Source organism: Nuphar pumila, chromosome 10, assembly GCF_984573655.1.
Source record: "Nuphar pumila chromosome 10, dmNupPumi1.hap1.1, whole genome shotgun sequence".
Classification (NCBI taxonomy): Eukaryota; Viridiplantae; Streptophyta; class Magnoliopsida; order Nymphaeales; family Nymphaeaceae; genus Nuphar; species Nuphar pumila.
Genome location: NC_143258.1, coordinates 107196018 through 107268106, shown reverse-complemented (window position 1 = coordinate 107268106; position 72089 = coordinate 107196018). Strand labels below are relative to the sequence as shown.

Genomic DNA, 72089 nt, shown 5'->3' with positions numbered 1-72089 from the left:
TGTAATTGAAATTGATATATATATATATATATATATATATATATATATATATATATATATATATATATATATATATATATATATATTGCTACTGTCTAATAATGCAATTGAAATTGAAATTAAAATTGAAATTGAAATTTTTTGCTATTATATATATATATACATTCAATCATTGATTAGTTTAATATTGCTACTATTCATTGAAATCGATTGATTTTAGTAAAATTAATTTGGATTGTAGGATTCTCAGCCAATTGATTCAGAAAAGCCAACATCTTGCATGCATCGTTTCTACTGAAACCAAGCATACCAGTGGTTTTTAACACTAACAGAGGAAGCAAAGGAGTTGTTGGATTGAATGCATTTTCGTAAATTCTTGAAGATCATACCATGAAACATCAACCACGACCTTATAAAGGTCATTGTGCAGTTTTAGAATTTAACAACCAACATATTCCAATTTAAAGATCTTGAGATAACCATCACGTTGGAGGACGTGGTACAAATCACCGGACTAAAGTGCCATGGGAAGCTAGTTAGTGGACAATAGTGGGGAGATGTGAAGCAATTGTGTGATATTTATTTACAAGCAAATGATGATGCGTTCGAAGGTATTAAAATCAAGTTTTCATGGCTTATGAAATACTATAACCCCAGTAAGGTCAGGAGGATGAAGTCAAAATTATCATGTGTCATAGGAAATGGTCGTAGTAGAGTGGACAAGACGTTAAAGACATTTTTGCTATACTTCTTTGGCTTATGCATATTCATTGACACTGGTGGAAAGTTGGTACATGCAGCATATATCGAACTGTTAGAAGACTTGAATCACGTTAATCAATACACATAGAGAGCAACCACACTTGCACACTTGTATGCAAGTTTGAGTAGCATGAAGAGCAGAAGAAACAACCTTGACTGGATGTTGGAGGTATTTATTTCTTCATCGTACCTAAACTTTTGATTTATAATTATTTTTATACTTACATAATGTGTTTTGATACATATTATGCATTAATCCTTATTAATTATTATTATGCAAGTTTGGATATGGAAGCACATATCCATTGAAAGGCCCCAGATGCGTGATGTTGCTCATGAATTTTTACGTGCCGTAATGTGAAATCAGTCATGCAATGAAGAGAGCCATGATCGAAGATTGGTGGGTCTTCGCATGTCACGTGTCGAATGCGCTGTATCACTTCACATGTTGACTACATAAATATTGTTGTTGATATTTTATATATATTTTTAATAAGTACATGTATGTAGCTTTAACCATAAAAAAATATAGGTAAATTGGTGCCTAGATGAAGGCACATTGGAGGAGGAGGAGGATGTTGACGTAGTTGTAGGGATGAAGGACGTTGCGTGGAAGGATATTTAGCTGCACAAAATGAATAAAGTTGAATGCCAAATGGCCAACTGAGTCATTCGGTAGTTTGAGTTTATTCAGCAACCAACCAGTCACTCCCGCACATTTAACAAATTTCTATTGCATGTCACAAAGGATTGGACGAAAGATTACCCCATGTATTCCTCTTCAAACTTTAAGACTCACGCGAGGACAATAAAGACATTGGCTTATCGTCCATGGCACATGCCACCAATGACGATTTTGTAACTACCCAGGAGGTTGCATGTTCTTCAACGACAAAGAGTGTCTTTCAAGAGAAGGAGAGAGTTTGAGGGAAGCATAAAAAATCATAAGTGAATTGGATAAAGAGTTGACTCTTGCACTTGAAGAAATCTATATGCTGAAGAATATGATACATACTCAAGAATATATGATATGTATTTAAGATGACCTTCTAGAGAATACAAATAAGGTCATCGAGGAGCTACAATTAATTGCGGCAATTATAACATCCTCGACTATAGAAATTTATTTGATTATTTTTTATTTTGTTGTATATATTCAAAGATCACTATTATAACTAATTGATTTGTATATAATTTCATTTGAATGTTTTTTATGAATGAATTTTTATATAAAGTAATTTGAATATCATTTTTTTGTATATAATGTTATTGATTGAATGTTTCTATAAATAATTTTTTATATAAAGTCATTAAATAATTTAAATATTTAAACTAAAAGCATTGTTGAATGTTTAAACTGGAAGCACTGTTGAATGATTTGTATATAATGTCATTGTTTATATGTTTATATGTTTTCAAATCATTTGAATGCCTATTTGCTTACATTCACTGTTATTCGGGTTGTTATATGCAAAACTCTACTTAAAAAACTGAAATTACTAAAATCTCAAATATTTCGTAAATTCACTTAAACATATGTTCACTTGATTTGAATACAATAAAATTGCATATATTATACTTTTTCACACATAATTCATGATTTCACACAAATATATTTACGAAAAATCTACTGATTTGCAAAAATTCAACTATTTCACAAAAAACCTATTGTTTCGCATAACTGTTGAAACAATTAAAATTTCAAATACCAAATTCATTTGCAAAACATAAGAATTTCCGCAAACTAGTAGAATTGTTGCAAATATATTTATGCGAAATCATGAATTTTAGTAGTTTCATTTTAAGTAGAGGTTCGCAAATATATTTATGCAAAATATTGATGTATATGAGAAAGCATACAATATTTATGATTTTGGTGGTTTTAGTTTCACAAAAAATTCATAAATAAATTTATGTGAGTTCATGAGTGGGTTCTGCATAAAAGAAACCCATGATTTTGAATTTAAGTTAGAGTTAGACCTAGTCGACCGGCGGTATAATTTTATCGCAATAATGCCTCAATTCGCAGTTGTGAAAGGTAAAAGGGTTCTAACACTGTTGGATATTTGTAATTTTGGACATCTAAAGAATATTGAAAATTATAAGGTTTTAAGAAATCCAGTCAAATTAGTGTCATTTTACATTAAAATTAATTGAGAAAAGCATCTTCTTATCTTTTTGGAGCAACTTGATTGATAAGTAACGCTGATAGTTGAGCAGCCAATCAGCGTCCGAGGTTAGGATATCACTTGTCACATTATTAGATTTGCTTCTTTTGTTCAAATCACCATGCTAAATTAGATTTGTTAGGCTGCAATTTGAATAGTTATATTCATTTCTTTTTTCAAGATGTGAAGCATACACTTAAGGCATATTATTATTATTATTATTATTATTATTATTATTGAGTTAATAGAAAGCAGATCCGCGTCAACTACAACTGAGATAGGTGGTCAATCCAGGACTAGTGCTGGCCTCCACCAAGAAAACTCCTGAGGTCCACTGTGCGCTCCACAAGTACTCTCGGCAAAGGATGCACACCCTGGGTATTGAACTCGGGACGTCCTAAGCAAACCCATGCAGCCATGTGAAGCCCTTGGGATTAGAAAAAGTGCATGTTGGATAGTATGAATTCAAGATAGAATTAGATAAAACTTAAATTTACCATCCGAATAAAATATGCCAAACACGCCCACAATTTCCCTTAATAGAAGCATTATCAAGACTTAACAGTACATTTTATTGCCTAATAAGAAAATGAATCTCTTGAAAAAAGTTGTATCATATCCATGATATGGGAACTAAGATAATACCCCTCACTAGTATGGACTAGGTTCAAATCTCATGGGCGTCACCCCGTGTATGCCGAAGCCTTGTGACTCTCTGGGGTCGAGGGATAAGCCCTCAGAGTTTTACGTCGACATGGACAAAGACCGTAAGTATGGCAGGATGAGCCAGCGTGTCTAGGTCGCTGCGCCTGGAGCGGTTCCGATCTGAGTAAAAAAAAAAATCATATTTAAACATGTCCCACATGCATTGTTGCACCTAATGGCCCTCTCTGCAATCTCCATGCTTGTGCTTCCACATGTGATGTCAATGCAAGGCAAGCTGATTAGAGATTCCAATTGTTAAACGGGTCAGATTCAGTTCTAATTTTGTACATCCAATTAACTATGAATTTGGTTACAGGTTTACTTGTATACTTGAATCTCATTAGGTTGCAGCGTGGGTGAGAAGGTGTTGACTCCTTTGTCGAGGGTTTCTGGTCATAAAAAAAAAACGATTAATACAAAACGTAATCACAGATGTCAGTGATATTCTTGAAACTATTTTAAAAAGCCGATACAATCTCGAAAAAAAACATGTTAGCATGTTATTTTCAAATTATCGCTTTTTTTTTCCTGAAATGTCATTATTTTATCGTATTCATTAGTCACCTAGCGAGCTTGGGGTTCTAACTTACCCTATTCATTGGTCAGTGGTCACATAGAGTGAAATAAGCAATCACCAAGTGGAATGAAAAGAAGTTTTACCAAATGTGGTTTCAATGAAGATTGGTATCATTTTTTTGATGAGGTGGAACCTTCTCAGAAACATGGCCCACTGGGTGTCCCTCCTAAAGAGCAAATTCTTATGGTGATAAAAAAAACATTATTCTACCGGGTATGACCCGGGTCTGGTTCATGTAGTTCTTATCGCGTCCGGGTATGATTTTTCTTATGGTGGGTCCGATTAATTAGACCCAGATTTGAACTTGATACCAAACCCAAAAATCGGGGCCAGTTCTGGTTTCACCTGGGTCCGAACCAAACCCGACCCGTTGACACCCCTAGTGTTAGTAGTGGCTAAAGTAGGGGTTTGCTTTTTTAACCATGGAGTGGACTGCATACATTTGTTTGGAGTTATGTCAACGTTCGAATGGTAAAACACCATATTAGGAATTACCTTCCTAAGAGGATAAAAAGAAGACTAGGTTATTGCTATTGTGGCTTTACATAGCTCAAAGAGGAATGACTCTCCTAGGCGGAATCTCCATAAGAATGTTTTTCACATACCAAATCACACCCTTCCTAATGTTGATCATTATCCTAGCGAAAAGTATGACAAGTCAGCACACCTTGGAAACACTTTCTTAGTAATCAAGTTTATATGTTTGAGAAGGACTTGAAATAAAAGCAAGAGTTGTCCCAATTTTTTCTAGGGTATTCTCACATTTATGTCCAAAAGAGTTGCTCTGATTCGGAGTTAATGAACTCGATCAAATTTCATTTGGCACCTAGAGCGCACCTTAAGGGTCCATTTGTTTGTGGCTAACGAAGGCAGAAGCTGCTGTTGGGATTCTCTTTCCATGAGAAAAATCCTCCTTGTTTGTTTTATCATGGTGGGGCCCATAGAAATGGGCACTTAGGGCTGGTAAACGAGACAAGCAGCTCGCCATTTGGCTCAAAGCTCGGCTCAGCACAGAAATTGAGCTAGGCGAGCCGAGCTACGAGCCTGCTCATTTAGGTAACTGCCAGGCACAAACATGCAAGCTTGATTAGGCGCGTGTATAAGCTTTTTATATATTATATATTTATATGTTATATACTGTGTATATTTTATATATTAACAAGTTTTAAAAAAATATTAAAAAAACCTTTTTTAGAAAATGCGCCAACTCGTGATTGACTTGTAAAGCTTGGCTGATAATGAGCTTGGACTCGAGTCAGCTACCAAGCAGGGGTGTACCCTTAACGAGCCGAGCTTGAACAGCCCAAGCTTAGCTCGTTCAGCTTGTTTACCAGCCCTACGCACACTGAAGAAACCCCCAGGTTCTTGCAACATGGAAATGCATCTTTAAATTGTGCTTGGGGTTGGGAGGTAAAATTTAAATCCAAGACCACAAAATTCCTCTTTGTTACACAATTCATTGAAATTCGATTCCAACTCTACTAAAATTCCTTGAATCCAAACACAACCTAAAGAAAGAGACCGAGACCACGATAAAGACCAAGAGTGAAAAATAACACGGCTGGATTTTGGATTTTGAGCTTCAAATGGAACAAATAAAAGAAACTAACTAATAAGCAAATTGTGGCTGCTTTTATTAGTTTATTCTAGAAAGTTTTGTTAAAAGATCTCTAGATGATGCCTTCATTACTTGTACGTATAACTAAACTTATATATTTTTGGTGCACTTTAATGCTTTGGTCATCCTCAAGTAAATTTCCCGAATAAAAAACCCCAGGATATATATATATATATATGTATGTATATATATATTTTTAAAGGTAAGCTGGGGTTAGGCAGACTCCACCAGTTATTATTCAAGTACCACTGGGTTTTGAACCTGCAACATCCCACCACAAGGAGACGTGCACTGACAGCTCTTACCAACCACGCGGAGTCCCGCGTTGGTAAAAACGCCAGGATATTTAACGATAAGAAGTGCACGCCATGACAAGTGGCTCAAACCATCAAGAACGACGTCCTTTATGCAACTAGTGTGGCCTGGCCTATGGACGGACATGACTGGGTTCGTACGCACCACCATCACCACCCACTGTTCACTCCCTATGGTCGGGTTCCTGATTTGATTTCACACTTGTAATGTGGTGGTTAGCTAGGGATGGCAGTGGACCGGGGCGGGGGACAAGGTCTCCACCCCTGCCTCGTCTCAAAATCTGAACCTCCATCCCCACGGGGATGGATTTTAACCTTCACCCCCGTTTTAAGTCCTCTATCCCTGGTCCAAACTGGGGGCGAGGCTGGACGAGGTCTCATTTTTCCTTGGTCTATAGTCATCCTTTGAAGGATTGGGGATGGGATGGGACGGGATGGGGTGGGGCAAGTTGAGATTGGGACGGAGATGGGGCAGGGTGGGGGAAAGCGTAAGTCCATCCTCGCCTCCATTCCCGCATGGGGATAGATTTTAACCTTCATCCCTGCCTCTATCCCCGTTTCATGCCCTTCATCCCCGGTCTAAATGGAGCGAAGCGCGGTTGTCCCCCGGTCCACTGCCATCCCTAGTGGTGGTTCATGGTTGCCTCTCTCTTTATGGGATCCTTTTTCAATATTATTTACATTAAAAAAGAAAAGAAAAGAAAAGAAAAGGAAAGGATGACAACTTACCTAACACCCCTCAAAACCAATGTGTTACGCACACGAGGTTTCTTTGATTTGTTTTAGGCCTCAAACCAATAAAGCACATCCAAAACATGTGACGTCCAAGCAGATATTTTAACCTACTTTGGTATGCACTCTCATACTGAACCTAATTATTGAGAAAGATGTGACAACTTTTTTTTTTTTAATTGTCACCATTACGTACACCCAACTTTAGCCTCACTGTAAGGGATGCTGATTAGTGAGTTTCAAACTTGTGACATCCCATATGGTTAGTGGGGTCCAGTGCCAAGCTTAAGGCCCAGGTTTGAATTCTTCTGCCACATGGGGTTTAAGAGATATCTGGTAGGGGTCTGACTAACCTAAGAATGACAGTGGATGGGGGAGAGGGACAAGGTCTTCGCCCCCACTCCATCTCAAAATTCTGCCCTCCATCTCTGCACAGGTTTTGATTTTAACATCTATCCCCGGTTCAAACAGGCGAGGTAGCTAGGGCGGGGCCTCTTTTTTTCCCGGTCCACTGCCATCCCTAACTTGCCTTTAAAAAAAAAAAAGAAATTAAATTAAAAGGTGGTAGAGAAATGAAAGAATTTGCTTCAAGGTGCAAAAGGCATGGGGGCCATTTGAAAAGTGTGAAAACTATTAAGGGTTTACTAATTTTTATAACAACTTTGGTGAACATGTTGAAAATTAAGCCAAAAAAAAAGCCTTGAAACTCATGAAAACGTTATTTCCTTTGGAATGAATAGAGGAAAAAATGATAAAGTTTGTGGGGGTAGAGGGGTAAGCCCTCAGAGTTTTGTGCTGACATCGACATAGACCATAAGTATGGCAGGCTGAGCCAGCGCGGCTAGGTCTCTGAGCCTGGAGCAGTTTTATCGAGAAAATAAAAAAAATAAAAAATGATATGCTACACGAATGATTTAATAGTAAGTCATATGCTAGGGTATTATTGTAATTCAAAACCCTTCCACATGAAAAAAAGTATTTCCCATTATATGCCACACTTGGTTAACAAAATCATGAACTAAGTTTTTGTATAGACATTTGTTAGGTGTAGAACATGATGTTTCCCTTGACTTAGGTGTTGTTGGCCAACAATGAATGCCTTCATCTCAACAAAATAATAACTAAAAAGAAAGAAAAAATAAAGAATATGCTTACTAGCTATATATATAAAAAAAAGTATGGTTGGTTGAATGGGTAAGGTTGGGAGCCTCTATCTCTCAGCTTCTAGCAGTACAAATTGCGTTGAAGTCTCCCTCTGTGGATTTAGTATAGCTGTCCAGCACGCTAGCAACCACATTTTCATATATATATATATATACCCTCCACCCCAATAGCATAGGCAAGCCTAGAGTCACATAGCAAATTCAACTTTCTCTCTCTAAGTCTCCAATCCCTAGTTTCTCAATCACCTCTCTCCAATTCTCATACATGGAAGGTCTTATCCCTTACCTCTACAAAACCATTGTCCAGTCTAAGGATGGAAGTTGCACTGGTGCCCCTGGTGGATCGTGGCTCACTGACTCTTCTTCAGCCTCTTACATGAGACTCCCTGGTGACTCTGGCAGGTACCAATCAGAAATCCCACTTCTTGTGCCAGATCTTGCCTTCTCTTCGTCTTCTGCCTCCAGTGCTACAACCACTGCTGTGAAGTCACCGATTCGGCGCGCCACGCCGCATAGGATGGTCTCGGGCTATTAGGTGGGGTATGCATGGGCTAAACAAGGTATACACTTTGTTTGGCTCAGTAATGTTGCAGGGTTGCCTAAGGGGGGGGGGGGGCTATCTAGTCCTAAGTTTGTAAGTGTAAATTGTCCCTTTGAGGAGTGATTCAAAGGTGTAATTTGTATATATGCATTCTGATGGAGTTGTAGAATAGGAACTTCCCTATTCAGTTCTTTTATATGTTGCCTTGTAATTGTAGTCCTGGGATATTGTAGAATGGGAAGAAGTTCCTATTTCTAATAAGTCCTTTGGGCAATGGAGTTGGAAGAAGTTCCTATTCCAGAATGTGTGCCTCTTCGGTGTTGTAATCTCAAGCTATTTGGCAAAGTTTGAATGTTAAGACATACATTTGTGTTCAAGATGTGTTTAAAGTGTAGGGGAGCCTTATTGAAATTTATTCATTTGTGTTCAAGATGGGTCGGATCCAGAATGGAGGTTTGGCAATTTTTGGCTGTTCTGGATCCGACCCACAAGAGGATGAGGTCCAGGGTTTACCATAGACAAAAAATTGTAACAAAGGAATCTTAGCCCCATCTATACAAATGAATGACTTCCTTGGATCTACAGTCTTCATTATCAATGTTTGTCTTGATGGGTTCTTGTAAATTTTAGCCGGAGAAAAACCGCCTTGCTCGCCGAATTCGTTAGCATAAAACCCATGACTCGCTTTAGAAAGTAAACCCAGCTTCGGCCTTGCAGCAAAGGATGCACACCTGTGGGTTTCAAACTCTTGACGTTCCATCAACTTCATGACGTTTATGAGTCTCCCTTACCAGATGAGCAAGGCCCTCATAGGCTGTTGGTTGGTTCTTATGCTGCTGTAGTTTGCATAAATTTAGGTTCATTTTACTAAACTGGCTTTGGGCCAGGTTTGAAAGTGGTAAATTTTTTCTTGTAGAAGATCTCAATATTCTTATCATATGAAGCATTTCACCCTGGTTTCCCCCCCCCCCCCCCCCCCAACTTTTTTTGTGGGAAAACTTTTCATATGTATGGCCCATAAAATAGTACAAAATATATAAAAAAAAACAGCTCTCATTTGGAAGTGCATGGAAAGATACAGGTTTACTCTTTTTTTTCTTCAGAAAATTTTCACATTTGAGAGAGAGAGAGAGAGAGAGTACTCAGGTGGCATGAAGGTAATTTTCAAACAACATACGTTTATTTTGATGATAACATGACCATGATAAAATAAAAAAATACTACCCTTAATATATCAAAATCCATCATTACCTCAACATTTACTTTTTGTACTTTCTCATATTGATCTTTTATTATTATCAATATTTTTCATTATATATATACAAATACACCAACAATTGTCTGAATATTCCTCAGGGGAAAACAGAATTTTCAACATATCATGTGATTTTTTCTTGCTCAGAAAAATCTTGAGAGTGAAATGTGCGACATTGAAACAAAATCACACATACACATTTTTTTTTTTAGAAATAAATCACACATACACATAAATGACATACCAAAAAAAAATGGTAAAAAAGGAAAAAGAAGCATGCCAGTTTATTTATTTTTATTAAGTAAGACGGATTGAGCTAAGAGAGACGTCTTAACTTCTGAGATCTGTGCTTCAACTAAAACAACTTAAAATTCAATATATTAATTTGGATCTTTGTGCGTTCTTAACGTCGGTCCTCTTTAATTTGGATCGCACTTTTCTATAACCAAATATAAAGAACACAATTGTAATGTGGACCACCAAACTGCCCTTTTTTTTATTAGTATTTAGTAATATTTGTTTTGGATCTTCATAATGGATGGCCTTTCATGCAAGACTTACAAGGCATACTAGAATCACATAGATTGGATCCAGATTTTATTTATTTTATGGCTAAGAATGAATACTAGTTTTTAAAGGTATTTTATGTAGCAGCTATGGCAAACAGAATTCTGATGGGGCATAGGGTCCATACCCAGATTCGAGGCATTCAAACAACACATCTCAAATCCTCAGTTTTTTGACCGAAGATCTAACTTGAGATCTTCGGTTCTTCTCAAAACCGAGGATTTCAAGTTAGATTTCGTGGGAGCAGATTCACGGATCAGCCAAGTACCTTGAAAAAGGTACTTGGTCCTATCACTGACAGCTACACCCCCATATCAGATTAACATCAGATGCAATTTGATCTCACACTTTAAGTGTGCTGCTACACCTCATCACCAACCATCCATCTGCTGTTGGGCCCCACATTGACAGGCTGTATCCTAAAGATGGTGGGTGATCAGATGCAGTCACACACTAAAAGTGTTCATTAACATTGCACTTGATCCTCCTTAAATCTAGAGATACAAATGGGTTGGATCCAGGATTGAGGTTTTGTAATTTTTGAATGTTGATTCCATATCGTTCCAAAGCCACATGTATTTAGCTGTTCCTAAAAAATAACTTAACTAAATTCTAATATTATGATGAATATTATTAATCCAGTATGAGATATCCACATATGATTAGAATTTGAGCGTAGAATTTTATTACTTTGTTTTATAAAAAATAATTACATTCTTTTTTCAAGTAATCAAACTTATGAGAAACATACACTTTTATACATAATTTGTATGATATGTCTATTTAAATATGCAAGTGAAATCTCCATGGTCAAAATAATATTATAAATTACATATGAGTCCATAAATAATCAATTGAAATATCTAAGCATATCTAAATGGAATAAATTTTAAATAATTGACATTTATAATTATAAATAAATATATAATTATAATAAATAATTGTCGATATATTTCTAATTAAGATAAAAAATAAGATCAAGCTTATTTAAATAAGCAGTAACTGAATCTGCTATTTGATTAGCATGAAATTTTGGACATGAAAGAATGAAAATTTTCTTGACTTAAAAAATAATTTTAAAAAGTGAATAAACTTTTCAACACATTAAAAATTGCAAAGTTATAACTTTCACAAGATGACTATGATAAGTGATATCCAATTTTGAGTTATAGTTCGACTAAAATATAAGTATATGATCTAAACATGAATTTGAATAAATATGTAACATCAAATGATAAAAAAAAGAAAATTGTACCTTACATTAGACAAAGTTCTCTAATGTATATTGATTGAGAAGAAAGGAAAAAAATAAGGTTAAATCAACTTACTTTAACTTATTTCACCATAAAAAATAACTGGGCTCAAGCTTTTGTGTCTACCTTAGGTTGAGGAGTACATTGAATGCAGTAAACTTGAGCTTGCCTCTTGGCTACATCGGACAAGACTACCATATGAATTTCTTTATTGCTCATCCATAGGGTGAGACCTTCTATTTATAAGGTATGAAGACTCTAATCTGTCATTAAGAAAATGAGTACTGATTGATGCCAACCTCCAACTATACTTTCTTAATTAACAAGGTCATCCCTAATTAAATAATATTTTTAATTAAAATAAGACTCTAAAAGTTGCATAGATTTTAAGAATACAAAAAATAAAATTTAACATATTTCAAAAACAAGATTTTACAAAAAATTGTTTGAAAAATCACCACTTTAATTTAATATATGCATATTTACTAGTATGTTGATGGAGACCATATTGAAAGACACACTACTTAATATAATGTGCTCACTCAGCATAAAAAAAAACTTTGCTCACCTAATACAAAGACACATGGTACTAATATAAGATATGCTGCTAAGACCAAAGTTTACATAGTCAATCATATATCGAAGGCTACTAACGAGTGTAATTATCAACTACATTGTTTTAAAAAAACTCGTCGGGTTGATCCGGCGGCTCAGCCCAAATCGTCCAATCACCGAGTCCAAAACCAAGCGTGATCCAACTTTAACAAAACTCGGTTGAGTCATGGGTTGACTTGACCAAATCATGAGTGAGTCAACTGAGTCATGAGCGAGTCATGCATATATATATATATTATGAAATATAATATCAATATTATGTATATTATATATACATATATGATATATGATTATACATGTATTAATATAATTTTATATTAAATATATTATAAAAACTATCATATAATGTATATTATATACAATATGTTGATAAAATATTATAAAATATAGATAATATATACATATATTTATATATACCGGTCGTTTTTATGTTTTTCTTTTTCTATCTTTTCTAAATCGCCTGACGCCCCCTCACCCTCAGCGTCTGCTCCCCAACGCTTTTGTTTCTCTTGAGCCTTCTCTTTCCCTCTCTCTCTATATATCTCTCGGGCCATCTCTTTCCTTGGTTGCGTTCCGTTTGATTGATTGTCTTCCTCAACAGAGCTTCTTCCACTCTCAGACTAGGCTTAATGGGCGATTCCTTCTTCCCGGTGACGGATCGATCGTCTGATCGTCTATCGATGTTCTTCCTCGATGATCGGAGCATCTGCCATCGAAATTTGGGTTTGGGGCTCCGTTGTTTCCTTTCATGGTATGTTTTAGCTGTGCGCTCTTCTTCATCTACATTTTTCTCTTGTTTCTCTTTGCGTTTCGTGTTTTGATAATGAGCTACATTGAATCGAATGCCTCGGCTTTTGTTTCCTTTTAATGCGAGCATTTTCACCGAAATGTGGAAGTGATCGCCTTTTAGCATCGATAGGGACAAACCCGATATTGGGGGCCCACCCGGTAGCTCAATCAGCAATCCCCACCCTCCCCATCTTCCTCTTCCTCTCCTTTTCTTTGGTTTATTTGTTCATCGTAGTTGAAATGGCGAGTGCCTCTCGTCTGTTCTCCCCTTCTTCGTTGGTGATTTCTGGATCTAGGGTTTTTTGAGAGAGGAGAAGGAAAGGGATTGGTGGGCTCAGATGCAGCGCTCTCGACGAGCAAGCCGCTGTGGGATCGTCTTCTTCACTGAAGCCTCAATTGTGAAGGTGGGTCTTTTTTCTGGATCTTAGTTTTGGTTTTTTATGTGATTGGTATAGTTGGCTTTCATAGAATCATTCATTTAGGATGGTTATGATTGTGTGCTTCAGTTCTTTAGATTTATGGAACAGAAAAAGTATGCTTTTCTGTTTTCTTTCAGGAGAAATCAGATCAATGTGTTGTTTAGGTTGATTCAACATTTGGTTTTTATCCTGCTTTGGTACTAAACTTCCTGGCCGATTCGTCATTCGATATGTTTGCTTATTTTGCGTCATGTTGGTCGTCATGGATTTGAGTTTTTCAGTTAAGGAAATGTATTGGTCATTCTTGATTCGGATTTTGTGTATTTATTCATAGTTTTGTTGGGTTGATTTAGGGAAATAATCTTTCTTTACCCCTAGATCTATTTATGCTAAATAATTGAAAAGATAATAAATAAATAAAGCATAATCCAGAAGTGTACCCGAATCTATCGTTGTACCGATAGATCTTGATAGGGTTTGATCTTTCAAAACGTCTATTGGTGGTCTTTCCTTATTCTCTAAACCTAATGAGAGAGGGACCATTTCTTTCTTGATGGAAAGGAAAAAAAGTATCCACTATATATGGTTTTGGGAACCTATCTGCACACACCCTATTATCTTCTTTTCAATTTAGCTTATCAAAAAATCGAAAATTGGCATATGAGGGCACATAAGGTATCTACATATTATTATAACTATACTTTATAAGATGTCATATGACCCAACTATATAAGATCACTTCAAATGGGCATCTACCTTAGATAGTTTATAATGAGTGATTAACTAGATACCGAGAACCACATAAAATATCTAACAATCTTCCACTTGGGTCATATATGTCATCATACAATCACGCATTATACAATAACTTTATGAGCTCAATAACACTATTTTATCATATGACACCTCTAACAATCAGGTCAATTGATCATGTCAACATAGAACCAAAGCGATCTTCATTACATTCATCGTAAATAGACCTATCAATGATCACATATATTGACATAACCAACGACATAGATCAAGTATGGATGTGAAGCATGAAAATTACATGTAATGTGATATAAACATGCCTATTTTCAACTGGTCATGCCTTATTCTTTAGTGAGATCACAATAAACGATTGCAGAGTAAAACTGGAACCTGAGCCTTATACTGCAGTAATAAAATAAAACTTTATTTTATTTCAGAACATCCAAATACAAACTCCCACTAAACTAACATATCATTAAATGATACAACACCCATTCGAGCAGTATGCTCGTGAAAGACCATGGGTGGTAAACCTTTGGTAAGTAGATCCGCAATCATGGAGTTTGTGCTAATATGTTCAATAGATATTTAACCATTCTGCACTCTTTCTTTAACAACAAGGAACTTAATGTCTATATGTTTTGACTTTGATGAGCTCTTGTTGTTATTGGAATATAGTATTACCGAATTATTGTCACAAAATAATTTTAATGGTCTTTCAATGTTATCTAAAATCTGCAACCCATTGACAAAATTGTGCAATCATATTTCATGATTTGATGCCTCGTAACAGGCTACGAACTCTGCCGTCATAGTGGAAGATGCAATGAGTGTCTGCTTAGCACTCCTCCAAGAAATAACTCCTCCGGCCAACAAATAAACATAACCCGACGAAGATCTACGAGTCTCTTGGCACCCGACAAAGTCAGAATCAGAATACCCAATGATCTCTAACTGATTTGACTTCCTGTATGTGAGCATGTAATCTTTTGTTCTTTGTTAGTACCGCATAGCTCGTTTGGTTGCTTTTCAATGATCCATTCCTTGGTTACTCAGATATCTGCCTAACATCCCAATATTGTATGCTATGAAAGGAAACTGTACTCAAGAACAATTAGCTATTATTTTGTTGGATATTCTGAAAGATCCAGGGGTTATAAATTTTATAACCCTATGAATAAGTTTCTTTTTTAAACAGAAATTGCTTGCTTATTTGAGAATACTGAGTTTGGGGGATGTGATAATGTAAAAGACATTGCTTTTAAAGAAAAATGTTTCTCTTCCTACAATTGTTGTTAACAATGATCAGATTTTAATTTATGAAATCACTCAAACAAATCCGGAACAAGGCAATGCTCAATATCTTCCTATCCAAAATCAAGAGTTTACTCCTGAAGTACAAACTCAACAACCTCAAGATATACCTCAAGAAACTCAAGAACACGTGTCATTGTGGAAATCCACTAGAGAGAGGAGAAGGGCAATTCCAGATGATTGTATTGTTTTTCTTTAAGAATATGAGAGTGACATTGACTTAAAGGAAGATGATCCAATCAACTTTCATCAAGCTATGCAAAGTTCTAATTCTCAAAAGTGGATCAATGCCATTCATGAAGAGTTTAAATCCATGAAGGACAATGACGTATGAGATCTTGTCCCATTACCTGAAGGTATGAAACTCATTGGTTGCAAATGGATATTTAAAACCAAGAGAGATTCGAAGGGTGATGTGGAAAGATATAAGGCATGTCTTGTTACAAAAAGGTTTACTCAAATGGTAGGCATTGACTATACAGAGACTTTCTCTTCAGTTTCTACAAAAGGCTCTTTCAAAATAATGATGGCACTTGTAGCTTATTTTGATTTACAACTACATCCCCAAATATGAAAATGCTTCATAATAGGCCTTTTGCCAGTCCATATTTCATATGGGGTTTTGGTTACTGCTTTAGTTGGTACTTTGTTCAGTATATAAGCTACAGTCTTTAAAGCCTCTCCCCAGAGGGATTTTGGTAAAGTAGAATGACAAATCATACTCCTTACTATATCCTTTAAAGTACTATTTCGTCTCTCAGCAACACCATTCATGCTAGAACTGCCTAGCATGGTGTACTGTGGAACAATACTGCATTTCTCTAGGAATTTAGCAAATGGCACTGGACGTTGTTCACCTAATCCATCATATCTACCATAGTATTCATCACCACGGTTAGATCCGACGACTTTAATCCTTTTGCCAAGTTGAGTTTCAACTTCAACCTTAAATGATTTGAACACATCGAGCGATTGAGACTTTTCATGAATCAAATATAGGTAGTTATAACGTGAATAGTCGTCTATGAACGTAATAAAATATTGTTGACCATTCCAAGAAGCTGTAGGAAATGACTCACAAATATCCGTATGAATGAGTTCTAAGATGTTTGTACTTCTGTTGGCACCTAATTTCCTTATTTATGTCCGTTTTTCTTTTATGCACTCAACACAAACCTGAAAGTCAGTGAAATCAAGGGAATCAAGAATTTCACTTGCCATAAGCCGTTTTATTCTTTGTTTAGAAATGTGACTCAAGCACTTGTGCCACAATGTAACAAAATTCTCATTGGCTAATTTACGTTTTGTACCACGTGACCTTGCATGCAAGGTTTCATTATACGAGGCAACAATATCAAGCAAATATAGGTTATCAACCACAGATAAAAAACCAGTTCCAATAAGATTTGTATTGAGAAACAACTTACATTAACTATTTCTAAATAAAAAAGAATAACAAAATTTGTCTAATATAAAAATAAAAACCAAATTCTGTCTAAATAACGGTACAACATATATTTCTTTCAAATCTAAATAACAATCAATCTTTAATAATAACCTAAAAGTCCTTATTGCCTCAACTTGAACTTTGTCATCTTCCGTATAGATGAATCTTTAAGCATCAATCAACGTTCAATAACTTAGACAACCCTGCATAGACACACTTATGTGAGTGGTAGCACCAGAATCCATCAAGTGTGCTTGGGTACAGAAGTTAAATTAACCTCAGAACAAACCAAAGTAATTTGGGTACATTTTTTTTCATGCCAAACATGATATTTGGTGCAATCCTTCTTCATGTGACTCTCACTCTTCGCAAAAGAAACAACTGAACTTTGCATTCTGATGTATCTTCTGCAATGTAGGGTTGACTGCAACTTCTTTACCCTTTTTTCTTTTCTTATATTTGTCTTTAGAGATAACTGTCAAGTAAGCACTTTCTGTTTGTTCTTGTTTCATTCTTTCCTTTTCTTGCACACAATGGGAAATGAGCTCATTTAGAGTCCATTTATCATTTTGATAGTTATAACTGACATTAAATTGATTGTATTATATAGGAAAAAATATCAAAACTAGATGCACGAGTAAGTCCTCTAACAACTCTAACTTTAGTGTCTTTAGTTTTGAAGCAAGATGAGACATTTCCATAATGTACTCCCTTATGTTCCCTTTTTCTTTATATCTCATTGAAACAAGACTCGCAAGGAGAGTGCTTGTCTCAGCCATTTTGTTTTTAGCAAATGTTTCTCAATTTCCTCAAGGAAGTTCTTGGCATTAACCTCTTCAGACATAGCGCCCCTGAAGGTTTCTGAAATTGCACGTTTCATGATCATAAGACTCATACGATTGGATCGATCCTACTTCTCATGGTTCCTTTTATCCTCAGCAGAACTTCTATCTGTGAGAGCAAGTGGTTGATCCTATCGAAGTGCAAGATCCAAATCTATACACCGGAGAACAATCATAATGTTCTCTTTCCAGTTTTTGAAGTTTGTGCCATTCAAAATAGGGATTAAATTGATGCTTGCCAATAGAAGTAAAAAAATTTACTGAATCAAGAACAAAACAAACCACAACATGCTCATAATCAATATACATATTCACATGCATTAATATTAATTGACATATTTAAACTATGGTAAACTCCATCACAAGATATCTAGCACAAAATTGACATTTAGTCTTTGGACAAAAATGTCAACTTATAAATAGTACTCTTATTACAGTAATCAAACATGAACAATTAATCTTGTCAAATAACAAGCCTTTCTTTGGACTGACTCATTGTTCACATGAAAAACTTGATAATTATCCCATATTTATTACTGAATGTATATTTGAACTCAGCCAAATAGTAACCTTCCTTTGGGTCGATCACTATTAGCATGAATTTTAAATATACAAACATCTTAATATTTCAAACAAGTCAATCTTTACAAGAGAGGTTACTTTGGTAACATGTTTCCATCAACTCATTTTAGAATACTAGACTTTTATTCTGAAGAAGAATACCAAAGTTCGAATATTATATGAAATAGCATGCATATGTATAAAATAAATAAATCCATAATCCAAATTGGGTCGAAAATATTCGAAGTCTGAAGTCAACCCACTAAAATGACCCAAATGGCATACCCAATGGTTTGGATAAAAAAAATCCTTTTTAATTTTAATTTTTATATGCTCCAAAACGCATGCTAAAGGGTCTTGGGCCAGCGGGTCAGGTCGGACTAGACCCGACCCAACTCAGGTCTGGCCCTGCACAAAACGACAGTGGGGGGGGGGGGGGGGGGGGTTGAACCTCGCCCCCTTGCCCGTCGTCGGGTCCAATCCGCCTGACAGTGGCTGAGGCGAACGACCCACTCCAGTCCACCGTAGCCGTATGCCAGCACGACGTCCGACAAGGGCGACCTGACGGGGGCCATCTGACCCTCCCTGTCGTCGGGTTGCAAAGGAGAAGGATTGATCGACCCTCCTCCGCCCGTGCACTGCCATATGGCGTGGGGAGGGTTGTTCGACCCTCCTTCGCCTCTGCACAACCACCGAACGGAAGAGGCTGTGAGAGGTCAGGGAGGATCATCCACTCCTCCCTCTCTTCTCCTTCCATGTGTGCCCGACCATACTTGCACATAGCCGGACGATGTCCGACAATCCGCCCGATGCTGTCGGATGGCCTGCCACCACCGAAGGGGTGTGTTACCCCTTTCGATTGGTCGCCGGTCCCATCAACCCTCCAAAGATGCCGCCAGCTGCAGCAATGAAGATTTTGTTTTTTTATAAACAACCCCTAATGCCGACAGTCTAAAGGAAAAAACCAAATCTGATGGGATTCCGGCGACCCAAAAGAAAAATATTATGGCAAAATCAAATATTTCAACGATTCAACAATAACAAGAGGCTCTGAAACCAATTGTTGGGTTGATTTAGGGAAATCATTTTTCTTTACCCCTAGATTTATTTATGCTAAATCATTGAAAAGATAAAAAATAAATAAAGCATAATAAGGAAGCGTACCTGAATCCATCATTGCACTGGTAGATCTTGATGGGGTTTGATCTTCCAAAACTTCTATTGGTGACATTTCCTTATTCTCTAGACCTAATGAGAGGGACAATTTCTTTCTTGATGGGGAGGAAAAAGAAAAGACACTATATATGATTTTGGGGACCATAACCTATCTGTAACCACCCTATTGTCTTCTTTTAAATTCAGGCCATCATAAAATTGGAAATTGACATATTAAGGCACATACGTTATCTATATATTATTATAACCATACTTTATAAGATGTCATATGACCCAACCGTATAAGATTATTTCAAATGGGCCTCTACCTTAGATAGTTTATAATGAGTGATTAATTGCAAACACTGCTTTCTTCGTTAAATTTAATGGTTTTATTGTTTCTTTTGCAGTACGACAAATTTTTTTAGTGTACCCCATCGGCGCAACGGACGCGACATAAGCCTTTAAAGACCTACGCTCGAAATCGTTCGCAAGTTCGACCATCTCCAAGGTAGGGGAAAGTTGCACGAAAAACAAAGGACAATGCTATAACTTGTAAATAAACACACACACACACACACACATATATATATATATATATATACACACACACACACACGCTTTTAACTCAAGGGCGCAGTTTTGCGATCCTTGTCCTTTTTGTTTTATGTCATTTACTTTGTCGTTGCGTCCTTATCCTTTTTGCTTTATGTCATTTACTTTACCGTTGCACTTTTACGTGCACAGGCTTCTGCTTACACATTTATTTAGCTCGATGTGTGGTTTCACACATCGAGCCTTTCTTTATGTCATTTACTTTGCTGTCGTGCTATCATGTGCACAGGCTACTGTTTACGCATTTATTTGGTCGATGTACGGTTTTATACTTCGTGCACTGTTTACACATTTATTTAACTGAGGTACAGTTTCGTACCTCGTGTACTGCTTACGTATTTATTTAGTCGAGGTACGATTTTGTACCTCGTGCACTGCTTACACATTTATTTAGCCAGAGTACAGTTTCGTATCTCATGCACTTACGCATTTATTTAGTTCGATATACAGTTTCGCACATCAAGTCTTGCTTTATACATTGCTGTTGCGCTGTAATGTGCACATGCCTGTGTTATGTAATATATGTATTATACATACATATATACAACTTCGTAATGTATGCAGGCACATACTCTTCACTATCTTGTATCATGCTTGCTCTTTACAAAAGACACGGATTTGCGCATGTGCACTAAAACTTGAAAAAAGGGATTTCTTGCGTGAATCCTGCATTCAAATATACGTAGTTTTGAAAAGCAAATTCAAAAACTTGAGGATTGCCTACTTGCAATTAAGTTTTTCCCAAACTGACACAATAGGAAAAAGTGTTTACAAACTTCGGTTTTGTATCCGATATGACCTGGATATCCCTGGTTCGGAGCATGGGAATGTGATTGAAACCGATGTCCCTTTTATCGTAAGCAATATCGCGAGACATGCACAACATGTTGATACTGCGGTAATTGGATGAGAGATTTGTGGTGATCTCGTAACGTGCAAATTGTACAATGATATAAAAGCAGTTTGAAATACCAGAGCATGTCAAGTTAAACTAAAATGGTTACATCGTGTCTTTCACCACACAATTAAGTTGGAGTTTCTTTTTGATAAACCGATACTCCTCTCATCATAGCAGTACTGTCAGACATGTACGACATGTTAGTGCTATGTTGATTGGATAAGAGGTTTATGGTAACCTCGAAGCATATAAAATGACATTATTGAAATCACATAAATGGTGATCATCGCCTTCACAGGTAAAATGCTCGATTTGGTTTAAAGGACCAGAGCATGTAAAATGGGTTGTCAGTTAAAATAGAACCTGACATACCTATTCATTAATTTGTTTCCGTCAAGGGAGATGATGAGATGGTACAAAAACTCTGATGGACATGTTGTTAACAACCACCCCTCGGGCAAATGACTCAGTATCCTCGGTTATCGAAGTTAGGGGATGAGACTACAAAAAATTATCCTAGATGGTAGATCCCATTGACTTCTGGAGAAGTTGGATGTATCCTTTGCTACGAATGCCTCTAGGGAATTCTCTCTCGGTCATCGGCCATCCCTTAGGAATGGACTCAGCTAGTTGTTCGGGGTATAAAAAATACATAGCATAACAAATCCCCGCACAATCTCAGTTGTTTCTACATTTCGCTCCTGTGCGTACCCTCAAGACAACTAATATCAAAACAAAGTTATCATGTTCATTTTACTTATTTTGACTCGCACACAGTGAAAGGAACGACACATATATTAATTTGGGTTCTGAATTATGCTCACTATGTTCATTTTATTTATTTTGCTCACTCTTCGAAGACATAATAATATTGGAATGATACAAAAACAAGATTAACATCCTTATTTTTACTTATGTTAAATTGCATATCATGTATGAAATAAAACATGTGTTAGTTTTGTTCTAAATTGTTATACTTTGCACCTATAAGTTTTTTATGAAATTGACCCGTTTTATGGGCACATGTGATGATTAGGTCGGTACGACAAGCGATGACACGATGATGTCATGGTATCAAGATAAGAATCTTTCTCTGACGTTTCGCTCTTTAGAACATTTCTATAATTTTGCATAAGGGTGGTCTTGAAAATTCTTCTTTTGTATAAACTCTAAATTGTTAGAACTATATTTTTTAATCTATTTGGTTTTGAATGTACGGAGTTTCAAATCCGTTGTGTAAAGGAAAGGTTTCGCAAGTAATGCGCCCAAGATTTGTTGACTTGTTATTTCAAAAATATCATTTTTCGCTGAATTACTATTTAAAACTCTGATAAAGAAATGATTACAAGGCTTTCAAAATTTTCCTAAAAGGTTACAAGTTTGGGATTTTGAGGGCGTTACTGTCATAGCTTATTCAAATTCTTTTTCGGTTCTTAATTTTGATGAGCGTGAATGATGTACTCGATGAGATGGGTTTTGTTCCAGATTCCTTAGATGGGTCCCCCCAGGATTCTCTTGTATTGGTCCCTCTTAGCTCGGGCCAACCACTTTGGAATCTTTGGTGGGCAAGGTGCTGATGGTGAGGGAATCGATCACCAACATCTTAAGAGACAACGGCCCGCCCCTATGAAGAATATGAAACCATCTGCCTTACCGCACTTCCATGCATGGCGAGCTGATACTTAATTTATTGAAAGAAGGCAGGAACAATGTGTTAGTGGGAAGCCTTTTGATCTACCAAAGCGAAGTGATGCACAAAAGTTCAAATGGAAGCCAATGACTTTCGATGACGGGCCTTGGGCTTCGAAATAGCATTAGATCATGAGATCAAATAAGGGAGCTAGTGCTTCCTAGCCATTCCTGCCTTCCTACCTGTTCTACTGGAAAGGCAAGAAAATCCTATTCAAGCTTCCCCTCGCTCAGTCCCAGTTCTGCCATATGCAAAAGAAATACACCGTCTGCCCTAACTTCTGCGAATGCATCTGAAACTGCTTCTTTTTGGGGGTGAAAAATGGAAGTAAAGACTTCATGCTTTAACCGGGAAGACCTCTTTCTATCCCAGCCCATTTGGCCCCGACTTCCCTTTGAGCACACTAGCCCACATGTTCCGATGATCTGGGATCTTTGTTACCTTCATTCATTGTTCATCGACCGATCGCGCAGGAAATGTTTTCTACGATGAATTGGGGTGCGTGAAGGTCTCACGTTGCCCTATCCATAAGGGAAGAAGGTGCGTACCTCATAACACAGTAAAAAATATTGCTTTGGTAGCTAAAAATTGGTCACATCGTAGCTGTTGGGATCTAAAGTTGCGGTGGGCCTTCAGGGAAGATGAATTTAATGAGTTAATTAATGAATGCTCTTTAGCAGTAGAAGTCTTTGAATGGAAGAGGACTACTTAAAATGGACAATGGACTTTGATGGGGCTTTTATGGTAAGATCTTTCTATAGGTCCATGCGGCACAGGAGTGTGCATATACTTCCAATCAAGGCAATCTAAGGTTTTGGACCATCCCAAAAGGTGAAAATCTTTAACCTGATGATCTTACATGATGGTATTTTCACATAAGATAAATTGAAAAAAGTAGGTCCATGTTAGCGAGTCTTTGTTACATGTATCCTCATAAGGAAAGAATACACATCTCCTTGGTGAATGCAGTCTTTCAGTAACTGTTATGCTTATATTGGGATGATCTCATGCTCGGATAGGTGAAGACAGAGACACGATCATTAATCATTGTGTGAAGACTGAGCAGAAAAAGAAAATGCTGCTACATAGCATGGAGATGGCGGCTGTTACGGACTTTGGTGGGAGATTTGAAGGACTAAATTAGTATTCTCATTATGTTGCATGTACAAAGAGATAATATACTATGGGCTAGGGTTAAGTGGCCAATGTCTGATGTGTCATGGTTAGAACAGAGGAAACTGGGTTTATGGTTAGGAGATTGATAGTTGTTTCTCTCTCTAATGCTGGCTTATAGTGAGCATTTTATAGTTAATGTTTGACTGAGCATTTATTTTTTTTGTTTAATTTTTCATCACTTTTTTCTGTTTTATTATTAATAAACTTCTTTTTTCCCTCAAACAAATAATCATCGGGACCATGTCTAGCAATTTGGGACCATCATAAATTTGGTAAAAGCATAACTGAGTCTGAGACAAATTAAAAGACAAGCTGTGAAAAGAGGCATTCCATTGATCATGATCCATTCACTAACATCCAAATCATTTTTCTCTTCACCAATTGATCACCAACACAAGAATCTAAACATGTCAATAATGAAATACTGCAGTAGAAAATTATAGGCACCTTTGTGCTAAAGTAAATCATCCAGATTGATGAAAAAGGTAAAAGAGAACAAGTTTTAGGATTTCAGAATTTCTCAGAAACTTCTAAAAATATCATAGTTTTAGGATGTCATAAAATTTACCCAAAATGCCTTTAATGTGGGTTTGAAAATTCTTAACCCATAATTTTTTTTGAGAATGTAGTAAAAAACATATGTAGTTTTTTCACAATATCATGGGGTTTTTGAAGGCCGATATTATTTCTGTTGAAATAGATCAGTTGAATTTCTTATATTTGATCACTAACTTGAATATTTCTTGATATGATTAGGATAGGTTCATCATGTTTAATTTATTAAAAAACTTCAGTTAATACCTTTTTTTCTTTTGTTAAATTAACAAGTTGTTTATGTTATAATTTCTATTTACTGATCTACTAATTTCTTAATTTATTTATTTTGAAAGAGCTAAAGCCAATTGATTTATTTATTTATATTTTTAAATTTTGAGTGAGTTACCTAATAAAACCTCAAAAAATAAAAAATTTAAAATCTAGAGAGAAGTTCAGAGTTAAGGGTGGTAATGAGCCTTGCCTTTCGCTTTGCTTGAGTTTGCACATTTAATAAACGAACTTCAAGACTCATTTATGGTTTATTTTGTTGAATGTGTGTTAAAAGGTTCAACATTCACACCGGCTGGGCAGTGGTGGTAGAGGTGGAAGGTGAGCGGTGGGGGAGGTGGATGAGCATGGACCCCCTTATTTTTAAAATCTATGAAGCACAAATAAAAATAGTATATCCAAGCAACTATTTAAATTCCTAAAATATACATATGCAAAAGTAGCCTATTTATAAATACAACCAAATGCTACCCAAGTATGTGGAGGTTTTGTATCTTCTCATGCGAGGTGCAGTTTGTCTTGAAACTGGAAAATAGCAACTCATAAGATCCTAAAATTATGAAGTTTTAGATTTTTATAAAGGATAACATAAAATAAAATTATATCAAATTTGACCGAATATCTAAGGCAATTAGCTGCAAAGAAAAAATCTAGCAAGAGAAGATATTCTCAAACTATTTAAATGGGTGCAAGTTGGTTTTATGCTCCAAGATTTTTTTTTGTTACCCGTAGTTACAAAGGTGTATGATATTGCAGTCACATTTTCATACAATGTCTGCTTCTATTACCTGATTCGGAACTCCAGGATAAAGTTGTACTGGGAAATGGAAGCTTATTAGTGCAGGCAAATCAGCCCCAAGCATCTTCTGATCATGGCAGTGCTTAACATTATCACACCTTATTAAATGACATCTTTGGCTGATCGTGTTGCATGAATTTCCACCACAGGTGTACAAATTTCCATTCCAGAACTGGATAATGCTCAAATTTTAGAGTAGTCTAGTTATTTTGCTATTCCAGTACATTATTCTATAGAAGAGAGTTCCAACGCTGAGTCTAGCAACAAGTTACCCTTTATTGTTGATAACAATGTGTTGAATGCTATGAGTTATTGCCATACCACATGATCTGTAATCTAATACTTCTACTCACTTTTATAATAACCTTATTGGTTTATTTCACAATCATTAACAGAAATTTTACATCTCTTCCTGCATGATGGTTGAAATTCTTGGTCATTATTTTATGCCTACAGAACTATATCCAGTATACAGTTTTACAATTGAGAACGTGCTTTATTCTGATGTCATAAGAGTAAGCAACGTTTGATGAAAAAGATAGAATATTGAGCTTATTTCATTATTCTTTCGGCTCTGCCCTTTTATTCTTTATGTATTTTGTAGCCTTGTTATTGAAAAACATCAAGTTTAGCAATTGTCAAAGCATGTGATCTAATTTATGTGAAGCTAAGATAACAGTTAGAAACTAGGGTGTCATACTAGACTGATACAGTATTGTAAATTTTCTCTTTTTACTCTCTTGAAGGGATTTAATATACGTGACCATGTCACATAGACACACTGACACAGCTTAAAGGGCATGGAACGGGTTATTCCTGTAATTCCCACCAAGAGTTATGTGTAAGTGGTCATGATATGAGGGTAAACTGGAGTAACCCTATGACATGGCCAATCATTCTTCTATGGCAAATTCTGCCTAATAAAATGGGATGACACTGAACTTCTATCATTAAGCAATCCACTTATTTGTTGTCCATCCAACTATAGTGAAACCTCTGAAGATGTATTTCATTATATTCTGAACCCTAATTAGACCTGTAGCTTTGGTTAAACAATGCACTTGTTTTGTATGCATGTCATTTTAACCATAACAATGGGTATGTGCATTTATTTCTTTGTATTCTGCGCCCTAGTCAGATCATCATGACCACCAGTAAGTTGTTTGCTGGGAGAAAGGTGAGGGCCTATTGTTATGAAAGTGCTGATTGCATATTCAAGCATAGCGTGTATACGAGGTTAAATTTTTTCTGGGACAAGGAACAGGTTTTATAGGATTATACATCTATTCGTGTGTAACATTCCATGACTTCCCCATTTACACTCGTGCAAGACATTTCTGGCTCCCAGTCATATGTACACTGTTGCAAATGCAAATCCATTACTAAGATTTCTTTCTTTATATTTATTTTCACTTGGTAGTGGTAATTGAAACTTGCATATGAATTTTCTGATTTTTATGCAAATGTTTGTATCTGATTGTAGATGCATTTGTATTTTATGTGCTCTGATTTTTATTCTCCATTAATATTCCAGCAGCAGAAGCATGTTCCAAATGGCCGATTGCCCGAGGTGAACAATGGACCAATGGGTCATCCCGTATCCACACAAACTGGAACAGGTGCTCAAGGAATGGAAGTTTTGACCAGCATGCTTGCTGCAGCTTCTCCACAGGAGCAGAAACAAATACCTGGCAATTACCTCTTTCCGCTTATTGAAAAGCTCCAGGTAAACTGTTCTTCTTGGAAAGTTGCTTGCATTGATACTTCATTACAGCACAATGACGAGTTTGGTTATGATATTGTAGTTTGGGCTTGGTGGGAGATAACTGGGATGCTTTTGGAGATGGACAACACTGAGTTGCTTTTGTTACTTGAATCACCTGAATCTCTAGCTGCCAAAGTGGATGAGGCAGTGCAAGTTTTTAATCTCTCCAAGGCTAAACTAGGGAATCAGGATGTTCTACATTCTAAATTTTTGTCGGCTGAAGTTGCTGTTTGTAACACCCCAAATTTTTTTTGTAACCCAAAAATGGTGGATTTTTTTTTTGAAATACATTTAAATCTTTTAACAGTTAACAGCGGAAAAATACATTAGGTACAAAACTTGGCATGCTACTACATATGAATGCTTGCAAACATATAATTATAGAATTTAAAATTTAACAACTAATTAACCATGCATGAAATAAAATTTAAGTTCCACAATATCCAAAATTAATCACATTTGTCCTAAAATTGAATTAAAATAAAATCAGAGTTCAGAATCCATGAAGCAGAGGAAAGGTAGGCTCAGTTCCCATCGCAACCTACCGCCTTCGCACGTAAGTACTTACTCTTCACCTGAAAAATATTAAACCATATAGGGTCAGACAAAACATGTCTCAGTAGAGTTAAAATATGCTAAACTTGTAGGACAGAATTACAAGACAAAGAATTCAATAGAATTTCATGGTTTCACATTTAATTTAACTTAAACAATCATACAACTAATCATGCACGTTTAGAATTTTCACATTTAATAGAAGCACATTAGTACTGTATATTCAAAATACAAAATGCCTGAACAGATAATATGTATGACTATTCAAAATACAAAATGCATGAACAGATAATATGCATGACTTACCATATGCAGAAGCCCTTCAATGCATGCATATTTTCTTATCTTTAATTATATTTTCTTAATTAAATGATGCATGCGATGCCAACTTAATGCATGCACCATTTAAGTTATCATTTCTTAGCCCTGCTGATACGACACAGGCAAACATTCTCAGATCAGGACCATGACACATGACGTGTTTTACATACATGAGTGACTTTAGCTTGGTCAGGTCCATTCACTAAGATGGGGTGAAGGACGTTAATACGAGAGAGATTCCCAACACCTTTCAACTCGATGCATTAGTTTTTCCTCATGGGTACTATAACCTCTACGCTGCAGTCAAATGCAGAGGTTTTTCTCCTTAAAATCGTGGGAAAGGAGGAGCAACCTTCCGTGCCCGTAACAGACTTGCTCCACGAAGTTTTGTATCATCTGCTACTCTCCTAGCAAGTATCTTGAGTTTTTAATGCCACATGATTACTTGATTTTAGTCATACTTTTTATGCAATATCAAACTTAAACCACTTTATGGTCATGGATGTATTCTTATAGAGCATTGGACAAAATCACTTAATTAAACTTGTAACAGACACTTGAGCACATGCGTAACATAAATATCTTATTCATTTTCACACATCATAAGACATATGCATATACATGGCCAATGCAACAAAGAGAATATATATGAGCATCCATATCAATGAAACAATCATATCATCATGATATCATGAACATATATGCAGTCAACACATCTTTAGAATTTAAAACATAAACTTGTATTCATTGGACCTTTTGATCCTTAATCTTTAATGTATATGTTTTTATTAACATTTCATGTCATAATCACATAAACTTTGCGTAAAATCATACCTGCATAATCATTCACATAATGCATATTAATTAAATGAAGTAATTTGCATAAAAACATATAAACTATGCATCTTTTGAACCTCGGGCTAATGACCCGTCTTGAATTTTATCGAATCTTTAACTTTGTCCGACTGATATAGAGCACACAGAAAATTTTTGGCTCCATGAGCAAAGATGAAATTTCTACAGTATATAGAAAATTTTGTTAGCTGTCCATAGCCGCAAACCGTTCGTAAAAACTTTTTCGTATGAGGGAGTTATGAATGTTTTACTACAGACCTATCAGTTTTTGTTTCGACTGTTACAGGGACGTGCTCGTTCCATGGACAGAGCCCAAATTTTTACAGTAGATGCGAAATTGTGTTAGCTTTTCAACGCAACAATCCGTTCTTCAAAACTCTTTCGGACGAGGGAGAAATAACCGTTTTACTGAATGGAGGTCAAGTCGAAAACCTGTAAATTTCGAGATTTGAATTTGAGTGCATAAAACCGAGTCACCCGAATCCCAAGAAAAGGCAAAATGCATGAAATAAAATTCATAAAAATCTAAAATATTTACAGTAGATGGAACAAATCCTAATCTATCAACCCAAATAAATATTTGCATAAAAATCATGGCATAAATCGAATACTAGCTATTTTTACAAATCTACTTTCCGAGAAACCGATTTTTATGAAAAACCCGATTTCAAAAGGGGTTTTCTTTAGGGAAAAACGTGTTTTTTCCATGGATCATTAGATCTGAGTCAAACCCATTGTTAGGAGGGTTTGATCATGATCTAAACTCATGAAAAAGCATAAAAATCTATGCCAAGAACTCCGTTCTTGCATGAAAAGCATAGAAACCCTACCTTTTGTTGAATAAAACGTTTTTTGATGGTTGGATGAATCCTTTTGCATGATCCGTACGATCAGCTTCTTCTTCCAGCAAGGTGGAGACCTTAGATGACCTCCCCACACCCTTTAAAGTCTGGATCTTGCACTCAAGAAGCTAAAAAAAAAACTTAAAGAAAAGGGAAAAAGAGAAGGGAAAGAGAAGAGAGAGATGAGAAATTTTTTTGGGGGAGAGAGAAGCTCCACAACTTTTTTTTTTCAGCCCAAATGAGGGGGGCGTGGGCTATGAGAGGGTTTTATAACCCCTCATTAGTTAGGTTATGGGCTGGAATTAATTCTAGCCCTTGATCACTTTAATGAAAGCCATTTGGAGCCCTTGATCTCCACTTTGACTTTTCATGCTTTAAATAACTTGAAAATCACCAAACCTTTATTTTCAAAAGATAAAATTGAAAATAAGATGCCACATAGGATGGGACGGCCCACCTATTGGCTCCTACTAAACTAATAAAATGGGTTTAATTTATAAATAAAAAAATCTATTTTATTAAACTATAATTAAATAACCATAAAATTCTAATTAAAATTTGTTTTTGTTTTATATAACCACAAATCATGTGAAAATGTAAAGGAATTGAATTTAAGCTAATTCAAACTTATTAAGCATATTAATATGTATATTTTTACAATCTACTTTTGTTAAATTACTTTATTTAAAAAATTTTACTTAAAGAAAAAACAAAATTTTTCTTTTTAAGAGAAACGTTTTCAGTTAGACATTTCTTAGAATTGTCTCTAATATCCCAAAATGTGTAGGGTTTATATTTACTACATTTTAACATAATTAAACCCCTTAAGTCTTACGAATATATTCAAACATTCATTTTTAAAGAATTTAGGATTCTATATTGGCATGAAATTCAAGAATTTCACAATATTATAAAAAAAAACTTAAGAATTTCCGGATAGTACACTATTAATTTAATACATATCAATAAGTATATATTTACAGCAAAAACTAGCTAAATATCTTTTTCCATTGCCAGATTTTGTAGTGGCTGATACGGGACTCTTTTGACAAGGCACTAAAAAATACTATATTTTATGTCTTTAGAGTATGAGATAAAGTAACGTAGCCGGTCAAGATTATTTTTATGATATAACTTCCTTTGGCCACAAGTAGTTCCATAGATTTCATCTCTCCTAAATCTTTGCAATGATGATATGGTGGGAAGTTGGAGGCTCTAATAGTTGAATTTTTTTCTCTCCAAATTTAGTTGAAGGGTATTCGTGCTATGCTGACCACTTCTGATCCAGCACCATTGGCCAGCAAATTGGATTTGTTGGGTTAATTAGTTTATTCTTATTTTCATAGCTATGTTTGGGAAAAAAACCCTAAAAGCTAATTGATTTTCTTTGCCAACAAACCACACACACATTATATATATATATATATATATATATATATAAAAGTTGACTGTCCAACCAAAGAAAGGTCCAAAATCTATAACCAATGACGATTGAACTTCTCTTCTCAAATGTTTGAGTGTTTCATCAATCGGACTTTATATATTTGTTCTTTAGAATTTATTTAGTAAGAAATATACTTTACACGAAGACTTTACGACATATAGTCATGTTTTCCGAAATTTTAAAAAAATCAACGGCTCACAATGCATTTAATCGGCTGTTGATTTTTAGCGCTTTTAAAAATACATCTAAACAATAAAAATTCATAATCCAAAATATGTCGCTCACTAAATGAATGATAAAAATCCAATATGTAAATTGCGATCGAGTCGATAAAGAAGGAACGCTATCGATTATCATCGGTTGCAGATTCTGAACCTTCTTTGATTGGATTGCTCTCTCTCTCTCTATATATATATATGATGAGCTTTTTTAGTTATTTCAATGAGACAATCACCATATTAAATCTTTATTATGGTCTGTCAACTGCTTACATGTAATCTAGATGTTGTATCAATTTAATTTGAACCACCAATTTGCATCATTTTGTACGGACCAGTTTTAAACATGAAATGTTCGAAACATCACTCAAATACACGAAAACACACGTGCACGAAACATGTGCAGGGGTGAAACACACACACACACTCTCTCTTTCTCTCAGTGTATCAGTGACACTTGTGTCGTTGACATAGGAGAATGAATCGGGTCAGGGGTACCCCTGATGGTAATCCGTCAGGGGTCCCTCTTATGCCACTCATCCATGTGAATGAATGGCATCCAAACACAACCATTTAGCTTTGTTTTTTAACTGTCCATGCTGCATGCTCTGGGTCCATTTAAGAGGTTATCCTTCCAATGGTGATGGTTTAGATGCCGTTCATGACATGGATGAATGGCATCAGAGGGACCACTGATGTCAATCCATCAGGGTTACCCCCTAGCATTGGTACTCGATGTGCCGTAGCTTATATCAAGCATCCTAGTACTTGAAACTGGTCTCTCTCTCTCTCTCTCTATATATATATATATATATGTATATATATATATATATAATATGACGAGAAACCCCTATTGAAGCTAGGGAAAACCCTGGGTGTGGCCCACTACCACCCTGCCTTACTTGGCTTACCTCTGCCATCAACTAGTGCTAGTAACCATACTTGGCCCACCTCTGAAAGCTACAGACACACCCGTGTACTAGCGGGGTTTGATCGGACGTCTTCAACTCAATGCCTTCACAACCACCACGCTGGCCAAGCGGGCTACCCCCACTGTGGTCACTAACTATTTTTTATTCTTAATGATCTTTACAACAAATATTACTGAAATAAATATTTTTATAGCTTTATATCAAATTTCAGAAAGTGTAATCAATTCTTTTAGAAACCATATTAACCTTTACTAAAAGCTCGCAAAAATTTCTTGGACATGCGTTTCAAGTGAAAACGTATCCTAAACCTTCTACACCCCTCACATTCTAGCAGCCAAGTACCGATGTCATCTACCAGTGGTAGTACCCATGTGTTTGGGAATATACACTATTGTGCTTGCTAGTGTTATCTGGGACCGGATTGACTGGAGAACAGATCAGGTGATCTGTCAAATTTAAGAAAGTGATTTGACATCTACACCGTCCATTGCTTCATCTCACAAGGGCCTCATGTCCTTGTGTACATTGTGGACGGTGAGGATACCAAATCACTTTTCTAAAAGTGATTTGGTAGATCACTTGATCTGCTCTCGATTAACTGTAAACAGTTAAGATGGCACCGAACATGATGGCCTATGTCACAGGAATACTTCATTTTGGTTCATGTCTATTTATATGTCATATTAAAAGCACCATAAAAATGTCTGTATCCTCGTGTCTGCAGTCGTATCCATGTGATGTTCTTGAAATGTTTCATTATAAAATCTAAATATATAATGTGGCGTGCTTAGGTTTGATGTTAGAAGTTTTGAAATTTATGTTTTCATTATAAAATCCACACACACACACACACACACACACACACACACACACACACACATATATATATATATGATGAATATTTTTTATAAAGCTTTTAAATTCATTTTAAATAAAAGGTATTAACCAAACGAGGAGAAACCCTAGTGCTGGTGGTGGTGCTCAGAAGATAACGATGCTTTGTCGTATGGCTCATGACTAAGTAGTTAAAGCCACTCGACTGCCCTCCTTGCCCATTAGGGATCTTGCTGCTCCAGCCTTGCAATTGCTTCACAATATGCTGTCACTACTCCATGCTTCAGACATCAAGGCATTTTCTTATTTTACTTGCTTCTTGCTTCGTGCTTCATATCACTTGCTTATGTTTTTTTTTATTTACATGAAGAAACTGCTCTCAGGATCAAAGACCCCGTGGTGTTGGCTCTGCCAGTCGTACTTATGATCATTGTCTTGACAACGTAAAAGTTTGTGGGCTTACCCCTTGCCCCTAGGGAATCGCCATGCTTCGGCTTGTGTAAGAGATGATGCTCATGGGATTTGAACCTAGACCGCCTGCCTAGCGGCCTAGGCCTCATTCCACTCCGCCAAACCCCTTTGGGGCTTGCTTTATGCTTTTTGCATTGCTTCTCACACCTCTATCTTGTTGGGGGTGATGTGGCTTTGTCTTTTCACATAAGACATGAGCTTATATTATTAAGGAAACCCCAAATAGAGTCCTCCTATGTTATCAAGAAAACCTCACTTAAGGGTTTCTCTCTTTGTTTTAGAAACTTAGTGAGACCTCTATATAAAGAGATAGCAGGCCCTAAGATGCGATGCGTATTTGTGTTTGGTTGTTGTTGTGGATATTTTTTTTTATGTTTTATGTGTTTTTCCATCGGATTTATCATTTAGGGTTTTTCATAGATATATATATTTGTTTGTGTTATAAAAAATTTATGTTTGTTTGCTTGTCTAATTTCTTATATCTTGTATGTGTATTTTAGGCCTTTCACGATATGACACTTAAAGAAAAACATGGCAGCAGAAAGAGAAAAAATGTTTATTACAACCAGACACATGGAAAGAGTTCGGCTGTAGAGCTGGTAAGTGTCAGGTTTGTATGTTTGTTTATTTTTTGTTATATTTGTATATAAATTCATTTGAGTTTAACATGGACGTATCACATATCGTGATTGTGTAGCATTTGTATAGATTTATAAAAGGACTTATTCAGAATCACAATCATGACATAGATAGTAGGAAATGAACAAACAAAGACTATTTACCTTACCTCATATTTCTCAGTGAGTCTCCAAAATGATAGTCATTCTGTTTTTCTATTGACTCAAAGAAACTAACTGTTTAACATTGTTCACAAAAAAAGTTGAATATCCCAATATGAAAGAAGGGGCTCATACTTTCTTGGAGAACCAAGATGTGTCGTATCATTTTCAGGAATGACAAAGTATCCATTGAACAACATTGCATACTTATATTTACATTTATATATAAATAAATTACTTATGTCTTGAACTCGATATATGTTGCAAATCTTAATTCCTCTCAACCGGGGCAATGAACAATGAGTTCTTGCAAGAGGTATAGAGGGTGTTCTTGAGAGCCCTGTAACATCACATACTTATTGGTTTCGATAACAATTTCTCTTGTACTTTCTCCATGAATGTAGGTGGTTTTGCCGAAGCACGTAAATCTGGTGTCTTGTATGCTTGACTACTTTCTTGTTCTTTCATTTCATTGTGTGTTGGAATGCTTTTCGCACCCTCAAACTAGTATTAGAGCAAGACCTGATCTTAAGGCTTGTTCACGATGGCAATGAAAGGATCAAACATGAAGTACGCGATTGAAAAGTTTAATTGGAATATAAACTTTGGGTTATGGAAATGTAGAGTGAAAGATTTTTTGACCCAACAAGGGCGGGTTAAATCCCTTTATAAAGAAACTAAGAAATTAAAGGATATGTTTGATGATGATTGAGATGGCATATGTGAAAGAGCAGTTAATGCTGTTTGGCTTAATCTTGTGGATGATGCCCTCTATAATGTTATGAATCTAGACTCTGCTCCAAACAGACTGGAATTAAGAAACAAAAAAATGAACCTCTTGATGTTGAGCCTTTCTCTATTTCATCAATTAATGGCTCTGTGTGATGTAGTCTGTTGAAGCCAAGTAGAGCATTTCAAAATTCATGATGCACATCTTTCAATTGCACAAAGAGTCCATGCATGAACAAATATATGTCTCCCAGCAAGCATGTGCAACATTTCAACCCTTCTTCTTTGTGAATGCTAAAACTTGAGCCAGTTGATGATGATTTTCATGAAGTTTTCAGTGAAAATGAATGATTGTATGAGCATGTTCCTTTTTGAATGAATAGAATGAATAAACGATTATAAGAACAAGTTCATTTTTTAATGAATGAAATGAATATATGTAAGAGCAAGTTCATTTTTGAATGAATGAAATGAAGTTGTATGAACATGTTATTTTCATGCGGATCTCAAAGTTTTGAGAGGTTTCAGTTATATGAAGTTCACAGATTTGGTTGTGTGGACTTTGTACTATGTATGTAAAATTAGTTTGTGAAGTTTCAACCATGAAGGAAATCACAGATATGGTTATGCGAACTTTGAACTATATATACGAATTTAGTGAAATATTTATGAAGTTTTTACAAGCTTCAGTTACTAGAACTTCAGATATATAGTTATGCGAACTTCAATTATGTATGTGAATTTAGCGAAATATTTATGACATTTTGAGGTTTCGGTTTAACATGAGGTTTGCAAATATAGTTATGCAAACTTTGTAAAGTTCGCAAAAAAAAATTGTGTGAATCTACCTTTTAGTGAGAGGGTGCATTATCCGAAGAGTGTACCGATACATTGTGCAAACCTTAGGAGGTTTGCTATGCGAAGGCTAAAATGATACTTTTAAAGCCAGACATTTGCGATTTTGGACATTGCGTGAATTTTAGAAAATTATAGGTATTTTTTTAAAAATACATCCTTTTTTGTCATACATTACGATCATTTTTAGTTTAATTAGATGTAGTTGTGTCTGCAATGTTCTCATTGCTTATTGATAGAATAAAGAAGGATTCTCTTTAGGAGGTGGAAGTTATGAAAATTGGTAGTGATGTGGCGAGGGGGGGGGATAATTCAGTTTTAGTTGGTGGTGACAAAAGGGGGGTTGTAGTCTTGATGTGGTGGTGAATGCTTCCATAGTGACAAAAGTAAAAAAAAAAACGATAAAATCTAGGCAGCTAAAAACTTGTGAAAAATATAAAATTTCATAATTTTTTCATTTTTGGCAAAATTTCAATAATAAAAATATTTTTTTTATAAATAAATCAAAAAGTAAAATTATAAAAAAAATAAAAAACATGTTTTTTATGATTAGCTGATAAAAACATAAATATCATGTTTTAAATGCGATATTCATGTTTCTGACAAAAAAATCGCAAGAAATTGAAAATATCCTGAAAATTTATAGTTTTTAACTTTTATGTAATTTCTTGCAAGATTTTCATAAATCTCCAGATATTTGTCACTATGAATGCTTCACGGTATCCTTTCTTTCCTCATCTCCATCTTTGAGAGAGAGAGATGATAAGTTTTCTATAAACTAGGACCTTTAATTTAGGAAAGGTGTAGGATAGAATGACCATTTTAATGGACAATTAACAAAAGCTATTGAAAGTAACTAACCTGGGTGCTATTTGTGATGATGCATAAAATACACATCAATTTTTTAAGATATTCATGCATTTTCATGTATTTTGAAGGTTTAAAACCCATGTATTGATGTATTTAGGTACAAAGAGGTCACGATTTGAATTTCACTCGAATCAGAGTTAAACTGAGAAAAATAATGCATTTTTAGGGTTTTGGATCGGTTTTTGAGGCAGAACGAATCTAGATCCGACCCAAGAGCTCAAGTTTAGATCTTGGACTGGACCCAAACCTTGTAGATTCATAAACCCACGTGATCCAAAGAGTTTTCTAATATTTTTTGAAAACCCCCTCTTCTAATGCATTTAGGTAGTTAGTTGTAAATAATATATAGTTTAGCATTTAGCTAGGATTAAGTTTACAATTAGGTAGTTTTTAGAAATAAGAAATAGTTTAGAGTATAAATAGTTAAATTTTTTCTAGGGTTGACATTTTTGGAGTCTTGGGATTTTTGCCCTCTCTCTCTCTCTCTCCTCTCCTCTCTCTCTTTCACACGCCCTTCCCTAGCGTGTCTTCTTCCTTCTCTTTTCTTTTCCAATTTTCTTTGTTTCTTATGATTGTTTTCCTTTTGTTGGCTGTGCTGGTCTTCTTGCAGGTGCTGCAGATCGAAGGTGAGCTTCTCCTCGGTGGTGTGCCGTCTACACCAACAAGGGGTAGCCGTGTTCTTTCCTCTTGCACCTTTCTTTCTTTCTCTTCTTCAACCTTCTCCAAATCGGCTCTCGGACAGATGCAGCAGTGAAGAGATATTGTGCAGATCACCAAGGGACTTGCTGGGTGTGTAGACCAACTCCATCAACCGCTCTTCCTCCCCCTCTATCGTCGGACAACCCTCGAGGTTTGTCCTCTTTCTCACCCCCTTCTTCTAGTTAGATTGAGTCAACCCTAGTCGAGTCATACCCAATTTTATTTTTTTATTTTCTGATTTTTTTTTACAGCAAACCTATGTCTGCAAATCATGTTTTTCAGATGTTAAGATTGAGTCTAGTATTAGTTTAGACAATGTGTTATGTCTTTTCAGTAATCTCGCTAAAGTTATGAAAAATCGGCTAGATTCAATCTAGCCGATTGTGAGGTATTGCCATTTTTTTTAAGTTTTAGGTTCTAAGTTTTTTTTTGTTCTGATTCTGGCAGAGTGAGGTTATGTTTTGTCAGTCTCAAGGTCTGAATTAATTAGTGAGTAGCATAGATTAGAATTTGGTTTTGGTATAGTTTACATTTTTTTTAGTAAAAGTCATTTTTAATGTCTTAGGTAAAATCATTTCTTCATGCTAGTTGTGTAGTGGATGTTGTCTTCTTCACAGAGGGAGGCAGCCATTGCTGCAACTTGCAGTTGTAGGTTGTGTTAAGAAAGTTGTTGTTAGTAGTCTAGGTTCAATGCATTTTGATTTAGGTAAGTTGTAGGTTATAATTATTTAATTTGATTTTCAAATTTTATTGTTTAGCAAGGGTCACGATTTTCATTTCATTCCAAGTCAGCCCCTACATTTAATTTAGGTATTAGTAGATTAGTATATCATTAGTTGCTTAACATAGTTTTAAATTTGAAATTCTTTTGAAGGGTCATTGTGGACTTTTTAGCATTGGGCATTTTTTGGAAATTGAGTGGGGTTCCAAATTCGTGAAACCCATTTGGGAAGGTTTTGGGGTCTCATTGAAGATGCCAACTCGGATAGATCTTTTGATTATCTAATTAAGGTGATTCAAAACTTGAATCACCTACTTAATAGTTGCTTTTTATGTCTTTAAGAAAAAGATCTATTGCCAATTTAAATAGTCCAGCTCATAAACGTGTGGACCCACTAAAGGTTGACGTTTTTTTTGGCTCTCAATGGAAATTATACCCTTTTAAGAAAGATGATATGGGGTCCACTTAATTCCAAGTCACCCAATATGCATTAATGCTCCTTTCATTTAACATTTAGCATATTAGATGTAAGAGCATATTGTATTAACCTTTTAAGTAAGTTTGACTGGACGTTTCATTCTTTCGAGCATTGCATGTTAGTTACTAATTAGCCTTGTATATTATTTAGGTTGGTTAGGCAATTGTATTTAATTCTTTACCTCCATTTGTAATTAATTAAATCCTAAGTAGGTCCCACATAGGGGATGATTCATATGAGATTATATTCAAGTGTTTAGTTAGGTAAGTGGTGTTTATGCGCATGTCATTTCATATCTTATGTGTTTGATTATTCATGTCTGAGTATGTTTGCATGTAGAGACGTCTAACATTAGATTGCATTCATGTAATTAACATTTATGTTTTAGGTTTTTGCATTTAACATAGTCATTATCTACTTGTGGGTTAGAGTAACTTAGATCTTTTACAATACATTTTATGATCTTCGTCGATTTCATTTTAGTATGATTCAAGATTTTATTTACTGCATTTTAGTAGTCCATAGGTGTGATTAGTCTGTCTGTGCATGAATTTCAAGTCAATAGTGCATGAATTGAATAGCTTTCATTTGAACAGTGAATTGAATTTTGAAACCAGATTTTACAATAAATTACAGTCATTATTTTATGTGAATTTTTTCATAGTTTTCTAAAACATCACTTCCATTCTCTTCTTCTGTGTATTGACTGTTTGCAAACCAAAATCCAACTCATTCGGAGTTGATTTGGCTGAATTTTTAAACATTTTTCAAAAAATGGTTTTTCTGGATTTCAAATTTTGGGACTGGTTTGTTTTCTGATTTTGAAATGCTTATATCCAGAGTTTCCAGATGAATTTTTGAGTTCTGTAAAATCTGACAAATTTCTGCATGTGTCAAGAATCTAACAAAACGATTTTTATCATATTTGGATTCCATTTGGCCCTTCAAACTAGTTGTTTTAAAAAACCTGTCAGAAAGTAGTTCATGCATCATAACGTGGGCAAAACAGACTTTTCACTAATTAGTTAGTTTTCTGCAATTTTTCATATTTTTCTGCATAATAGTTAGCGTAATTACATTAGTTAGTTTAGTTAGCTTCAATATAAATTAGTTAGTTAGCATTTACATTTAAGCTAATTTTTATTTTAAGTATAATTTAGTTTTTAGTAGTCATTTTCAGAATTAGACTTAGTTATATTTTAACATTAATTGTAGTTATTCCACTACTGACTTTTTATTTTATTTTGTTTAGGTTGATAAGCTCACTATAGGTCAAAAGGTGTATTCATGCTGAGAGTGCGAATGCATATGTGGTGAAAAGATGAAAATGCCCCTGCGATCTGGAGAAGGCTTGAGCAACCTAATTTAGGATTTGCTTTAGTTAATTTTTATTTTCTTTTAGTGTATAACTTAATTATAATTGTTTATTTCATTGTAGACACTTGTTATATTAATAAATTAAATTTTTTAGATTTAATTAGAATATTATTCTGTTCCCTAAGGATTCGACTCGTACTCACCATGAAAGTGGAAAGTTGGTTTTTATATTTTTGGTTGACGATTTTCCAAAGCTTTTAGTGAAAAATATATTTTAAAAATACCATTGCAAAAAGAACAACCAATTTTCATAACCCAAGCAAAAGATTTGGCAAAGTTGAAAAGGTCTATTTGAAAATTTCCCCCCAAAAATTAATATAATATAATCTTTGCTATTATTTTTAATTCTTTTGGATGGTTGAAATTAGAGAGCTTATATATAACAAAATCGTTGACTAATAAGCTTTATTTGAAAAAGCAAATATATGCTCTTCGGATGACGGAAAACTCAAATTTGGAAGATTAATTGAATGTCTTCAATAAGATATTGACTCAGTTGTTGAGTCTTAAAGTAAAGATTGAAGAAGAAGATCGAGCTTTGTTACTTTTGGTCTCTCTTCCTCCATCCTATGATCACTTGGTAACCACTCTCTTATTCGAGAAGAAAACTCTTGAGTTGGATGAGGTTACTGCGGTTCTTTTATCAAATGAGATAAAGAAAAATCTTAACATCGATCGACCTCAAGGAGAATGTCTTTTGGCAAGAAGTCATTTGGGTCAAGAAAGAGGTAGATCAAAGTCACAGGATTCTAAAATAAAAATCAGTCAAAGTCGAGAGGAAAGAGAACTCTTACTTGCTATTATTGCAAGAAAGAGAGACACTTAAAGAGGGACTGCAGAAAGTGTAAAGGGGACATCAAGAAGAAAGAGAAAACGGGCAAGAGATCCAAACAAACAAGTGTTGATGGTGCAGATCTTCTTTCAGTTTCTCCATGTATAAATTAATTCTCATATCAATGGATTTTGGATTATAGATGCTCATACCATATGTGCATGCTTAGAGATTGGTTTGATACTTATCAAGATTATGATGGTGGTTTTATTCTTATGAGTAATGATATTGTGTGTCAGATCACATGAATAAGAACAGTAAAAATCAAGATGTTTGATGGGGTGATAAGAACCTTGACTGATGTGAGATATGTGCCTGAACTTAAAAAAAGTTTAATCTCTTTGGGTGCTTTAGATATAAGTGGTTGCAGGTTTGTATCAACAAATAAAATTGTAAAGGTAACTAAAAGATCTTTGGTAGTCGTGAAAGACCAGTTAACATGAACTTGTACAGGTTGATCAGGGAGCACAATTTTAGGTGGAACAACTGTAAACATCAATAAAGAGATCAGATCAGACCACTCGTTGGTATATACGACTCAGACATATGAGTGAAAATGTATGATGAAACTTTACAAAAGAAACTTGTTGAATGGTGTTAAGTCATGTAAACTAGATTTCTGCAAATATTATGCATTGAAAAAGCAAGGCAGGATGGCTTCAAAATTGCAAAGCATACTAGTTGTGGCATCTTAGACTATGTGCATACAAATGTATGAGGGTCTACACCGATTAAATCTAATGTTGAGGCTGCATATTTTATTACCTTTGTATATGACTACTCAAGAAAAATTTGGGTCTACTTCATAAAGAATAAAACAGAAGCATTCTTGAAATTCTAGCAGTGGAAGGCAAGGTAGAGATACAGACAAGAAAAAAGATAAAATACTTAAGGTTAGATAATTGAGAAGAGTATAAGTCTAATGAGTTTATAAAGTTCTGTAGAAACGAGAGAATCACTCATCACTTTATCACACTAGAGATACCTCAATAGAATGGTTTGGTATAAAGGATGAATACAACTCTTATAAAAGAGGCTATAAGTATGAGATTGAATGTAGGATTGGAGAAAAGCTTCTTGACAGAGGTAATTAACATGACTTGCTTTATTATCCATAAGTCACCATCTAAATGAATTGATTGCAAGACTTCATAGGAGATATGGACTGGTAACTCAACTTATTATTCTATTTTGAAAGTCTTTGAATGTTCTACTTATGTTTATGTGCATAATGGAGAACGTTTCAAGTTAGATGATGAATCTAAACCATGCATCTTTCTCAGATACGAGAAAGGGGTATACGTTATAAGATCCTAATTCTCATAAGGTAGTCATAAATAGGAATGTTGTATTTGATGAAGAGCATATGATGAAAGCAAATAAGGATGATTACATGCAATATAAAGATAGTGAAAAGAAATTGGTAGTTGAGGTGGATAAAACTGATCCACCAACAAGGGAAGATGTGATTTCTTCTCAAGAAGCTCCCAGCACGGTTCAAGGGCACAAGAAGGTGTAGATGTATGGCAGAGAACCTGATAAGTTACACCAGGTCAAAACATATTAATGTGAGGTATCATAAGATTCAAAATATGATATAAGATGGGGAGTTGGACTTGGTAAAGGTTCATACAAAGGACAATACAATTGATATGTTAACTAAGTCGCTTACATGTGGTAAGTTCAGGCATTGCTTGAACTTGGTTAATGTTTCAGGTTAGAAACATGGACCCCAGAAAGAAGGGGCATTGAAGGTGAGATAATTTCTTTTGGCATGGGGTGATGGCAAGCCAAACCCAAGGTAAAGATTGCTGGTGTGATGTGACTTTGTCTTACCATATAAGACATGGAACCACTTAGAGATCCTTTCTTATATTAATAAGAAAACCCCAAATAGAATCATTCCCTTATGTTACCAAGGAAACCTCACTGGGAGTTTTCCTCTTTATTTTGAAAACTTAGTGTTAGACCTCTATATAAAGATGTATAGAGGGTGGTTTCAAGATGTGAATTTCAAAGAGGTTCTTCGAGGGTTCTTGTTCATAAGAATGAAGAGTTGTTTATTCAGATTCCAACAAGAAAGGAGAAAGAAGGTGGTGCAAATTTCAATTTCGACAACCCTGTAACATCGCATACTTGTCAGTTTTAATAAAGATCTCTCTCATACTTTTGTCGTGGACTTAAACAGTTTTGTCGAATCACATAAATTCGGTGTCTTGTGTGCTTGATTATTTTCTTGTTCTTTCATTGCATCATGTGTTTGCACCTTCCCGCACCCCTTCTCTCTCTCTCTCTCTAGTAACTATGGTAATACCGATCTTATTCACAAGAACACACTTACATCATGCTAACTTGGTAAAGACAAGCTTTTCGAAAATTGTTGCAAATTAGTCCTTGCAAAAGTTATCAACATGGTCCATTTGTTAGGAGAATTGGCACTCGAATCTTAAAAATTAACAAAAATTGCATACCTTTGATCTTTGAAGGTCATAAAGAACCTGCTCACTTGTTGTAATTGGATGACGCCAAAACAGGTTCCCTCAAAACTAAGTTTGTAAATTACATCCATGTGATCAACATTTCAAAGGAAAAATGTATAAAATGAAAAAGTTAAAAAAGGCATCCACATCATGTTGATGTTTAATTTAAATCGTGTTTGTGTGTGAGATAGGAAATCTATTATGGTTTGAACCACCATGCCATATTTGGTGCACACCTTTGTTAGCATAGATGTAGCCACCAATTTGGGATCTGACCGTATAGATGACCAAACGTATGTGTTTCTCATGATTTGTTTATCACTTTATTAGGTTTAATCATTCAAAAATTTATTAGATTCAATTTAAAAAATAATGTAAAATAAATGTCTTAATATGATGATTGTTTTAAAATGGCTCAAATCATCATCTTTTTTTTTAAAGGCAAGCTGGGGTTAGGCAAACCCAATAGTTACACAACATACCATTGGGTTTTGAACTTGCGACGTCTCAACACATGGTGATGTGCACTAACAGATCCTACCAAGCAAGTGGGTCTGAAAGCATCATCTTTGAGTCAACTTTAGTGCATGAAAATAATAAATGCGTCATGCTAAGTGAGATATTAGTTTTTGCTTCTGGAGATCAGATTTGTGTAAATAGAGTGTGTACTGCCATAAGTTATGGCGGTTTAGTACCAGGATACATGTATATTTGATACTTCTCTACCTAGGAGTGTGAGGAAATCAATTTTTATCCGATGACTGAATTTGATTCCGTTTAGTTGCATTTGATAAACCAAAACCATATCCAATTGTAATTAGACGTGTATATTGTTTTGACTTTCCGTAAATGATCATACTATATGACAAAAAAGATGTATTTTAAAAAATGCCCCACAATTTACCAAATCAGTCAAATGGACACTTCTGCAGGTTTTTAATTTCTTTGGATGCTTTTACCCTTCAATTATTGCACGTCCTGATGCTAAAATAATACACCCGTAGAACTCGTCAATAAAATTGCATACGAGGTTGCAATTTTTCAAAAAAAATTGCGAAATTCCTAACAATTCACGAAACTCGTGACGAGTTTTGCACAATCACCTGCGAAAATCATAAAATTTGAAGAAAGTTTGATAATTGCAATGAGAATCACATGCAATATTATGAAAATTTAAAATATTTATGAAAGTCTGATATTGCAAAAAAAATTATTTGCATTGCACCTGTAGTGTAAATTTTTTTTCTTGCAAAATTTCATCCATATAAATGTGTATTTAGGTTATTTTTTTATCGTTTATATATAGAAAGAGCGGTAAGCCCAAACCTCTTCCCTCTAGAACCCAAACCCTTTCGACCATTCTCATGAAAGTTATTTGCTCTACCTCATGTAAGGTTGCAGTATCATGTAAGGTTGCAGTATTCTTCTCCTCCACTTCTCTGGTTAGCTATTATTGTGAGTTTCATATAATGTACCTATTATTTTGTTGTTGTTGTTTTCTTTACAATGTAGTTTTCACTTCTTTTTGTTTGGTTGTTGTTGTGGACTTATTATGTATTTTTTGCTGTTGTTGATGTTATGTAAACATGTAATATTTGTCACTGAATTTATAATTTAGGATTTACAATCTTTAAAGATTTTTGCATATAGTTATTTTTGTCTGTTGTTTGTCAATATTTGGTGGTTTTGTCAATATTAGCATATAAAAATTGAGGCCACATGCTTGATATCACCTGCAAAGTCGACACCAATATGCATAAGAGTTTGCATGTCACATGAAAAGAGGTGCTGTGAAGATATTGACTTGTTAATTCCTCATGTGAATATTGACATTTGACCATAAAACTTTTCCATGCATGGAATACTGAATAATTTTGTGATCTTTTCTCCAATCGATGCATAATTTCTAAAGAACATAAAAGTCTTCTAGCCATTAGAACATATGCATTTGATCAAATTGTAATTATACAATGGAATACAAAGTTCATGGGGAAATTGGCTTCTGTCTAGCAGAGAGGAAAATGATCTTGATATTTATGTGTCTATTGGCATGTATATGAGATTTTATTATTTTTTGGATTCTTTTATATATTAACTTATAATTAGTACGTATGGTTGAAGTTATTTTTTGTTTTTCACATAAAACTTATTGTATATAAGTTTGTTTTGTTGTTTAATTTACAAATCTTCATGGAAAGGTTGAACTTTTTAGCAATGCACTTATTGAATTTTATTTTTCAGATATTAGGTTACCCTAGCAATTTATTCAATTAAATGCTCCATTTTTCTATTGTCTGCAAAGTATAATGTCTGCTATTTAAATAATAGGTTGCTCGCGATATTTAAATGCGGTGCAAGCAAAAGGAGCCAATGACCATATACTCGACATAATTTTGGTGGATGCGATTGAAGAGGATCCAATGAAGCCAAACTATTTTTTGAAGAAACTTTTTTTGTCAGTGAAGTATATTACAATTTTACTTATTGCAATTTTTTTAGGTGTGTTTGTTTGTTCTGATCATATGTGAATTCTTTTAAAAATAACAAGCGTGTATTTACCTATTTGATGCAACATCTAGAAAGATTGATACTTGAACTTAGTAATTTTTACAACAAAAAAATGGCAAAAGGATGCGATCTGTCGAAGACCATTTACATGGCCATGTACTTCTTTGTGAGTCTATATAGCAAAGTTTTTCTTCTTTTCTTCCTTCTAAAAGAAACTACTTGATAAACATTGAAATTCATAGCAAATGGTTGAAACTCTCCTACATCGAGACGGGGCATGTGCATGCTTGGAGCCCAATCATGTGTCATATTCGTTCTATGAATGTGACAAGGTATATGCTTATATAACATAAAATGTGAACTGCACAACTACCTTAAAATTGATTTATGTTGTAGATCCTAATTTTTGTCAACTGGGCAATTATCACTGGGTTCCTCAAGAGATGAATATGGAAGCGAAAGAGTTAAGGTTGTTTAATTTGAAAGGAACTACAAAACTTGCTGATAGTAACATTGTAGATATGGTAAGTAATGTTATTACCTATTGAATATTGTGCTTCTTTTGTTTAAGTACTCATTCGGTTTAATGTTGTGTTGCAAGTTCATTTTTTTTAATGGATAGATTAGTTATGATATTTATGTAAAATGGTTGGCCACTGTTATGCAAGACATTCTTAAGTAATCAAATTGGTAAATTATACATGTTTGTTAACTTGTTTTGTACATGTTTTTTCACTTAGTATATGAATGTTATAGGTATGATTATGGACTATATGTCCTTTTATATATGCAATACTTAGGATTAGGCGAACCATTAAAATTCACACAGGTACACTGTTGTTGATCATGTTTTGTTTTTTTTCTGTGATATTTATTGCATATTTTCTAGGTGGCCCTTTTTAGTCTAATGTAACTGCAGTTATGCATTGATTGATAAAGATCTATAAACGTGAAAGGAAGATCATTAGTAAAGAGTGAAAGAAAAAAAAGGTTGAGCTTGTGGCAATGAAAGTTGATGAAGAGTCTAAGTTGGAAGATACCCTTTCACTTGAAGATGTAAAGATGATATCAGACAATAAGGTATTAGATGGCGATGAGAGATTATAGGAGCTATGGGCAATCATGGGTATTGTTTGTTGATAGTTGTGTATAATTAGGACATTGTGGATGACTATGCAGATTTTAGACTATGAATGTTGACAGTGTATTATGTATTGTCTATGGATATGAAAAACTGCACATAAGCTTTTAAATTTATGTGGATGACTATGTAGATTGTTTACTATGAATGTGGATTATGCAATTTTTTTATTATGTATTTACCTGTTTGTAACATGTGATTTATTTCTTTATGAGAATGAATTGTGTATATAATAAAACAATGAGCCAATGACCCTCTTTTTTGTGTTTTTATACTTGGCTAGGGTATCTTAAATTTCATTTTATTGTCGTGCCAGCCATATGCAAATTCAGGTCAAGGGTACTCCTAATTGATTACCTTTAGGGGTCACTCTGATGCCATTCATCTATGCAATGAACGACATTCTAACCCAATCATGGTTGGATTTTATGCCATTCATCAATACTAAAAAAAAGTTAGGTGTATTACTACTCTCTTGAATAGTAGGCTTTAAGTGACTTTCACACCAGGAATGAATTTATCAAGGTACGTGCAATATTTTTTTATTCTTTTTAAATAAAAAAAGAATTATGCAAGTACCATGCAATTTTTTTTTCTAATTTAAAAAGAATGAAAAAAAAATTGCATGTACCTTGCAAAATTCTTTTCTGGTGAGAAAGTCACCAATTACAAACACATGTTCATTTACTGTTATATACACATTATACACAATTGAAGTGACTAAAAAAATCAATCACTCGTTACATAAACAATACATCAAACAAAAAACAAGAATCAAACAACTTCATTCTCTGTTATATACACAATTCATTCATAAACAACTTCATCAACTCATACACACATTCATTAATTTATACATAGCATAATAAAGTTCAATTAATGCACATAACAAAATTCAATAATATACAAAGTTCAATTAATGTACATAACAAATTTCAATAATATATAAAGTTTAATGATGTACACCACAAAATTCATCGATTTAGTAGCTCTTTAATGTAATTTTGTAAATTAGTGACAACCATCAAATCCTTGGAGCTCGATCGGCTCATTCTACCTTTTCATTTTCTTCTTTATGATGGCAAGTTTTTTTTCTCTTATTTGGTGTCATCTCATAATAAAAAACTTAATTCCTAAAATAACAATAATAAAGTGGATAATATACATGCAAAAGCAAAAAAAATCAAAGAATTCACATGTAATATTCTACACACTAAAAAAAACTAATTAAAGTGGATAATATACATGCAAAAACAAGCCAATTGAGGGACGTAACTGGCAGCCAATTTTTTTGGATGTACATACATCCAACTTAAAAAAAAGGTTTTTACCCAAAAAACAACAGTGAAAAACTATTCAACGAAACCCCTAGTCGTTAGTAACTTTACCGAAAAAAACTCCGTTGAGGGACGCTGATGAAGTTGTTGTCAATGGTTTTGACTAGAATATTCACAGAAAATTCACTAGAATATTTGCCGGATGGAGGAAATTTTGAGGTTTTGCCACCGCCAATGAACCACTGCTGATGAATCGTTGAATATGAGGGATTTTCGCAAAGTCGCCGATCGTCAAAATATTCTTTTAAATATCTTCAAAAGATCGCCGAAAGGATTGGGGACCACAAGAAATCTAGGGTTGCAAAAATAGGGAATTGCAAAAAAGGGGTTTAGAAACGAAGCATTATTTATATGGGACAAAATTTTGCAAGAAAAATGAATTTTGCAATACAGTCTATGTGAATAAGAAATTTTGCAATACTGAACTTTTGCAAGGTTTTCGTAATTCTGCAATACTTCATGCAATACTCTTTTAGAATTTCGTAAGGTAAGGACTTCCACAATACTTAAAGGATTTTCACAACCTGCGATACTCGTCATAAGTTTCACAAGTGTTTTGAAATTTCACAATCTTTTTTGAAATATTGCAACTTCATATGTGATTTTGTTGATGAGTTTCGTGGGACCATCAACTTTTAATGTCGTGATGTGAAAAAATAAAAAATTTACACCAACGAGGGGTAAAAGCATCTAAAAAATTGAAAACCTGTGAAATTGTCAATTTGGAGGATTTGGTAAATTGCAGAGCATTTTTTGAAACTCGCCATTTTTTTGTACAGTATGATTATTTTTCGTTTGACTTTTTAGTGTTGAATCCAACAAAAATTCGAATTTGATGGATATCTGAATCCGTTTAAATGTAAAAAATGGTTTTGGTATGAATTTTTCATCATCTAAATCTGAATTCCAATTTTAATCCATTTGGCCATCCGATTAGATGGATATAGTACTGGCTACATCGGATCCAAATCCGAAGAATTTACATCCCAATCTCTACCTCTACCTTATATAAACAACTAAAACAACCAATGCCCTCAAGCAGAGAGAGAGAGAGAGAGAGAGAGAGAGAGAGAGAGAGAGAGAGAGAGAGAGCTCTTGGCATGCAAGACCAGACTAGCGAGATGACACCCCTCCTCCTACTAACCTCTGCATACCTCTCACTGCATTGGACTTGGCCACCTATGAGGGGACCGACAATTCTGCTCTCGAAGACACGATGAGGGTCAACAAAGCACACTTCTCTTCTGAGTTTTTGCTAAAACTCAATGCCAAGGCTTCGTCCAACATTCCTAGAAAGCCCTACACTAGGTTCGCTAGTCTCATTGCTCATCTATTGAGGCAGATCTCTCGAGATCTTGGGCTCGGTGGGTTCGAGCCCACCGAGGTCCGAATTGCTGTTAATGATCGTGAAAGGATGAACAACCCTCGTGTGCCATTGGAGCACTTTGGGCAACCTTGTGCTGTGGGCTCTGCCTCGTTCTAAGGTATAAGACTTGGTGCATGAGCCATCGAGCCATGCAGTTAGGCTCGTACACGATGCGGTTGCGTGCATTAACAATGACTACTTCCGGTTTGTTCGTCGACTACTCGAGCTCGAAAGAGAAGATAGAAGAGTTGGTTCCGACTACGTCGATTTTTGCATTGCTGGAAAAACCTGTACAAGATCGAATTCTAGCAATCCAAAAGCTAGCTCCTACTCAAAAAACAAAAACACTAAGCATTGCTAAGTGGATTGCAACAAACATTAACCCTGTTTGCATTGCTGGAAAAACCTGTACAAGATCGAATTCTAGCAATCCAAAAGCTGGCTCCTACTCAAAAAACAAAAACACTAAGCATTGCTAAGTCGATTGCAACAAACATTAACCCTGAAGGGTCATTCTACGTACCCACAAGGGCTCTGCTCATGTGGTAAGAGCCACTTGTGAATGTCACCAAGTTGACAGGACATCATAAGTTTTAAACCCCCAGGTGCTGTCTCTTGCCATAAGGTCTAAGCTGGGTATACTCCCAGTGAGCAGGGGGGGAACTCAAGGGTTTACCAACCGAAGGTCAGCCAATGTGCAGTAGGTGATGGGATGAGTTTCTCCCTTGGATTATCCAAAATGGTGCCTCTTACCCATAACATAGAATGCCATTTTGATATCCAAGCCATACATAACTACTTTTATCTAAAAAGTTTATTTTTATTGTTCATAAAATTTCAAAATTTAAAAAAGAAATGAAGATTGAAACATTTAGGTATACCTAGATACTAGGGCTGAGAAATGAAAAGAGTAGCTCGTTGTTCAGCTTAGCTCGGAAATTGGGTTGAGCTACGAGGCAGCTCATTTAGGTAAAAGAGCCGAGCACGAATATGGCAAGCTCAGCTTGACTCGCCTTGTATAGGCTCTTTTTTTGATATTATATGTTTATATATTATATATTATATATATATATATATATATATATATATATATATATATATATATATATATATATATATATATATTATAGAGAAGAGGGATGGTCCACTCCCTGTCCTCTTCTTCAAAACGTGTATGCTAGATACGTTTTTTAGCAAATCTAATCATATGGATGTGATCTCCACGGTTGAAAACATATGAGTAGACTCTTGGATCAAACTTTTTTGATGCATTAAAAAATCAACGGTTTCAAAATTAAATTTTTTTTTTTTATGTTATAAAATCTTACCTACCCATCAAAAAACTTTGACGTAAGAGTCTAATCACATGTTTTCAACGGCGAAGATCACATCTGTACAGATTTGCCAAAAACATATTTTACTTACAAATTTTGAAGGGAAGAGCAATGGGTGGATCATTTTGTGGTGGGCATCCCTCTTCTCTTTATATTATAGACATAATATGCATATTATACATATGTGATGTGTATTGTACATATATTTTATATATTATCGAGCTTTAAAGGAACACTTAAAAAACATTTTTTTTTAAGAACGAGCATGCTCAGGCTTGGCTTGGCTCATGATGAGTTCACAAGTCGAGCCTAAGCAAGAGTGTACCCTTAACAAGCCGAGCCCAAACAACCCAAGTTTGGCTGGCTCATTGGGCTTGTTAGTTACCAGCCCGACCAGACATATAGTAAAACCTCGATTGATCAAATCGGTCCATTCTACCAAAAAAAACAAGAAAAGAAAAATTGCTATACAACATACTTTTTGGCATATCATATTAAAATTTCAATTGAAATGCTTGAGGGCACGTTTGAAAGAGAGAAAAACTCTCTAAGGAAAAAAAAATTTGCCTGTGAGAGTTTTTTATATCAGAAGTTCTTCAAAAGAAAGTTTTTCACTTGTTTGTGTAGTATGAGAAAAACAAAGTGGAAAAATGAGAGGAGAAAGAGGGTGGTGGTGAGATGGTGGGTGGTGGAGAGTGTAAAAATAAAAATTTTCTTGGTAGGAAACATTCTTCCACCACTCTCATCCCATGGAGGAATGTTTTCTATCAAAAAGTCTACTTTTTAAAAAAACTTTTTCAGCGAAAAAGTCTCTCTTGTTTGAAAGGTCGAAAAAACCGTAAGAATTTTTCCATTTTGCATCACTTTTTCTTACATCTTTCTCTCTTCCAAACGTGCTCTCAGGGAAGGAAGATACGTGGAAATGGATATGAAATGAATGGTCATATTCCACAACACCTTGCTAAAGTTTTTGAAAATAATAAAATCCTTTTTAAGGATTTGACAATTATCTCCTACCTAAAAGAATCAAATTCATGATCGAGGTTTTCCAATTTTTGGCGGTTTGGAATCTGATTCTGATCCAAATTCTTTTTTTTACAGGCAAGCTGGGGTTAGGCAGAGTTTTGAAGTTGTAACGTCCCAACACAAGGTGACCTATGCTAGCTGCTCCTACCTGACAAGCATATGTATTTAGCTGTTCGGGAACGCAACCATGAATCCAAAGTAAAGAACTCAGAACGAGCTTATGAACCGGGCCGAGATCGACACGAGCTGAGCCTGAACACCAGTGGTTCAGGCTCAGGCCGGGCTCGTTCGTGTACATCCCTAGGTGGGTCTGCCATTCTGTCTAACACCAGCTTGCGCCCAATTCCCGAACCAAAATGGAAAAGTCACATTGATCCAGATCCAGCTGTCATATAACCGACCCATTACCAAGAGTCCAAGTCGGTTCCACACCTAATTCAATTGGGTCCCCAGTCACCCACCAAATCCCTCACCCAAACTTCGAGAACCGAAAAGGGAAAACCCCATTGATCCAGATCCAGTTGACATGGAAACGACCCATTACCAAGAGGCCAATTCGGTTCCACACCCCATAATTTAATTGTGTCCCCTGCTCACCCGATTCAACTTCCAGGTCAAATCCAGAACCATGCGTGAAAGTCGGTAGGGTATTCAACGGGTCGGACCTCCACCAAAATGGGTGAGTCCATACCTGGGTCCGACTAGGAGGTGTCTTCTCATCTGACGGGGATTCAGAACTGATCGGTTCTTTTGAACGAGAAACCATACCCAGATCCGATAACGAATACATAAACCAGACCTGGTGCAGACCCGGTGAAATAATATATTTTGTAAGTTTTTTACGTTAAAAATTTACGGCTCGTAATCACAGCTGGGGTCGGATACGGGTTTGGTATCATCCCATTGTTTCGGATCCGATTCACATGGAACCGACCCGCTTACATCCCCACCCGAGCTATGAATACCCTAGGGCCCCCTCTTCTCCAGCAGACCAACCGCCGAGCTCAGAGAGAGAGAGAGAGAGAGAGAGAGAGAGAGAGAGAGGAGATGGCGGTGGACGCGGCGAGGGCTCCGGCAAAGCTCCGGTGGGGCGAATTGGAGGAGGACGACCTGGGAGATCTGGATTTTCTGCTGCCGCCACCCGTCGTGATCGGCCCCGATGAGAACGGCATCAAGAAGGTGATCGAGTATCGATTCAACGAGGACGGCAACAAGGTGAAGATCACCACCACCTCCCGCACCCGGAAGCTCGCCAAGGCCAGGCTCAGCAAGCGCGCTGTCGAGCGCCGCGAGTGGAAGAAGTTCGGCGATGCCTCCCAGGGCGAAGGCGGCAGCAAGATGACCATGGTCTCCACCGAAGAGATCATCCTGGAGAGGCCCAGGGCTCCTGGTAATAAAAAAAACAAAAATATTCAACTTTTATCGGCACTTCTCTCTATTCTCTTTCTAGGGTTTGTCTAAAATTGGTTCTAGTTGCCCCGATTATTTTGTTTTTGTTTTTAGGTTATTAAGACATGTCGGTTTGTTGCTTAAGGTGATGCAGAACTGGTGGACTTTTTTCTTTCTTGATTTTATGATGTGGAATTTCGATTTGGTGGATAGATTTTGTTTGTTTTAGTGAAAAATATGATAAGATCAACTGTTTCTTGGTGCTTAGAAGACGCTTTAATTGAATTGGAGTCTGGCTGTAAATCTGTAGTTTTGGATTGCCTGCATAATTGAGCTGATTTGATTAAAGGGGTGTTTGTTTTTTCCTTCTCCTCATTATCCTTCTAATTCATTTAATGTCTAACTTGCCGTTTTCCCTTTTTATTTGCTCTTTTTTTTTCAGGTGTCATTTATGGATTGGCTTGGCTTGGCGCTAATATTTCTTTGTTGGTTTCTATTGGATTGTACGATAGTTATGCCTGAAGTTCTTGTTCTTGTTCTTGTAAATGTTCTCTCTCTATTCTCTTTCTAGGGTTTGTCTAAAATTGGTTCTAGTTGCCCCGATTATTTTGTTTTTGTTTTTAGGTTATTAAGACATGTCGGTTTGTTGCTTAAGGTGATGCAGAACTGGTGGACTTTTTTCTTTCTTGATTTTATGATGTGGAATTTCGATTTGGTGGATAGATTTTGTTTGTTTTAGTGAAAAATATGATAAGATCAACTGTTTCTTGGTGCTTGGAAGACGCTTTAATTGAATTGGAGTCTGGCTGTAAATCTGTAGTTTTGGATTGCCTGCATAATTGAGCTGATTTGATTAAAGGGGTGTTTGTTTTTTCCTTCTCCTCATTATCCTTCTAATTCATTTAATGTCTAACTTGCCGTTTTCCCTTTTTATTTGCTCTTTTTTTTCAGGTGTCATTTATGGATTGGCTTGGTGCTAATATTTCTTTGTTGGTTTCTATTGGATTGTACGATAGTTATGCCTGAAGTTCTTGTTCTTGTTCTTGTAAATGTTCTGATTCCAATAAGTAATGTATTGTATTGGAGGTAATTGTTCTTTTGATTGAAGGTAACCACTAGTGTAGGCTTTTGTAGTAACCGATGGCACATCCAAGGTGGTGTTTTGCCAAATATTGGGTTGGGCGCTTGCTAAGTAGTCAAAAGCCCAGACTAGGCACTGACTAGTCTGCTTGGCGGAAGTAAAATTCCTAGGCTTTTCAATTCCTTGGTAAGCACCTTAAAAGGAACCAATTTTGCCGACTAGGCATCGACTAAGGCGCCTATCCACTTAGGCATGAGAGCATTTTAGTCATTTATGATTCTTATATATTCTGGTATTTTTTTGTATATATAATTATATATGTGTGTGTGTGTGTGTGTGTGATTTGTTCTATGAAATGATGAAAACATGCTTAGTTATTATCTCTCTCTCTCTCTCTCTCTCTATCTATATATATATATATATGTGTGTGTGTGTGTGTGTGTGTGTGTGTGTGTGTGTGTGTGTGTGTGTGTGTGTGTGTGTGTTACTTTGCTTTTGGGATTTTTTCTGTAAAACATTGAAAGCATGCACAGTTAATTTTAATTGATTATGTTTTTTATATATGTGTGTTACTTTGTTTCTGATGTATATATGTTATTTATATATGTATGTGTTCTGCTTCTGTGAAAGGCTGAAAGCATTTTGTTGATTATACTGAATATGTTATGAATAATTGAATATATATGTGTATATATATATATATTTGTGTGTACAATTATATATATGTATATTTTGGTTATTTATGTGTAATTTTGTACTTATGTAATGAAAACATCTTATTATTAAAAGAATTAAACATATTTTTATGTATATTTTGTATATTTTAATTGGGGTACCGACTAGTCTAACCTAGTCCTCGACTAATCTTTTTAGTGGTCTACCGACTAGGCACTGCTTTTGACTACATAGGATGCTTGTTTCTTTAAGGAGATTAGCGGCTCCCTCTTTTGAAGACATGTTTCTGTGCTCTAAAAGTTCAGCTTATGTTGCTTGGGAAACTTTTGTAAAGCATAGAAAGATTGATTGGTGATTTCTTCCCAAAAGAAATTTTGGTTAGCGATTGACATAATGAAATCTTTCTTGCTCTTGAAGGTTTTGCAGTATTAGTTATTTTTGGAAAAATGAAATTAAACTTGCTTTATCTAAATATCATTTCTCAGTTGTGTTACAAATTTATCCGGAGAATGTTACTATATTTTTTAACAGTTGCGCCAAAATCTCTTTCTTGATAAGTCTTTTTCTTGTTTCATGTTTTTTTTAACTATGATTGAAATGTCCTATTCTTTATATTGTTAAAGAAATAGGAGATTTTCCTTCCATTATTTTTTGTTAAAGTTTTCAAACATTTTTTCATGGTTTTATCCATAAAAATTTGTCATTCCTGAGAAACCGTTTCATCAAGAAATTGATGAGACCAATAATTCACCATGATGTTCTTCAGTTGGGTACTATGTAACACGGACCCTTCAACACTTGGACACAACTTCCTTTGTGTTAGGTGAAGTCAACCACATTGAGTTCTATCCAAAAATAGATTCAGTTAACCCTAGTCAAATCCATTTTTTATCTATATTATATATATATATAAATGCATAAATTCACACATACACGTAGTGTTAACTTAAAACTGTTATATATATGTGTGTGTGTGTGTGTGTGTGTGTGTGTGTGTGTGTGTGTGTGTGTGTGTGTGTGTGTGTGTGTGTGTGACATAGATTGGGTAGTATTTGGTGGTCTAAGAACAAATTCTCAAAAGAAAAATGTGTTCCACAACATATTCTAATTTATATGCAGATAAACAAGTTTGTAACAAGTCTGATCCACTAATCAGACAGTAGTCAGTAAAAGTTATAGTCACTCGCTGAATGAAATAGATTGACTCCATTCGTAACTTAAAAAGCTATAAAATGAAAAGCTACAGGCTTGTTTGTTCATCTTCCAATAGCAGGGGAAAAAAGTTTAAACCTGTTTGCTAGCTTTTCCTTATTTGCAAAAGTTATTAATGCATGACCAGTCTTTGCTGTTTCATTTTTTCACCTTTATTTATTTATCTGTTCATTTATTTTCTGCAATGTAAATTTTGGAAATCTTTATCTCAAGTGTTGGATGTATTCTGCAGTTAGTAATCACTAGGGCGTAGATTAGGAGTTGTCAATTTGTTTTCAAAGGAATTTTTGTTTTTTGTTACTGGGTACTTGATTTATAGATCTTCATAGATTATTTGACTATGATATAACTTGGACTCAAACCAAGAGTGTTCTTTCTAAGGCCTTAGGATGTGTGTTTTGCTTCCTTACCTAGTCAGGGATGTGAGCATGATGGTGAATAAAGTATTTAAGATAGAAGTGGGAAATATCTATTAAGAACCACGATCTATATCAAAAAATCATTGAAAGACCTAGTATAAGCACGATAGTCTTCAAGTGGTAGTATCTTTTGAAGAGAAGATGGGGATATGTTCACTAAGTAAAGGCTAAAGAAAACTTTGGGTTTCATGAAAATAATACACAACAATGGAGATATACTCACTCACCCATGTTTATAGCTTCTTTCTAGGCTATGTCACATGGGTGCGGGTGCGGGTGCAACATGGGTGCGGCGCAATTTCAAAAAATTTGGACACGGGGACTCGGCTATATATATATATTAAAAATATATATTATAAATATATATATTTTAAATATATATAATTATATATATAACAATAAATTAACACATAAAGATTGTAAATTTTAAAGCAAAAATAAAAAAGCAATTCTTAACAACACAAACTTACCAAAATATAACACATAAAGAAGCTTGTGAGTGTGATAAACAACAAAACTTATCATAAATCTGCCTCATCGTCTGAATTAGAGGGAAGAAAAGGATTGAGGTAGTCCATGTTGAGAGTATGTAAATTATGTTCTCCCTCCAAGTCAAAATCTTTTGGATTTACATCTCTATTCTTGGATGGTCCACAACTGCATCAAAAAATGACTATATTAGTATCTAACTTAAAACTTTGAATACAAATATTTAAATACAAACTTTGAATACAAAGAAAAAAAATACCTATACTCTTCTTTGGTGCGGCGAGAAATTAATCGTAGATTTGAGTGGACATAAACCAAATCCTCTGCTCTTTTACTAGTGAGTTCATTTTTTTTAATGTTGTGGATTTGAGCATATGTACTCCAATTTCTTTCACAACAAGATGATGTAGCAGGTTGGGATAACAAATTCATTGCAAGACGTTGCAGATTTGGTGTCTCTGATCCATATGTTGCCCACCAATTAAGGGGATCTTTCTCGTCCCTTGCCACAAGTGCTGCTAAAGAATCAAATCTCCCAGTAGAAAACTTGCCAAACTCACTATTTACAACCTTAAACATGTGAGGATCATTAAAAAGTCTTCCCAAATATATCATTCTATTTCTTGATATCTCAGGATATTCATTTGGAGAAACACGACCAACACCTGCTGTCAACCATTTTTTTGCATAGTATTTTGGATTAAGAGAGTGTGCCATGCAATGCAAAGGTGTATTGCTTTTATCCCATCTTCTCACTAAAACTGAATGTCCATGATTGTAAAATTCTGAATCATCAAGTGCAATATCTTTCTTCTCATGTTTAAAAATGATACTTTGAACTTTTTCAATCATATTGTCCCACATTTCATAAATTCTATGAAGCATGTGTATGTCTCTGTCAACTTCTCTCAACATTTCCCAAATAGGCTCTGTAAATTCAACAAAATATGTAATTTTATCCCACCAAAAATCATCAGAGATGCATTTTTTGATAGCTTGAGCCTTGACATCATCTTCAGTACGATAAAAATCCTAATCTTGATCAGCCACCATCATCATAATGCATTCTTGAGTTGCTTAATTCTTTTTATCATAACAATGAGAGAAGCAAAACGAGTTTCAACAACTTTCAATAACTTGAGATCAGAATGCCTATTAAATATAGAAAGGGCATGATGATGATTTACAAATGAATTTCTAATATTTCGAACATCATGCTCTATTTCCTCAATCCATAAGCACATTTCATGTGCATGTGCATCATCTTTTGATGGATTGCATATACTCTTAAGTGTCAAATTTAAACTGTGTGCTGCACAAAGAGTTCAAAAAATATGTGAATATGTATCTTCACTTGCCAAATTCATTCTTGCACGAATGCAAACTAGATCATTGTTAGTAATGATTTGCACCACACTTTCTTAACCCACTTTTTTTATCACTTCGACAAATAATCTCTTTAAATATTCAACATCTTTATACTCTCCAGATGCATCAACAGTCTTAAAAAAGATTGACCCATTAAGTGAGTAAGCAATAAAGTTTATCAGTGGTCGCCTTTGTATATCAATCCACCCATCAGAAACAATCGACATTCCATGTCGTTTCTATGCAAATTTTTGGGTCTCTAACAAGTCTTCAATTCTATTTTTTTCCTCTACAAGAATGACTGTTCTTAGTTTTTCTGAACTAAGAGGCACATAACCACTCAAATTGCAATTAGTTAAAGATGTAATCATATATTTCCAGTATGGACTTCTAGCTACATTAAAAGAATTGAGCTTGAGTAAAAGAATCAACTAATCTTTTTATCAATTTCTGCTCTTGCCATGTTTTTGAATGACACTTGTATTGTTTTATTGCTTTCCATCTTTCTTTTCTTTAAAAGATCTTCTCGTATATCACTAGCAGTAGGAAAAGACAAATTAATCGAATCGCTTCTCATCTCTGCAATTTTCTTCTTTTCAGCTTCCTCTTGTTCTTTTTTTAATTGCTTTAACATGTCTTTGTCAACCCCAGAACATGCCCTAATTTCTTGACCACGAATATGCAAAAGATGTGCTTTCACACGCGTATAAGAACCTGTGAAAACAGTCTTACATAGATTACAATGAAACTGTATATTCCCACCACCACCACTACTAGCTTTTACCCCTTTTGTCACAAGCCTCTAAAGTGGTTGAAAAACTTCTAATTCAGGGTTAGAACTTGAACAAAATGTATTGACACTACCGCTAGAACTCGCCATTATATCTGAAAAGTGAAAACTGAAAAGAAAATAAGTAAATAAAATAAAGTTAATAAACACTTCAAAATAATAGTAATAGGAGCTCCAAGTTTGTTCTTCCTGTGCAAATCAGGTTCAAACGAGGCCCTCCTCTGCAAACCAGGTTTGAGATAGGGGGCCTGCCTCCTATCTAACGTAAAAAGGAGGGGCAGGGCAAGCCCCTGCTGAACCTTATCCGTGCCGGGGGCTTCGCCCTTGCCAAAAAGCCAAAGGCAGCAGGGGAAACGAGGAGGGGCCGAGCCTCTCCTCATTTTCCTTTTGTTCGACAGGGGTAAGAAGGAGTGGGGGAAGGAGGAGGCTCGGCTGACAGGCAGAGCCTTGCCACGTCGGATAGAAGGGAAATGAGGGGCCAAGCCCCTCTTCTGTGAATCGAAGGCAAAGGGAGGGGCCGAGCTCCTCTTCTGTGAGCAGAGGGTGCAGGGGGGGGGGTGCCGGAGGCCTGTCAGCCGAGCCCCCTCCTTCCTCCACTCCTTCTTACCCCTGTCGAACAAAAGGAAAATGAGGAGGGGCTCGGCCCCTCCTCGTTTCCCCTGTTGTTTGGCGGGGCAAGGATCGGCCTGTCAGCCGAGCCCCCTCCTTCCCCCACTCCTACTTCTTACCCCTGTGATAAAAGGGAAACGAGGAGGGGTTGAGCCCCTCCTCTATGAATCGGAGGCACAGGGAGGGTCTGAGCCCCTCTTCTGCGAGCAGAGGGTGCAGGGAGGGGGGGCGAGCCCCTCTTCTGCGAGCAGAGGGTACAGGGGGGGGGGCTGCCTGACATAAGTGAAACGAGGAGGGGCCAAGCCCCTCCTTTGTGAATAGGAGGCACAGAGAGGGGCCGAGCCCCTCTTCCGCGAGCAGAGGGTGCAAGGAGGGAGGATGCGAGCAGGGGAGGCTACGAGCAGAGGGTGCAGGAGGGTCGATCGACATACCTGTTGAGTGTTGACGGAGGGGGAGACAGTGGCTGCCTGTGCGTACCCTCGCCAAAGTCTGGATCGCCGGCGTGGGTGTAGGAGAAAGCTGCAGAGGTTGAGGGGGAGAGGCAAAATCGAGAGGGTAAGCCTCTCCCCCTGTCGATAAACCCCTTTTAGGGTTCGACTACAAAAGAAATTTGGATCTGGGCCGAGTCCGGACCCGACCCAGATCCAAAACGTAATTTAAAAATCAAAATGGACATTTTTGGACTCGGTCAAAGTTGATCGAGTCCAAAATGTGGACGACCTCGGCCTCGACTCGTTGATCGAGTCCGACTCGGCGTTGACCGAGTCCGGGCCGAGTCTGAAGCCGCACCCGAGTCCGCACCCGTGTCGGGGCGTGTCGACTCGGGTGCAACACCTCCTTAGCCGAGTCCGTGTGACATAATTTCTAGGTTTCTTAAGAGCAAATAATAGTGATATTTATTTGGCTGTTAGGAGAACAATCTTATATTGAAGAAAGATTGAGATTCAAAAAAAGTACTAGAGAAATATTAAAAGAACTTTTTGAGAAAATGGTATTAATTGTGACTAGAGTTGCCTGTCAAGGAAGCGGGAGCGGGAAGCTATTTGGGAAGCGAGGCACTTCCAAAATTTTAGGAAGCGGGAAGCGCGGGATGACTTAGAAGCAAACCATGAATCGTCTCGGAAGCGAGAAGAGAAGCAACTTAGGAAGCAAGGAGAAGCAAAAAAAAGGGAAAAGGGGAAAAAAAGAAAAATAAGAAGGAAAAAAGAAAAAAAGAAAAAAAGGGGAAGCACCCTTCTCAAATTTTTTTGGCGCTTCCCAGCACGTTTCCGAAGCACCACGTTTCGCCCTTCCGAAACGCGCTTCACCAGGTCCTATGGTGCATCTGGTAACCGTGGTTGTGACAATGTAAATGTTGTAGTTTAATATTATTGCACATGTGCCCTTTGAAATTTTAACTGTTAGTTGCTGCAATGCACATTATGGACGAACTACAGGAATCAGCTCAGAGAAATGGAGTATCTGTGTCTCGTAGGTTGAGATCATCCACCTTCCTCTATTGGGTTTGATGAATTGTTGAGTTGTGCCTGGTTTTTTTCTTTCCAAATTTTTGAAATGGCTGAATATAGATAGTCGTCAGATGAACTTGATTTTATTGAAAGGTTTTATTGGCTGGACTATTTCAGTCAGTAGTTTCATCCATCAAAGATGTGATGTACTTCTGAAACTAAGATTACCTCTGGGTTAATAACATATTTTCAACAAATGTCGTGGCCATGTTTTTGGAAATGCATAATATTTTGCCGCCACGTCAGTCATTTGCTGATATATTTTTCTGAAGAATTGAGATGCACACTTAATAAAAAATTAACAAGTTTTAATTTTGTTTGTTCATGTAAGCATCATTGACTTGTGGATTATTATTGCACGAAGTTGGTTTAACGATGAGAGCTCTTATATCACAAGTACATAACCTCTGCATGTGTGCATGCTTGTGAGTATGGGTGGGTGGGTGTCTATGCACATACACAGGTGCAATGATCTACTCCAACCTTTGCATCAAGTTGAATCAATTGTTTTGCCTAATTTGATGTGTTTTTCTTGTAGTTTGTTCCATCCTTTGATCATGTAATGTTCTCCTTATATAATCATGTCCTTATGTTTTGGTTAAATAATTTCAGATGTCATGGTATTTGGTTTATACATGGTTTTTTCTTTGTTGAATGGTATTTTATCCTGCTGGTTTGTCATTGCATCATTTGTAGGATAGTGTGGATTCCAGAATATGATCGCCACATTTACTGACTTGGTATCCAAAATTTCCAGGTAGCAAAGCAGAAGAAACGAAGGTTGCAGGTGATCCGTTGGCTGCCATCAGTAAAAGTGGTGCTGTTCTCATGGTTTGCAGGACATGCGGAAAGAAGGGTGATCACTGGACTTCGAAATGCCCATACAAGGACCTTGCTCCAGCTGCCGAGGGCTTCGTTGACAGGCCTCTTGCATCAGAGGCTGCAACTCCTTCCCCTGGCCCAACCAAGGGAGCATATGTACCTCCTAGCATGAGAGCAGGTGCAGAGAGAAGCGGCACGGAGATGAGACGCAGAAATGAGGAGAACTCCGTAAGGGTGACCAATTTATCCGAGGATACTAGGGAACCTGATCTACAAGAGCTATTCCGCACCTTCGGGCCGGTGAGCCGTGTCTATGTTGCATTGGATCAGAAAACTGGAGTTAGCAGAGGCTTTGGTTTTGTCAACTTTGTGCACAGGGAAGATGCAGAGAAGGCCATCAACAAACTCAATGGATACGGCTACGATAATCTCATCCTCCGAGTTGAATGGGCGGCTCCTAGATCCAACTAAGTGGTGGTAGGCATCTGAAGATGCAATTAGCAGTTGTGTTCACTGCTTGTGGATCGGTTTGTAGTTGACATCTTTTCTCCTTCATGATTCCTGTTCTGTTACCAAGGAAAATTTAGAGATTAAGAATAAGTACTTGCATTTTCAGCACTCTATGTTTTATGTGATTGCATATATGCCTGAATATTCATTATAATTCTATATTGGTTGATTGTGGTATTAAATGATTCGACAGGCCAGAAATTTCAAATCCGATTTCCTTGATGTTTGGATCTTATTCCTGAGGTGTTGGGGTGCTGAGGCATTGAAAAGTACTTATCTTAATATGTGCATCAAATATTTTATTATCATTCCGGCTGTGCAGAAGTACATTTTCAACATGATTTTTTCATTATAAAAAATGATTATATTTGATAAATATATTTCAGGATTTCATTATATTCATAAATTCTTAAATTAATTTAGATCTAGTGCTTGCATCTTGTAAGAAGTTTTGTAGGCTCAGATAAGCGTTAAAGGTTAATGCATGTTGATGGACCGAGTCTTCCCTGACCTCATACCCTAATGCCATACCCACTATCTCTCAGTCTCATGTTTGTTTTGATAAAATCTGACTCTGTAGAAGTGATCTAGATGGTTCATTTAGTGAATGTTGGTGTTTGAATAGCTGAAATCCAATCTGCCGGTGATTTACCGGCGATTCAAAAATTGACAGCCTTAAAGTGTCGAAATTTATGATTCAAAAAAATCATATTTTAGTAGGGCATAACTTTGGCTAATGATATTATAATTCAATATTGTTTTTCGAAAGCTTATTTTGAGGGTTACCTCTCTCTCTCTCTCTCTCTCTCTCTCTATATATATATATATATATATATTGCGACATGGATTGGAACCAGTGTTGTAAATGAGATTTTTCTAGTAATGCTACGTAGTTTTCCACATGAGATGCACTGCATTACACACTTCTCAAATGTGATATCTTGCATCTCCCTTTATCCATCTCTTGAACTTGTGGCATAACTTTCTCTTTGTCATACTTCCTTGTCTCTTTGGTTCAATGTCAAGAGGGAGCTCACTCAGCACTTCTATAGTGCTGGAGGGGGAGTCCTCTAAGTCATAACCAGTGCACTTCTCATCAATCTCTCCACATTCTATTGCCTCTTCTCTTTCCTCCTCTTCTTTAACATCACTTGATTTCTTCTTCCTCTCCTCTTCACTCCTTATCAGTTCATATCTTAAGCATGCATTAGTCCATCTTAAGTACACCACTTCGCCGATATCCGGAGATTGATTCATTTGTAGTTGGTCTATATGCTTTAAGAGGTCCTCATTTGTGATCCTTAATCTCTGGGCAGTCTCCATTGCCTTCTCAGCTTCTACTTCTCTCTGCAGAGAACAGATCTTATAGAAGATTAGACTTGAATTCCATAATGTATAATGGTTAGTTCAAACAAAAAGAATAAATTGCGAGTACATTTAAAGAGAACGCTATGAAGCCTATCATAATCATAAAACCAATGTCATAAATGTCGCCGATATTCTGAAAATATCATATTATATTGCAGTATTCTCAAGAGATAATACTAAAAAAACTGGATGTTTTCAAAATATCGCCTGTTTTGAAAATATTGCATTTTTATTGTGATATCAATATAACAAAAACGGGCATATATTTAATACAATGGGTTGTACCTACAATCTAGTTGGAATCTAGCGATACAATGTGTTCAGCATGTTCGATTTTGTGTGAATCAACCCTTGGATTATGTTTTTTCGATGAAAAAACATGTTTCCTTGAGTTAAAAAAAATTGATGCTTTTATGGCCGATGATTTTGGCATGGCTAGAAAAGTTTGTACATAGGCTGGATTCCAGGCGATCCAAAAGGCAGTTCCCACTGAAAAGAAGATGTAGATCACAACCATGCCGTCAGTTCCACCCAAAAAAAAAAATGAAGTTTGCTAAGTCATTTGTACATGCAAATGATTGTCGCATACTTTTAACCCCCTTTTCCAGAGTCTTTTATATCCTGAGAAAAACTAAGATCTTCTAAAATACTGCAAGATTTTTCATCCCAAATATCTTCCCCAGAAGTAAAACTCAGGATTGACAGTTCAGATTACTGTGGTGAAGAGAAACAACAGCCACCCCCTTTTTTATATTTACATGGAGAAACCACCCCTAAGATCATAGACCTAGCTGGCTTTGCCTGTCGTACTTATATGATCGCTGTCCTGGCAGCATAAAACTCCATGAGCTTACACCCTTTGCCTCATAGAGTCACCATGCTTTGGGGACGCCCATGAGATTTGAACCTAGACCCACCTGCCTAGCAGCCTATGCCCCCATCCCACCACGCCAAACCCCCTTGAGGCAACAACAGCCACCCCTTTACCAATATACTCTGAAATGAAATGACAAACCTCAGCTGTAGAGGAAGTTAAGAACTCAAGTGTGCTAAGTCTCTTCACTAGCTCAGTCTTCTCACTCTGCAACTTCAAATTTGCCATTTTGAGCTCTGAAATTTCATCCTTCAATTTTTTGATCTCGGAGACCTTCCTCCTCGTCTCTCTTTCGTTCCTCGACATCTTCATGGCTCTCGCTTGCAGGACGATCGCACGTCGAGGAAGCCTAGGCAGCTCTTCTCTCTTCTCCCAGTGACTCTTAATAGTGTGCTCAATTACCACCATCCTGGCTGTAGCTTCCCTGAGCTCCTCCTTAACATCTGGATAATTGCAGACCAGAGCTTCAAGCCGATGAAGACGGTCGGCTTCCATGGCCTCAAACTTCATAAACAGAGAGTTAACATGTTCAAGCAGTGCCTCTTGAGAGTGCCTCTCATGGTCCAAATCACTTTCATAATATTCATTGTTTGTGATATAGTTTTCCTCTGTACATGAAAAAAAAAATCAAAATAATGAGGAAAAAACAGAAGGTGGTATTGAGCACAGTCAGAAATCTCGTTATGGGGATTTTCTTCATAAAGGAAAATCATGCGATAATTTTAAAAAAAAATTGGAGAAAATCTCGGGTGAATATTGGTATATTGAAACTTAAAAAATATATAAGAAGATATATAAAAACATAAGAAAAACATTAAACATATATGCAATATATAAAAAAAAACACAAATGTTGCACTAATAACCCAATAAATCACAAAAAAAATGTGATATATTCAAAATACATAGAAATATATAATAAAAACATCAATAATATAAAGCAAAACATAAATATTGCGTTTGTAACTCAATAATATTGCTATTAGAACATGATATTTTCAAAATAGGCAATGTTTTGAAGCATCACATTTTTTCAGGATTTATATCGGTATTTGAAAATATCACGATCGAGAGATTTTAAAAAAGAAGTCATATTTGTGACTATGGCATTGAATGTATGATGTTTACCTGATGATTCATTAGATAATGACGAAGATGATAGTGGCGTTGGTGATAATGACGACAACGACGATGGAGATGATGAGGATGAGGACGACAACGACGATGGAGATGATGAGGATGAGGACGACGACGATGGAGATGATGAGGATGAGGACGGCGACGATGAAGATGACGAGGACGAGGAGGAGGACGACGATGGAGATGACGAGGACGACGATGATGAAGATGACGAGGACGACGATGGAGATGACGAGGACAACGACGACGAAGAAGAAGAAGAAGAAGAAGAAGAAGAAGAAGAAGAAGAAGAAGAAGAAGAAGGGGATGATGATGGCAGGCTGTTTCTTTTAGATTTATGGTAAAGTAGGTAACCAGCCAATAAAAAAGTTATAGAGAATGTTGCTTTTAGAATGGTAGGGCTGAGTTCTAGCATTCTCATAATTTGTGAGTCTCCACAGAGGGAAGGACAAGACATGTATTGCAATACAAAAAGTAATGGACTTCATGGTTAAGACATCTTGAACTTGTTAACATGGCCAAAGAATCTTTCTCTTGGTTTCTTAAATGGGTGAGATGCTTCATGACCACTTATGCCATCTTACCGTGCTCTCTTAAATCGGTAGTAGCACTAGAAAAGAAAGGGATCTCTCTTCTGATATTCCGTGTCAGGTACCAAGCATTCCATTCCTGATGTTTCCCAAAAAGTATTATGTAGGGACGTTGACATTGACCTCCCTCAAATGAAATGGTGAAAAACTTTTAAAGTTTTTGAAAGGCTTCTATTTGATCCTTATTAGTAGAAACACATGATAGGTAGTGGAAAAAAAGGAAGGTGTGAAACTTTCACCCTGAAAGTATTTCCCTTGTTTTAAAACATTTAACTCAAGCGTTTGAGAGTAATGATAGCTCACCTTAGGGCCATATTTGACATTTGTGAAGAAAATTTAGGTTGGAATTAATAAATGGAGAAAAGTCTATTTTCGGAATTATAGGCAAAAAGTAAGTTTTAAAATGGAAATTTCCTAATAAGAGCACAATACTTGTGGTCAATGTTGTCAAAATCGGTCTTCTAACATAATCGATTTTCAAAAAGATTCAGAGAATCAGTAGATTCAGGCTACAATCACATCAGGCTGAATTGGGTGGTTTTATTTTTTTAATAATTTTAAAAAAAATAAAAGATTACAATAAGAAAACAAATGGGTCAATTCTGCCCAATTCTGCTGATTCGAGGTTGAATCGTGCAATTTTTTAGTAGGGTCCAATTCGACCCTGAAGCTAGTTGGTTTGGATAGGCCGATTCAATTCTATTCCGATAACAATGGTCCATTATTGATTTCTTGAATCGATGGTCGAGAAGCCAAAACCCCAAGATCGGTGATTTGGCATATCACCTGATCTGCCTTCAGGCAGGCAGTTTTATCAAGTGCTTAGAGCTGTGAACAGATTGGATCCGGGTGCACGTACGGTTTGATTGAATCTGAGAAAATCCGGATTGAATTAAGAAAAAAAACCCATAGAAATCAAGTTTGATCATTGCCATACTGTGTGACTCAACAGGACTGCTACCAAATTTAGGAATGTGTTTAACTTAAAAAATAAAATTAGTTTTTTTTTTACAAAAAGTAACTTCATATTTTTAAAATGTCATTGCTTTTGAAAATGTTTTAATCATTTCAATTAATAAATGCAGCTAATGCTAACCTAAAGGGTTTAAAGTAAGATTATCTGAACACATTTTAAGCATATTGCTGATCAATGACATGCTACTACTGAAGTGTTTCCGTGAAATCCGAAAAAGAAGGATGAACTGTAATGCCGCGTTGAGCTCCACATTTCTCATTCCATCTCATTTTGCATTTGAATCCAAACACCTTCAATGGTTACTTTTAGCAACTACAAAATCCTGTTTACCTGGAGAGAGACAGCTTGCCAACTCCGCAAAGACTATTTGTTTAATGGCAGCCCTGATTAGTTCCATGGTTGAGCCTGGTGGGTCGATCATTACAAAAATTACATGGTCAAATTCTTCCATTTATCAAGCTGATCTGAGTCAATCATGATCACAACCAAGTAACTAGTCCAGTTCAGTGTAAATCACAAGCCTTCTATCCTGTCCTGCAGGAAAATGAGGTAAGATGCCTTATAAGGTAGGAGGCTCTGCGAATTTGATTACCCTTTTTGGCCTTTGAGCAGACAGTCATATATGTCGAAATACAGCTTATATTTCTGGATTTTGGAGTATTTAATCAGAGATAAACTGTTCTAGTGCATTAAAAGCAACTATCTTGCCATAATGTTGCTAAATTAAAGTATATGTACAAGATTTATGTTGCATATTTTCAAGGTGAAGTCAGAGCTGCAGCAAGGTGGCATATCACAGACAAATATGGCTGTACCCAAGGCTAGAACCAATGGCATGTCTGCAAATTTGAAAGGAATATGATTCTGTCACGGCAAGTAACTGCTACAAAAGTACAAAAGTGGTAGAAGCAGAAATTGACCTCCCTTTCAAGATTAGTATGAAAAATAACCTTAACACAGATAAACAGAAGACTGCAGATTAGCAGAATATTATAGTTTCAGTTGTACACATAGCTACACACGCTTATGCAATACAAATAATCATGAGAACAGATTTTGCTTATCACTAGGGGAAATAACATCAATCACAAAACTTGTTGATCCAAAATTATCAGCTAAGATTGAACATGTTTTCAGATAGGTGACAACAGCACCCAACACTTTTAACATACTATAAACTGAGTGGCATATAAACCTCCATTTCCAAATCAAATTCTCTAAGGTTGCAAAGGCAACTAGTACAATCTTTGACTGGTTAATAATGAGGCATTACTAACAGAAGATTTCAGTGCAAAATGATCCAAGATACACATCAACCAACGTAGAGTCCAAATTAAATGTACGAGGCAGTTGCTTGGAGTTTGACCCTGCATGAAAAGCTTAAGGGTTGTCAGTGATGCTTTCAACAAGACGCCCACTAAATGTTCTGGGTATTGGAAAAAAGCATGTCAGATTAGGCTCTTTTCCATCTGTACAGTGCATAAACAAAAACACCAGCTTTTTCCAGCCTCAACAAACTTTAGTCCCATGTTCCATAAGATGAAAATCTCCCAATAAATTAAAAAATATCTTATCCTAAGGAAATTCTCAAGAAAATCTCAGTAGATCTATCTTTATGAACTATAAATAAATAGAAGCATATACAAATATGAGAAAATTTTAAAAAGTGTAAATTGTGAAAATATTTCAGTAAATTTGTGATGTTTGGAAAAAAATTTGAAAATACCAAGACTTTATCTAGGTTATATAATTTTTATGTATATTGCAGCTAAAGGTTTGAAGCATACACAGGAAGCAAGAAAAAAGGTAAAATCATGACAAGAACAATGGTTGACAGCACATCATGACATTGCAACTACCTTTTTGTGGTAACACCAGTTGCAGCATAGGGGTATTTCTGAATTTAGTGCAACAGAGGTCTCCAAATTGAATTAGATAAAGATGGCAAAAAAGAATTGCTAAGAAGTCTCCATGCTGCAAGATAACAGATTGCAACAGCTTAGAAATTGATTATCCATGTATGCATTTACATGTGCATATATACATGCATGCATTCACACATACACGTGATTTTGTGCTTATGCGTGTGTATGTGTGAACCTGTGGGGAATAAAACCGTATTAAATGTAAACCAGTATGATAATCAATCTAAAAACTGGATGCTTCAAATTCTCGGGACTGGCCAGCAAAGCCAAACAAACCTCATGATTCATCCTTCTATGACCTTGACAGCATACCTGTAAAAAGAAACAGTAAATAATGATGTCCAGAGTTCATTCCACCTGCTCCGAGCCTTCGAGCAGGTTATTGACCAGAAATATTTAGAACAGATGATGCTTCCATTATTATTATGACTAATCGTCCAACTATTATTGCTAAGTTAGCTTGCATACCCAAATGGACTTTGTTTGACAGACAGAAGCTCCACATCCAACTTCAAAAAATGAGACAGCAGTGAGATACACCAAGAAATGAATATAACAAAGGTTATATGAGAAAAGGAGATATTGATCAAATGCTCTAACAAAATGCACACCATAAAAAATAAGCTATTGAAAGCAAAGGAAAAAATATTGGTAATGTAATGGATGTATTATCAAATGCATCACCTTGGTTTACCTATTTGAATTTCCATAGTCTCTTCTTCCAAGGGAATCCAAACACACTACCATAAGCAGCTAAGAACAGTTTATTGTCTTACAGGCTAGTTCTGATTGTTCTTTTTAATAATAGTGCCGCCCAGGCTTGTAGTGCTTTCATTCCAAACTAAACCTTAGAAGAAAATAAGAAAATATGGTGCTAACTTTCTAATATTTATCAAAAGGGCCATCATTGGAAATAAGAGGTTAAGAACAATTTTCCTCTTAAAGATGCAAATTACTTTAAGGCTGTATTCTACCTCAAGTGTTGCATTTGGCGGAATCTCTTGGACACCTTTGCTTCCATAAGCTAGCTCAGGAGGAACAATCAGCAATCTCTATGATTAGAATAACATTGAGTCAGGAAGTTGAAAGAAGTCACAAACATGAAACTAATGAAATAACATTACAAAATATATAGGTACCTAACAACATTATGACAACAAAAAGAAATCAGCAGGCATATTACTTCAAAATCATATCAATATCTCTCATACACGAGTTAGTGCAAGTGACCATGCTAGTAGAGACTATTTGAATTATGTTGGGAACATCTTATGTATATTAAGTGTTAAAAAAAATCTAAATAATTATCCAACATTTAGATTCAAGGAAAAGCTAAAGATAAAAAAAATCTGATAACAGATTGTCTTGGTAATTGTGCTGTAAGCAAAGATAAATGAAACATGATATGCACATTAAATACAATCACCAATCACAAACATAGATCATTAAGAAAAAAGTAGGGGTGTCAATGGGTCGGGTTTGACCTGGATCCGACTCATACCAAACCCTATAGGGTCAGGGTTTGGTGATAAATAAGAACCGATTAGAATCCGGGTCGGACCAGAAAGGTTCGATTAATATATGGAGCCAGGTATGGTTTGTGAAATTTCATACTAGACTTGGGCCTCTACCCGAGTTCCAATTAAGATCCACAAATTTTCAATGTACAAATGATAAAAAAAAAAATATTTTACCGGTTATGGTCCGGGTCTGCACTTGTGGAGGGGTGACAACCAATTTTCCGATAACGGTTGGGTTACATCAAGGATCTGCTTTAAGCCCTTTCCTATTTGCGATAGTGATGGATGAGCTTACGAGATCAATTCAAGAAAATGTACCGTGGTGTATGTTGTTTGCTGATGATATTGTTTTGATTGATGAGTCTAGAGCTGGGGTTAATGCTAAGTTAGAATTATGGAGACAGACATTGGAAGCTAGAGGTTTTAAGTTGAGTAAGAGTAAGACTGAATATATGGAATGTCGGTTTAGTAAGCAACAAAGTAGTGATGGGAGTGTAGTGAAG

The 72089-nt window shown here is 35.9% G+C and overlaps 3 protein-coding genes across 9 annotated transcripts in view; 2 read left to right on the top strand and 1 right to left on the bottom strand.

Moving 5' to 3' along the window:
- Nucleotides 1-12741: 12741 nt before the first annotated feature.
- On the top strand, nt 12742-40272 carry LOC149827819 (uncharacterized). Of its 2 annotated transcripts, XM_090018258.1 has the most exons (6): nt 12742-13021; nt 13356-13463; nt 27088-27279; nt 34291-34389; nt 37634-37873; nt 40174-40272. In XM_090018258.1, exons 1-5 carry the CDS (start codon nt 13019-13021, stop codon nt 37775-37777), a joined length of 546 nt encoding a protein of 181 aa, XP_089874384.1. In that variant the 5' UTR covers nt 12742-13018; the 3' UTR covers nt 37778-37873; nt 40174-40272. The 2 variants fall into 2 exon arrangements, with proteins under 2 accessions (XP_089874384.1, XP_089874385.1); XM_090018259.1 differs by lacking the exon at nt 34291-34389.
- A 13044-nt stretch (nt 40273-53316) lies between these two features.
- Nucleotides 53317-63376, top strand: LOC149827818 (uncharacterized). Its single transcript, XM_090019664.1, has 2 exons — nt 53317-53712; nt 62620-63376. The coding sequence occupies exons 1-2, from the start codon at nt 53370-53372 to the stop codon at nt 63153-63155; spliced, it is 879 nt and encodes a 292-aa protein (XP_089875790.1). The 5' UTR covers nt 53317-53369; the 3' UTR covers nt 63156-63376.
- Nucleotides 63377-68539: 5163 nt separating this feature from the next.
- The window catches only part of LOC149827817 (FKBP-like peptidyl-prolyl cis-trans isomerase family protein), a 21252-nt gene continuing 17702 nt past the window's right edge, over nt 68540-72089 (bottom strand). For 2 of the 6 annotated variants that reach the window (XM_090019655.1, XM_090019652.1), the window contains 5 exons: nt 71041-71118; nt 70535-70575; nt 70343-70378; nt 70001-70115; nt 68763-68980 (listed from right to left, as the gene is read on the bottom strand). In XM_090019655.1, coding sequence (XP_089875781.1) covers nt 70351-70378; nt 70535-70575; nt 71041-71118 — 147 coding nt within the window. In that variant the 3' untranslated portion in view covers nt 68763-68980; nt 70001-70115; nt 70343-70350. Of the gene's footprint in view, nt 68676-68762; nt 68981-69104; nt 69521-70000; nt 70116-70342; nt 70379-70534; nt 70576-71040; nt 71119-72089 lie in introns of those variants that run through there. The other 4 variants (XM_090019654.1, XM_090019650.1, XM_090019653.1 and 1 more) reach the window with 3 other exon arrangements.

Excerpts from the sequence above, each read along its gene's own strand:
- LOC149827818 (XM_090019664.1), top strand. The coding sequence starts at position 53,370 with ATGGCGGTGGACGCGGCGAGGGCTCCGGCAAAGCTCCGGTGGGGCGAA. Across the intron at positions 53,713-62,619 it reads GGAGAGGCCCAGGGCTCCTG|GTAGCAAAGCAGAAGAAACG; the intron begins GTAATAAAAAAA and ends CAAAATTTCCAG.
- LOC149827819 (XM_090018258.1), top strand. Across the intron at positions 27,280-34,290 it reads CGCTTATTGAAAAGCTCCAG|GCCTTTCACGATATGACACT; the intron begins GTAAACTGTTCT and ends TGTGTATTTTAG. Across the intron at positions 34,390-37,633 it reads AGAGTTCGGCTGTAGAGCTG|GTGCTGCAGATCGAAGGTGA; the intron begins GTAAGTGTCAGG and ends GTCTTCTTGCAG.